A 69,039-nucleotide genomic window follows, 5' to 3' on the forward strand; every position below is an offset into this window, starting at 1 on the left:
TAGACAGCCCTTGCAGTGAAAGAATTGTTCCCAATATCCAATATTCACTAATATCCAATATTCACTAATATCCAATATTCCTAATATCCAGTCTGTTCACTCAGGATGGCATCAGCTGTGACATGATGCCTGTCCGTGACACCAGTGACATGCCACCCACCTGAACCCTCCTGGCTACACTTTGGGCTCCTCCACATCCCCCCACGCTCCCTGCTGCCCACCAAGGCATTGTGTTCCTGCCCCTCACCTGCCCTGGTGTCACTGTGGCCGCTGGCTGTCCCACGGGAGGCTTGCACGAGGTGCTGGTACCACTCCTCCTTCTCCCGCCCCGTCCTCCCAAACAGGTACAGGCACCTGTCCCTGCTGTCCCCCGGGGTGTCCTGCCCGGCCAGGGACACCTTCCTGCTGCCCTCCTCCCCCTGAGGCTCTGTGTCCTGCTGCTCCTCGCTGCCCTCTCCCTCGGCCGGCTCGGGGAGCAGCACGCAGATGGGATATTTCTTGTTCCACGTCCGCTTTCGGGCCAGGCTGGGGGGGCACAGGAACACCTGCAGCACCGAGAGTGGGGTGAGCCCAAACCAGACTGGGGGGCTCAGGAACACCTGCAGCACCGAGAGTGGGGTGAGTCCGGGCCAGGCTGGGGGGGGGGTCCCCGTGGGAGGGAGGCTCCTGGGGACCCCCGGGCCCACCTTGGCGTCTGTAAGGTCGTAGCAGCGGTGGCTGACAAAGACGGCGTCCAGGATCTCCTCCTCGAAGGTGGCTCGGCGCGGGATGTTGCTCTTGGGGTAGGACAGCTTGAGGGTGGCCCCGTCCAGCACGGCGAGCACCGAGTGCGTGAGCGAAGGGTGGAAGAGCTCGGGGTCGTACACGTGCAGCTGGTTCATCCAGCCCTGGAGAATGGGGAGGAGGGAGCCGGCTGCTTCCACTCCCCACGGACAGCTCCGGCCCCTCATCCCGGAGCACCCCGCTCCTACCTGCAGGTGGGGGGCTTCCCGCGGCTCCCCCGGGAGCAGCTTGGGGCGCAGGCGGCCCCAGGGTCCCCGAGCGGCCGGCGGAGCCTTGGGCACGAGGAGGAGGATGGCGAGGAAGCCCAGCAGCAGCCCGCAGAGCAGCCCCAGGCAGAGCCCGGCGGCGTAGGGCGGCAGAGGCAGCACCAGGTAGCCGTAGGCCACGAGGGCGATGCCGGCGAGAGCCCTGCCCGGCACGGAGCCCCCGGGCCGCGCCGCCGGCGCCTCCTCGGCCGCTGGGACCGGCGGGGGCTCCGTGTCCCTCTGCGCCACCTCCACCACCTGGATCACGTCCCCGTAGGAGCAGATCTCGTAGCGGCAGTTCTGGGTGGGCTCCCAGGGCGTCCAGTCCCGCAGCCGGCGGGCCCCGGCCCCGCGGCCGCCCCCGGGGCTGCCCCCCGGCTCCTTGGGGCCGCTCTCCTCGGCCATCAGGCGGCTCAGGCGGCTCAGGGGCTCCTGCACGGCCTCCGACAGCCGCCTCCTCGTGTCCTCCAGCCTGGCGTCGCGCAGCCGGAGCAGCGCGGCTCGGCTCTCCGATGGTGACACGCTGGGCGACGGCGGAGCCGTGCGAGACCGGGCTGGGCTCAGCCGGGGCTGGGGGGCCCGCGGGAGCTCGGCCAGGAGCATCCCCTCGGGCTGGGGCGAGGGGGGACGCTTCGTGTCCCCGTCGGCCGTGGGAAGGAGCCCGCAGCCGTCCCGGCCGCCTCCGTCCTCCCCGGTGCCGCCGGCGTGCGGCGTCGGTGCCTCCATGTCCCCGGGCCGAGGGGAGCCCGGGCACGGTGCCAGGGCTGGAGAGGCGTCTGCTGCCACCGCAGCCGGGTCTGCCATCGCTCGCATCGCCGACGGCGCTGCCGAGGGGCAGGGGAGCGGCTGTCAGAGCTGGAAGGGTCCGTGTCACCGCGGGGCACAGAACATCCAGCCCTGCCCCGCTCCTGCCTCCCCCGGCCCTCACACCGGGCTGGGCCCCTGCCAGCCTGTTCCCCCAAAGGCTGCGTGTGGGAACCCGCTCGGCCGAGGAGGATAAACCCCAGCCAGGCAATTATCCACGGGGCTGGGAGAGCCAGGAGCTGCCAGCCAGGGCTGCAGCCAAACAGGGGGATTTTCCACACCAGGATATTCCACTGCTCCCAGCGCCAGCCCAGGGCTGTCGGGCCAGCGGGAAGGACTCCCTGACTCCTCTGAAAGTTCATGGTTTGGCCCCTGCTTCGAGCACTGCATGGATCCAAACTGGAGCCAGCCCAAGCTGCAGCCCCGGTGCCCAGTCAGCAATCTCTGCCTTTACTGGGGGTGCAGAGGACAAAAGTTTTTCTGACACGAAGTTTCCATTGTCCTGAGGGGACCCATGGCCTCAGGGAAGGGCTGTCCTGTCCCCATCACCCCTCACTGCTGCTCTCCACGGGCTGGCCCCCCTGAGCCGTGTCCCCTCGGTGATTTTGGGAGGGAGAAGGGCTCTGCAGGACGGGCTCTGCAGGGCCACCGCGGTGCTGAGTCAGCTCCCAGCGGGTCCCTGGAGTGCTCAGCCCCTCCCTGCCCCCTTCCCCTCACAGCAGCCCTGCAGCAGCAGCAGCAGGAACGCATCCCAGGGACCCTGGGGCTGCCTCATCCTCACACTGCACCGCCCTGGATCTTCAGAGCTCCTCGGTGCCAGGAATTAATCACAGCCTGTGCCGCAGCTGCCTCCAGCCCCCTTTATATAATCTCAGCTCTTGCTTTGCTTCTCCTTTGCAGGAGCCACTTGTTAACCCCAGATCATCCACGGGTGATTGTCCCGCTGGTCCCAGCCCCCGGCAGAGCCTGGCGGGTGCTGGTGGCACTGCTGGCACCTCTGGCAAGGCACCAAAACAGCCAAACGAGGAGTGAGCAGGGCAAATGAGCAGTGGGGCTGGGCCTGAGAGGGGCCCTGCTCTAGGGAAGGTGCCCCTGTCCATGGCAGGAATGGCCTTTAAGGTCCCTTCCCTCTTAAAGTCCCATCCAGCCCAAAGCATTCCATGGTTCTGTGGTTCCAAGGGATCCCTGCCCTGACCCTGCAGGGCCCTGTCCCCCTCCCACCCAGCACTGCTGCCCCCTGCCCTCACCATGCAGGGCTCTCATGGGCCCATCCCAGCCACTCCCAGTATGCCCAGTATGCCCAGTGCTGCCCACCACCCCTGGCTGCTCCTACCAGAACACCCCTGGGCTGGTCCCTGGAGGGTCCTGGCCGGTCCCTGCTCCGTGTCCCTGCCAGGTCAGGGGACAGTGTCTCCCTGTGCTGGCCTCGGTGCTCCTTGTGCTCACTCCACCGTGCCCAGCTCTCCGTTCCCACCGCTCCCGTACTCGTGGGTTTCAAAAGCTAAAGAAAAAAAAAAAAAAAAGAAGTCTGTTTCCTGAGAGACCATTATCACGGTGGAAGACAGAGATAATAATAGCCTGGGTTTGTATGGGAGCTCTCCTCTGGCAGGGATGGTGAGTACAGAGGGGGCTACACTGCTGCTGCTGCTGCTGCAGCCAGCTCTGGGGAGGGTTGGGGCAGCAGGACAGACCCTGCTGGGTGTCCTGGCTGCAGCAGCAGCACCCCAGAGGGAGGTGCAGCCCTGGGGGAGGCTTTGCTGCTGCCTCAGGCTCCAGAGAGCCAGCACTGAGTGTGGAGGTGCCCCAGCACCGGCCCCCTCCCAGCCTGCAGCTCATCCCCAGGCTGTGGCCCTGCAGGATCAGGGGGATCTTTGTGCTCTTTGCAGGATAAATTGGACATGAAGGTCCTTGCAGGGGTTGTCATGGGGGCAGCTGGGTGGGCTCATGGGGTCACAGGGCAGTGGGGTGATGGTGGCTTTGGAGGTGCCAGCAAACAGCTCCCAGGGGTGATCCCACCCCTTCCAGGACATCCCTGAGAAGGCTGGGGCTGAGGGGGATGTCTGCTGAGTGGGACACCCAGCCCAGGACGGTCACACTATGCAGGGCAGGGACACAAGACCCCTAATGACAGTGTCCCCCCTCGCTGTGTGAGGGCACACCAAGGCCATGACCATCAGTGAGCCTCTCCCTGGATTCCAGCCCCAAAATTCCACCCCTTGCTCCCAGCTTTGGTTCAAATTCAGGGCCTGACAGAGACAAGCTGTGGCCCAGCTTGGGTTGGTGTCCTGGAGTGTGTCCCCCTGCAACACTCCCTGACGTGGCCAGGGCAGCAGAGGTGTCCTGGCACAGCCTGGCAGGGTGGCAGCTCCGGGTGGGCACTGCCTGCTTGGTGTTTGCTCTGGCTGTAGGATCAGGGAGTTAATTGAAATATCAACTTCATTAACTTCCCTCAGTCCTCTGTGGTTAATTAGGGTGGCAGTGGCGCTGCTGGCGGGGACATGGCACCACAGCAGCGCTTTCCTCACGCAGCCAAAGGAGCTGGAAATCCCTCTCTGATTATCTGCACAAAGCACCGTGACAGAGCCCGGCTGTCCCTGCATTATCCCGGGATCAGGGAGCACTGGGGTGCCTCTGAGGGAATTCTGCAAGCTCAGATGTAACTTTGGCCAGTAGGCTGGGCAGTGTGGGATCCCAGCTCCATCCCCTGCCCCCGGTTCCACATCACATCGCTGCTTCTCAGGGGTTTTACTGGAGGATACTGGGGTGGGTTTTGTGCCGCTGGGGGAGCAAGGAGCCAGGTGGGCTTTGGAATGCCTGAGAGCCTGCCAGCCCCAGGATCCACTCCCAAAGCCTCTCCAGCACCCTGGGCATCCCAGGGCTGGAGCCTGGCCCTGCCTCTCTCTGGGCTCTGCCTCACTCCTGGGTCTCAGCCATTCATTCCCAATTTCCACTTGGTCTTCCTGAGCTGCGTGGCCCCTGCAGCTCCCAGGGTCTCTCAGCCGCGGGGAAGGATCCAGCCGCTTCCCACATCCATCCCATTCCCGCCGGCACAGCCTCGCCGCAGGAATTGCAGGGAGCAATTATCCGACGGATGATGCTGCCGGGAGCTTCTGGCAGCTGCAGCTCCTTCCACCGCCTGCAGATCCACACCGCTGAGGTGTACGGGGCCCTGGAGTCTATTTGGAGCTTCCCCTGACATCCCGCTCCTCTGATCTCGGTGGATCTTACGGGAGGCGCTTTCAAAGCAGCGCATCCCCCTCCTCCCTCCCTCCATCCCTCCCTCCCTGCCGTGCGGTGCCGGTGAGGCTGCGCGTCCCCGCTCCCCGCCGTGCCGAGCCCCTTCCTCCCCCTGCCCGGGCTCCTGCCACACGGAGCCATCAATGCCCGGGGCTGCGGCGGGAGCCCAGCCCGCCCGGGATGGATCAAGCCTGACCTAATTCCGAGCGGCAGCACCCACAGGGGCAGCGGCCCCACGCCGGGGTCCCGCAACCCCCGGCCGCGTCCCTTGGCCTTTGGGAGCGGGGATCCATCCCCCGCAGGGCCGGGGCAGCGGAGCCAGAGCCGCGTTTTGGCCAAAAGGCACCAAAATTTCTTCCTCTTGCGCCAAGGAAGGCGCCGCTCCCAGCAGAGCCCAAGCCCGGGGACTCACCCCGGTGAGCGGTTTTGGATGAAGTCCCCGAGCAGGGATTTGTGCTGCTGATCTCTGGAAGGAGAAGGAAGCTGCAGCAGCTCAGCCCCTTTGGAACCTGCCCAGGTTCACCTTCAGAGCCCTCACCTTGCCACTCGCCGGGCTGTCACCTCCTCCTCCCGGGACCCCCGCGCCCACCACGGGCCCCGGTCAGAGCCCGCATGCCCCGGGGGCCCCGCTCTGCGCTCCCGGGACGGGGTGGTCCCTGCTGTGCCCGCACCAATCCCGGGACGGGGTGGTCCCTGCTGTGCCCGCACCATCCCCAGAACCCGGGAGCGCCTGAGGGACCCCCGGTCCCAACCGCCCCCAGCCCTGCTGGGGAAACCGGGGCTGCCCGGCCCTGCCACCCGCCCCGGGCCCCGCAGCGCCGGTACCTGCGGCAGGGGGGGGCCCGGGGAGCCGGGAAGGGTCGGTCGGTGCCGGTGGAGGACAAGGACGAGCAGTGCCGGGGAATCGGAGTGGTCCCAGTGCCGGGGGAGGATAACGAGGGTCAGTCCCGGTGCCGGGGACACCGGACCTTGTGCCGGGGAGGAAGAGCCGGTGCCGGTGTCAGTGACGGTGCCGGTGTCAGTGACGGTGCCGGTGTCAGCGAGGCCGCTCGGTCCTGGTGCCGGGATCCAAAGACTGATGTCGGTGCCGGGATAGCAGGGCCGGAGCGCTGCCGGTACCGGTGGCGGTACCGCCGTTGAAGAGCCGGTACCGGCGGCTCCGTCGCGGTCCCGCTGCCCGTTACAGACGCCCAGAGCCGGGCTGGCGCCCGCCCCGCTGCCACCGGCGGTGCCGGACGGAGCATCCGCAGCCCCGAGCGGGCTCCGCGCTCCGCCCCGCGCCCCCCCGCGCCCCCGCCGGGGCTGCCCCCGCTCCGCCGCCGCCACGGGGACCCCGCGCGGGGGCTGCGGGCCGGGCCGGGGCTCCCGGGGGATGAACGAGGGCTTCGGAGCGGGGTCCCCCCGCTACCGGGAGCACCCCGGGACCGCCCCGGCACCGCCGGGCCCGCAGCGCCCTCTGCGGGCGGCGGGGCGGGGCCTCAGGGGCGGGACCGGGGAGGGACCGGGGGTGGCACCGACAGGGGAGGGACACGGGGGTGGCACGGGGAGGGCCAGACACGGGGGTGGCTCGGAGAAGGGAGGGACGGGGGGGGGGGTGGCCCAGAGAGGGGCGTGGCGGGGCGCGGCCGGGCCAGCGGAACGGAACAGAACGGAACGGAACGGGCCGGGCAGCGGGCGCAGCCATGTCCTTCTGCTCCTTCCTGGGGGGAGAGGTGTTCAAGGACCACTTCCAGCCGGGTGAGGGCGGCTCCCCGCGGGCTCCGGGGGTGCGGCCGGGGGGTCCCAGCGGGGCGGGCAGGGGGGGTCACCCGGCAAGGCGGAACCCCCCGGGGGAGCGGTTTGAGGGGGTTTGGGGGTTTCCTTCTGCGGAGCATCGTGGGTCCGGGCGGGGGTCCCCCCTCCGCTGTCCTTGTTGGGGTGGGGGAATCCTCCCCGATGGGGAAGGGGGTCCCGACAGGGACTCGGGGGTTCCGTCCCTGGTGGGGATCCTGCCCTGGGGGGGTCCTGAGGGTTCCCTGGGGGTGCCCTGGGGGTGTCCTCGGGGTGCCCAGGGGGTGCCCAGGGGGTTCCCGAGGTCCGGCAGCCGCAGCTGTCAATGCCCCGCTTGGGCAGAGCCCCGCGGGTGTCCCGTGTCCCCACGCTGACCTGTCCCCGCGCTGTCCCTGCCGTGCCCTCCCCGCAGGTATTTACGTGTGTGCCAAGTGTGGCCATGAGCTCTTCTCCAGCCGTGCCAAGTACGAGCACTCATCGCCCTGGCCGGCGTTCACCGAGACCCTGCGGGGGGACAGCGTGGCCAAGCGCGAGGAGCGCCCGGGGGCGTTAAAGGTGCGGAGCCCGAACCCTCGGGGTGTGACCAAAGCACCCCCGAACACGCACTCTCCGTGAGCCCCGGATTGCTGCCAACCCCTCCTTTGCTTCCCCAGGTGACCTGTGGCAAGTGTGGCAACGGGCTGGGCCACGAGTTCCTCAACGATGGCCCCAAGAGGGGCCAGTCCCGCTTCTGAATATTCAGCAGCTCGCTGAAGTTCCTCCCCAAAGGTACCGGCGTGGCTTTGGCCCCTGGCCCAGCCCGGGGAGTTGTTCTTGGGCACGCTGTGAGTGCTGCACTGCTTGCAGCAGGGTGGCTCTGGCTGTGCTGATAAGGCCAGGGAGCTGCTCCTGGGGTAAATCTGGATCACTCTGCTCATCCTGAGGCACCCTGAGCTCAGCTGGAGCTCCTGGCTCTCACCAGCACCCAGGGACTCTGTGGCTTTGAGGAGTGGTTGAGTTTTGGGAGGTTTCTCTGGGGCTGCAAAGGCAGCAGGGTGGCCCTGGCTGTACTGATAAGCTCAGGGAGCTGCTCCTGGGGTAAATCTGGATCACTCTGCTCAGCCTGAGGCACCCTGAGCTCATCTGGAGCTCCTGGCTCTGACCAGCACCCAGGGACTCTGTGGATTTGAGGGGTGGCTGAGTTTTGGGGGTTTCTCTGGGGGTGCAAAGTGAGGGCAGGGAGCCTCTGTGCTGGCACTGAGGGGCTGGGGGAGTTTGCTGGGCACTCCCTGGGGAAGCTGTCAAGGGAAAAAGTGTTGAGGAAAGGCCTCAGCACAGCCATGAGCTGCTGTCCTGCTGGTCAGGCTGTGGTGGTGGGGATGCTGTGTAGCAAAGCCCCCAAATAAAAAGGGCTGCTGGTTCTGGAGGAAGAAACACGAGCCCTCATTGCTCTTCCCCTGTTTTTAGGTAAAGCTGACCTGAAGGAGAAGTAAGTGAGCTGCTGCACCTGCCACTGCCCTGGGCTAATCCTGCCTCCACTCTGGGATGCACTGACCTGCCAAGGGGACCCACAGCAGGAGCAACCCCAAGGAAGCTCCTGCTCCAAGTTTCCCCTGATTTCCTGGTCACGGTTTCCCCTTGATTTCCCTGTCACGGTTTCCCCTTGATTTCCCTGTCAAGGTTTTAGTCCCTGATTTCCCTGTCAGTTTTTCCTGTTGTTGTTCCCCTAGATTTCTCTGTCACGGTTCCCCCTGGTTTCCCTGTCCTGGTTCCCCCCTGGTTTCCCTGTCCTGGTTCTTTCCTGGTTTCCCTGTCCTGGTTCTCTCCTGGTTTCCCTCTCACAGTTCCCCCTGGTTTCCCTGGCCCCGTTCCCCCTGGGGCTGTTCCAGCTCCATCCCAGGAGCTGCTGTGCCTGTGCTGAGCTCTGGATCTTTGCTCTGACAGTGTCCAGAGCCAGGCAGGCACTGCTGCAGCCCAGGCAGGCTCTGCTGGCACTCCCAGGCACTCAGGCAGGATTAGCTGGGCTCAGGCTCGGGGTTAATCCCTGGAGCTATTCTGGGATCATGCTATGAAGTGCCCCATATAAACCCTGCCAGGGTGCTGGGGCAGGGATGTTTGATGGTCCCACTGGCAGCATCCAGGTGTTTTCCCCCCTGCCCACCTCCCACCCTGCAGGGACGCTTCCACAGCGCTGTCCTCGACCCTGCCCTGGCCTTACCCCTGACTCAGCACTGTGCAATCAGTTCCAGGGGCACTCAGGGTCCTGCTGGCCCTGCCCTGAGGGAGGCAGCTGGAATTGGGCCCAGGGGCTGCCCTTGGCACCGCTCAGGCTCTGGGAATCGTGGCTGCGCCGCCTCAGCGCTTCCAAGGGCTGCCACACTCATTCTCCTGAATCCAGTGCCTCATTCCTGGCCTCCCCTGCCTGTCCCAGGAGCCAGATCCTCCTCTGGAATGGATCCACCAGGATCTTTGATGAGGGAAGGGGCTGCTGCTGACCCGTGGGGTTTAGGGGGCTGCACTGTGGGTGCAGCTGCACTCGGGGACACCTTGGGGCCTTTTCTCTCCCCGTGTTTTCCCTCAATCCCACAGATCTGAGGGCACCAGGGGAGGTTTGCCACCCCAGCTCATTCCCTGGAGCTCACTGCTGGACCTCTCCATGCTGAAATAAAGCACTGATTCACTGTGTTGGAGTGTTGAACACGCTGGGAATGGCATCCCAGAGCCCTGGGTTCCTCCTCTGCTCCCTGGCTGGGGGCTGGGGAGCCTGTGGGTGTGGGAGCTGTGTGCTTTTACCTGGAATCTCTTCCCATTTCCCAGGTCTGCCATTGGAAAGGGGGTTGGGGCATTCCCAGAGCCAAAGCTGCCCTGGGAAGGTTTCATTTCACTCCTCTTAGCACTTTTCCCCAAATGAAGCCAGTCTGAGCTTGTTCCAAGGGTGTTCTTGGTACTTCCTGGGCTGTCAGGATTTTCTGGGCACAGGGAGCCAAATTTCTCACCAGAACTTCCCTGCACAAAGTCTGCAGGACTGGAAGCCACAACCCTGAGTCTCACAGGGGATCTTCACCCCTTTGGAGCTGGATCCTGGATCCCTGGAGGCTTGAGCTGGGCTTTGCTAGGCTCCAGTTCCCTGCTCCAAGGGGGTGAAGTCCCCTCTGGAGCTCAGGAGCCAGCGCCAGCTCTGCCCACATTGCCCTCAGCTCAGGTCAACCTCCAGCTCTAATTATTCACCAGGTTCCAGTCTGAAGGTTCAATCTGCCTGGTTGATTAATCAGGATTGATTAATCCTTGGATTTTCGGGCATTTAGGGGGGAATTCTTCCCTGGGAAGCCCTGGCACAGGGTGCCCAGAGCAGCTGTGGCTGCCCCTGGATCCCTGGCAGTGTCCCAGGCCAGGCTGGACAGGGCTTGGGGCACCCTGGGACAGTGGAAGGTGTCCCTGCCATGGCAGGGGTGGCACTGGGTGGGCTCTGAGGTCCCTTCCAACCCAAACCATCCCAGGATTCTCCAGGTCAGGTGACATCACCTGAGCCCTGGAAGGGTGGCAGGAAGGGATTTTTGGATGCTGCAATGGGAGGAAACCTTGGGAGTGCCAGTGATGAGGGGATGGCAGAGCTCCCTCCCCACCGTGGGCAGCTCTGCCAGGGGGATCCAGCAGGGATTGTTCCATCCCATCCATCCCTGCCCTGCAGCTCTGCCAGGGGGATCCAGCAGGGATTGTTCCATCCCATCCATCCCATCCTGCAGCTCTGCCAGGGGGATCCAGCAGGGATTGCTCCATCCCATCCATCCCATCCTGCAGCTCTGCCAGGGGGATCCAGCAGGGATTGCTCCATCCCATCCATCCCTGCCCTGCAGCTCTGCCAGGGGGATCCAGCCAGGATTGCTCCATCCCATCCATCCCTGCTCTGCAGCTCTGCCAGGGGGATCCAGCCGGGATTGCTCTATCCCTGCCCTGCCCGCAGCAGATCCAGCCGGGATTGCTCCATCCCTGCCCTGCAGCTCTGCCAGGGGGATCCAGCCAGGATTGCTCCATCCCTGCCCTGCCCACAGCAGATCCAGCCGGGATTGCTCCATCCCTGCCCTGCCCACAGCAGATCCAGCCGGGATTGCTCCATCCCTGCCCTGCCCACAGCGGATCCAGCCGGGATTGCTCCATCCCTGCCCTGCCCACAGCGGATCCAGCAGGGATTCCAGGCTGCCTTGCAGTTTGTGGATGCGGGCACGGGAGGGTGCCAGTGCCTTTCCCAACCCTTCCAGGAGGGCAGGGAAGGAGGAGGATGCTCCTGTGGGATCCCTGCATCCACCCCTGCAGCAACAAGGAAATATCCCCGGAGCCAAAGCGCCTCCCCCTCCGGGAATGGTTTAAATAGCGGTGGGGCATTGTCATGGAAATCTGGCTGGAGATGGGATTTTAGCAGGAATCTTGAAGTCCTGAGGGTGGAGAGCTCCAGGCAGCGCCTGGTGCTGAGGATTCAGGATGCAATCCCGCAGGAGGGATCCCATCCATCCCATCATCCCATCATCCCACCCCATTATCCCACCCCATTATCCCTTCCCATCTCCCCGAGCTCCCTCAGCCCTGGGCACACACCGGGTCCCCTCCCGGGACCCCGGGGCACTCGGAATTCCGCTTTTCCCCCCTCACTCCACGGCCCGGACATTCCCCGTGCCGTTCCCCCTCCTTTCATTATCCCACTAATGACAATTGTGCCTTATCGAGAGGATTTTCCTTGGTCGGGCGCAGCCGCCCCAGCCCGGCTTTAACGACACAAATTAAATTACGCTTCCAGGCCGACGCAAACTTCCCTGATTGTTTAAGAAATCGCTCATTTCCTCCCCCGTAGCCTCCAGCTGACCTCCCTTTGGAGTTTTGCCGCTTTTTCCCCCCGCATGGCACGCACGGGACCTGCCCCTGACCCTCCCCGGGACGGCTCCAGCCGCCGGCGCAGCATCCAGAGCCGAGATTTAGATTAATTCTCTAATAAGACAACGAGCCCCATGGAAATGATGTTATCCGAGGAAAAGGCAGATGACCTGGAGGCACTCGGAAGCTCCAATTACCGCTGCTCCTTGGAGCCGGTGCCTGGCAGCTCCCGCTCCTCCTGCACCCCTGGAACTCTCAGCCCTGATCCCAGAAGGGATGGCTCCTTCCATATTTCTGTGATTTGATTTCATTTTCTTTGTTAATTTATTTTATCTTTATTTTATTAGTTATTTTACTTATTATTGTATTTTATTAATTTATTATTTATTTTACTTTATTTTATTAATTATTTTATATTTATATTTATTATTTTATTTAATTTATTATTTTATATTTATCTTTATTTTATTAATTGTTTATTTATGATTTTATTTGTTTATTATTTATTTTACTTTATTTTATTATTTTATATTTATCTTTATTAGTTTTTTTATTTATTATTTTATTTTACTTGTTTAATAGTTATTTTACTTTATTTTATTTATTATTTTATATTTATCTTTATTTTATTAGTTATTTTATTTATGATTTTATTTTATTTGTTTAATAGTTATTTTACTTTATTTTATTTATCATTTTATATTTATCTTTATTGATTTCATTTTATTTATCCTCTGATCCACGGGTTTTCCTGCTCCAAAAGACCAGGACCCCAAAGCAGCACTTTTGGGCGGTTACACATCCTTGTGGACAGGAGCACAGCCTGATTTGGGATGCTCTGGCACCATCATTCCCAGCAGCCATTGCCTTCATGCCAAGCTGTGCCAGCTCCCACCCCTTTGGTGGCCTTTGGCACCAGTTTGCTTCAGAGGGATTATCTGGGTTCTTTCTGGGGCTGTGAAAATGCAGGTGTTGTGATAATTATGGGAAATAAAGGGATGGAAATTAAAAAATATCCTACCCCATCATGATTTCCTGGGGCTGGCAGGGGGAGAGGAGCCTCCCCTCACCTCACCTGTCCCAGCACCTCCAGCTGCAGAGAATCCAGGGTTTATTTATTCCAGTTTATTCCAGTTTATTCCAGTTTATTCCAGTTTATTCCCCCTCGCTGGCCCTGTCCGATCCCTTCCCCAGGTCTGGTTAATCCGACTGAACCTCCCAGAGCCACAAGGTGGGGAAATTTATTTGTTTGGGCTCTGTGGCGTGTGTTAATTAGGGAGATAACGACTGGAGACACCCAGAGCGAGTCTGAGCACGCCGCAAAAATGTTTAGCCCGAGGAAAATTTTAATCCTTTTTTTTTTTTCCCTTCCCTGGCTGTTGAGATGTGACTTTTTAAGGCAATTAGTGAGGGTTTAGCTGTTAATCAGTCATGCTTCGACACTTGCTTTGGGGTTTTATCTCCTGCTCCCAAGTGAGCATCTCCTGGAATCACCAGCTTCATTTTTGATGTGGGAAATGCCTGTCCCAGGTGGGAAATACCTGTCCCAGGTGGGAAATACCTGTCCCAGGCGTGTTCCTGTGCTCGGCACCGCCTGCCCAGGGCAGCACAGGGAGCTTTAGGTGGGATCAGAGGAAAAACTTTTCTGTGGAAAAGATTTTAAAGCCCTGGAACTGGCTGGGGAGTCAGCGGCCCCGGAGGAGTTGGAGTGAGCTGTGAGCACGGTGGTGCTGCTGGTTGGACTCGATGAGTTTCAGGTTCCATTCCAACCTTACCAATTCCATGATTCCATGCCTGGAGAGCCGTGCCCACCACAGGCTCCCTGCTCCTCCCAAGCCATCCCAGGTTTTTGGGGGTGGCTCCCTTGTGGGTGTCCCAGGAGCTGCCTGGGGTGGCCCTGACCCCCCTGTGCCATGGGACAGAGCCAGCACGGGGCTGTCACAGCTCTGCTGCCCTCCCTGCTCCAGCCTGGAGCTGCGGGACCCCAAACCACCTCAGCCCATGGCCCTGGAGGGGCTCAGCAGGGAGGACTGGGGATATTCTCAGTTTAGCTGAAGAAGGAACAGAGATCATTTCTCTCAGGCCTTAAAGAAAATAATTAAACCAATTATTATATCTCTTTTTGTAATTGTTGTTTATAGATAGGATTTCTTAGAGTGTGTTATTCATAATTTACTAACAGTGTGAGAAGTTTTTACTTTGAGACTAATCAAGTCTCAGTTTAGCGAAATGCATTACAAAAAGATCTGTTACTCTCTATTAAATGTTTTTATTCACTTTCTGAAGACTGAAGTTTCTTTCCATCCCTGACTCAACAGTGACAGAGAATGTTCCAGGCTGTGCCAGCATCACTCCAGCCCTGGGAGTGCTGGGTCAGGCTTGTGCCAGCATCACTCCAGCCCTGCCAGCACCAATCCAGTCTTGAGAGCATCACTCCAGCCCTGCCAATATGAATCCAGCCCTGTGAGCATCACTCCAGCCCCATCCCAGCCCTGTGAGCCCCATCCCAGCCCCATGAGCCCCATCCCAGCCCCACATCAGCCCCATCCCAGCCCCATCAGCCCCATCCCAGCCCCATGAGCCCCATCCCAGCCCCATGAGCACCATCCCAGCCCCATGAGCCCCATCCCAGCCCTGCCAGCCCCATCCCAGCCCCATGAGCCCCATCCCAGCCCCATGAGCCCCATCCCAGCTCTGTGAGCTCCATCCCAGCCCCGTGAGCCCCATCCCAGCCCTGTGAGCCCCATCCCAGCCCTGTGAGCCCCATCCCAGCCCCACATCAGCCCCATCCCAGCCCCACATCAGCCCCATCCCAGCCCCATGAGCCCCATCCCAGCCCTGCCAGCCCCATCCCAGCCCCGTGAGCCCCATCCCAGCTCCGTGAGCCCATCCCAGCCCCACATCAGCCCCATCCCAGCCCAATGAGCCCCATCCCAGCCCTGTGAGCCCCATCCCAGCCCTGTGAGCACCATCCCAGCCCCATGAGCCCCATCCCAGCCCCACATCAGCCCCATCCCAGCCCCACATCAGCCCCATCCCAGCCCCGTGAGCCCCATCCCAGCCCCACATCAGCCCCATCCCAGCCCTGTGAGCCCCATCCCAGCCCCACATCAGCCCCATCCCAGCCCTGTGAGCACCATCCCAGCCCCGTGAGCCCCATCCCAGCCCTGCCAGCCCCATCCCAGCCCCACATCAGCCCCATCCCAGCCCGTGGCCGCTCCCGTGGCCACCCCGGTGTGCCACCACCCCAAACCCCCTCTGGGGAGGGCGCTGCCCTCCGGGGCTCTCTCCCCACGTGCTGCTCGTTCAAACGATCCCCCGGACTGTCTGCAGCAATGATTTGTTGCTTGTAAAGCCGCCGTGATTAAGTACAGTTTAGCCTCCCGGTTTCATGTCTTATCATGTTTCATCTCGCACAAAAGACATTTACAGTCTATTTTCGACTTCAAAGCCGGTGCTCCTCGCGTGACCATCGGGGCAGGAGGATCTTTAAGCAGAACCTGCACGGCATTAGCGTCTCTTGATGTTCCCTGCTGAGTGAGGATGGATGGCTGCCCCAAAAGGCAGCTTTTTCCTATTGTTTTATGCAGCAGTGATTAATATTTCATGTTCCCACTGTTGCAGATTTGCTGGCTGGCACTGGCCTGCCCTAACAGTGCTTTCTGCATGTCTTACATGTCCAGCTTTTGTGCTCTTGGACACGGGGAGTGCGGCTTTTGGCAGGGTCCTCTGGGCTTATTGGAGCCTCCTGCCCGAAGCTTTTGGATTAATTTTGTCGTGATGACATCAGGGAGGGTGGGGTGCTCTCCTTCCCCACCCACCCCTCTGTCCTGTCCCTCATGGAGCCCCCTTGGCTGGGCCGGATTTTGGGGGTGCTGTGCCCTCCCTCCCTCCTGGCTGTGCCCCCACGGGATGGGGACAGCAGGGATGGCACCAAGGAATGGATCCTGCACTCTCGGGTTGCTGTTTGTTGATTGCTGCCCTGAGATGTGCAGGATGTCTCTGCTTCTGTCTCTGCTTCTGTCTCTGCTTCAGCCTGCGCGGCTGAAGAACGAGTCTGGATCTTCACTTTTCGCTCTTGAAGTTGTTTATTAATTCTTAGCTATAAAATTTTCTTTCTGCCCAGCCGAGATCTGCTCAGCAGGGCAGCCACAGACACTCTTTGTGTTGTCCTTTTATACTACAAACTACATAGAACATATTGACACTGAATTCCCAATACCCATCACCTGTGTTAGACAGTGCACTTCTACTCTAAACCAACCCCAAAGTGCCAACATCACTGCAGAAAATGGAGAACAACAAGAAGAAAGAAGAAGAAAGGCTGGACACACCCAGATTCCTCCATCTTGTCCCCATAACCCCCACACCAAAAATCCTAAAATCTGCATTTTCACCCTGTGATTATTCTGTTATTACACCATTCAAACCTGGGTGACTTTTAGGTCCTCATACAAAGCTGGTAACTCGCTCCAGGGGTCACAATCAAATCCCCAGGTGCCCTGGGCTGTGTGCCAGGGTCTCTGAGCCCCCTGATGAAGTCCTTGGTAACTCTGGACACCCGGAGGGATGCGCTGAGTTCTGGCACTCTCCAGCAGGCAGAGGTGAGGCTGGGTCCTGCCCTGCACAGGGAGGCTGCTGCTGTCCCTGGTGCCACCCCCTGTGACACTGGTGTCACCCTGGGCACCGCCACCCCAGCCTGGCACTGCCCCAGCCCCATGGGGCTCTGCCCCCCAGCTCCAGAGGGAGCCTTTGCACTGCATCCACCACCCCTTCCACACCACCATTCCCAAAACCCCCAAGGAATTCCCACCCAAATAAAATGAAATAATAAAAATAAAATAAAAACCACTTTGTAGAATAAAAACCGTTTAATAGAGAGTAACATTCCCAAAATTTTATAGGAATAAAAGCCATTTAATAGAGAGTAACATTCCCAAAATTTTATAGGAATAAAAACCATTTAATAAAGAGTACCATTCCCAAAATTTTACAGGAATAAAAACCATTTAATAGAGAGTAACATTCCCAAAATCTTATAGGAATAAAAACCATTTAATAGAGAGTAACATTCCCAAAATTTTACAGGAATGAAAACCATTTAATGGAGAGTAACATTCCCAAAAACCCCACAGAATTCCCACCCAGGGCAGGTGGAAACAGCCCAGGGCCCAGCTGCTCTGATGGAAGCCCCGCTGGAGTTTGCCAGAAGGATAAATGAGAATAAACCCAGGGGCTGTGAGGGCAGGCTCTGCTTCTCCTCCAGCCTGGAGTTCATCTAATTCAATTAGCCTGAGCACAGATAGAGGACAGTGGAGGCTGATGATTGGGCTCGGATGGGTCATATGGCTATGGATAACATTATGCTCTCCTATATGGATAATATTATTCAAACAGCCCCGTTTGAATTCAGATGCAGGGGCTCTGTTGTGGTTTGATGCTCTCATTTCAGGAGCAGAGGAGCTGTGGGAAGCCTGCCAGGAATCCCTGCAGAGCCCACGTCTGCTCTGGGGGCTCAGAGCTCATCCAAGTTATGTTTGGGATGAGGTGGGAGCTTCCCAGAGCACCTGGGAAGGTGCAGGGAGTTTAAACTGCGTCATTGTTAGGTGGAAAATAAAGACTTGAAAGGCACCAGGAGGGAATGTGGTGGAGTTTATTTAAAGAGGAAAAGCTGCACTTGGGAGCGATGATGGGGCCATGTGTCTGCAGGGCTGTGCTCATTCCTCCCAGATTATTTTAAATTTGAGCATCTTTTCTGCATCACAGTCTATCTTTGTTCCCCTCTGACGTCTTGGGATTTTATGGCCGGGGCTGTTGCTGCCAGCTCTGCTGGAAATCAACTTCCCTGCTTTGAACCCAACCCTGCAGCATCCCGCCCAAAGCTGGGCTCCAAATCAGTTAATCTCAGATTAATTTCAACTGCTGGCCCCGCTGGGTGGAGCACCGAGGCTCTAGCAGGGGTGTGAGCCAGGCAGGAGGTGCTGCCCCTCTCTGTCTGTCTGTCTGTCTGTCTGTCCAGGCGTGGGGTGCTGGCCCCACAGCTCCTGCTGCCTGCCGGGGTGAGCTAAACCTGGGACAGAGCTGAGCTGGTTTCCTGGGAATTCTGGCTGGAAAGGGGCAGGGTTTGTGTGTAAGAGCTGAAATGAGAGATGCAGGACTCCAGGGGCTCTCCAAAATGCAGTTTATTGTATCCAAAATGCAGTTTATTGCATCCAAAATGCAGTTTATTCCATCCAAGGTGTTACAGCAGTCCAGGCCTGTGGGTGACAGAGCTATGCCCACAGCTGTCAGCTCCAGCTGCAGGCAGGCCTGGAGACCCTTTGGCTTTGGTTACATTGCATTCTAGGCTTTTATTTTGATTAGAATGCATTCTATACTTTTATTTTGGTTACAATGCATTATATACTTTTATTTTGGTTACAGTGCATTCTATACTTTTCTTTTGGTTACAATGCATTCTATACTTTTCTTTGCTGAGCATCTTCATACAGTAGAACCAATCTATACCATAACTATTATCTCTAGCCTATCATAACTACTGTAATTACCATATTTATGTTACCATTCTCCAATCACTAACAGTCAGTACATCACATTTAAGCCAGAAGTTGTTTTTCAGGTTTCTTGCAGTAGAAAATTCTGAGACCTTTTTTCCTACTTGCAGCTTTGCTTGGGACATCTTCCTGCTTGGTAAAAACATCTTGTTTGGGGTGGGTTTATCCTTTGCTCTGAACCATAAAAACCCCTTCTAACCAACACACCCTTTGCCTCCTTGGTTATCCAGCCAGACTGGCTCAGCAATTCTTTTCATCTACATCAAAACTTCCTTTCATTCCCATTCTTCTTCACATTCTACATTCAAAAAATCTTTCTGCCGAGCACAAATATCTGTGAGACTTCCTTGTCAAACCTTCGTCCTTCCCAACAGCGTGGGCCCAGGTGTGAGGGGTCAGGGGCTGCACCAGCCGGGCAGGGGCGGCGCCGGGCGGGACGAACCGGGGCCAAGCAGGGGCTGGGATTTGCCAATTCCCGCCGAGGGGCGAGACGGATCCTGCCTTCAATCGCGGCTGCTCACGTGTGTGAGTCGCCCAAATATGTCAGGTATTTGATTCCATGTCAGGTATTTGTTTCCATGTCAGGCATTTGTTTCATTTCTCCCTTTGAGGCCAGAGCCGGGTGCTGATGCTTATCAAACCTGGGGCTTGGACCGAGGCTCCGGGGAGGAACTGTGCTCTCCTGGTAACCCAAGGCAGCGTTTAAATCCCCAAATTTGGCTCAAATGGATCTTCTCTGTGGGTCGCTGGTAGGGCAGGATTGTTTTCACCCAGGTTTGTGCAGCGTGGTGGGGAACGGGGGGGATATTTTGGAGCGTCCAAAGGGAGCTGTGAGCACCTGAGCTCAGCCTCGGCCAGGCTGTGAGTGCCCTCTCAGGCTGTTCCCAGCGTCAGACAGAGGAGTCCCTTTATCTGAGCTCTTTGCATCCCTTGGTCTTCTCTGGTATTCTTCTTTATGCAAGAAGCTTCAGAAATTTGCATTTTCCAACGCCCTCTGTACCACGGCAGAGGTTTCTTACGTAAAAAGGTTAAAATTCAACACAATGTTCTACAGGCTAAACTTCAAACGCTTCGTTCATCTTGCTAATTCCAGTGAAGTCCAAAAATCTCCATTTCACTGGGGCAACAGCTCGGCTGGCACCGGGGTCCTGCTCTGCCGCAGCCCCCGGGGAAGCTCCAGTGACCGCAAACCATAAATCAGGCTGTAAAATTAGCGGCTAATTAGCAGAGACTGCGGGGTACCGCGGGCCGGCTGCGCTGCCCGTGCGCCCCTGCTCCGGAGCCGCCACCTCGGAATGGCAAAATTAGGGCAAAACGAGGGGATGGATGCTACGAGGAGAAGGAAACACCGCCCAGAGGAGCTCTGGCAAGGCCACATCTCCCTCCGGGCGGGCTGCAGCAGGGTCTGGTGTCGCCTGCCACCAAATCCATTGTGCCCCGCTGGGCACGGAGGGACGGGCACAGCCCCCAGAACAGGGAGAGGGATGGAACGGCAAATAACCAACAAAAAAACCCCTTGGAACGGCAAATAACCAACCAAAAAAAACCCTTGGAACGGCAAATAACCAACCAAAAAAAACCCTTGGAACGGCAAATAACCAACCAAAAAAACCCCTTGGAACGGCAAATAACCAACCAAAAAAAACCCGTGGAACGGCAAATAACCAACAAAAAACCCCCACGGAACGACAAATAACCCCTGGAGATGTGTTACTGCTGGTGACTGTGCGGGGCTGGGGTTTTCCCTCCCCGCCGCTCCGAGCTGGGCAGAGCCCAGGGGCCGAGGACTGCAAAGCATTTGCTGCAGAATCTGAAGAATTCGGAGTGAAACCCCCAAAGAAATTAAGGACAGATGGGTTAGAGGGGAGGGAAAAAGAAACCCAAATTCCTCCTGCTGCTCGGTGCCTGCCTCCAGGGCACTGCCTGGTCCCTGCTGGGCTGTGCTGAGGGATGGATGGACGGATGGATGGATGGACAGATGGATGGATGGACGGACGGACATCCTTCATGCCAGGCAAACACCGTGAGCACACCAGAACAGTGCCCAGGGCCTGATGCTCCTGCAGCACCCAGGGCCGGCCCCGCTCTGCCCCCGGGGATCCCCGGTTCCCATCCCGCCCTGGAGCCGCTCTCCCAGCGGAGCAAAGCGAGGCACACGGGAGGAAAATGAACTTTTCCTCTCCCAACCGACAGCTCCAGGGCCGGGCCGAGCGCGGGGGCTGCCCGGGGTGGGAGCCCCATCCCCAGCCCGTGTTTATTGCAGTAATCACCGGGATTAGGGGTTTTCTGCTCGGGCTGGCGCTGGCAGAGTCACCCAACACCTGCGTGCTGACTTCAGCACCTCAAATATTTCTGATGCAATTCCTTTTATTCCCCTCCTAAAGCAAACGCGATGTGTTAATGGGTAAGAAACGAAGCATAATTGCTCCTTTGTGCGAAATCAGTCGGGGGAAATCGCAGCGGTTCGGTTGCAAAACTGGGGCTGCAAACAGGTTTGGGGTGGGACCCGCCTGGGCTTGGGGTGGCCGGGAGAGGGAACCTCCCGTGGGGTTCATGGGATGGGAAATTGTCGGGATCTCTTGTTGCTCACAGTGACCCCGAGAAAAGTTCCAAAGTCTCTTTTCCCAGCCCGGCGCTCGAAGGAGTCAGAGCTCTTCATTTCTCGGTCTCAAGGTCGTTTATTTTATCTTATCTATAAAAAATTTTCTCCTGGCCTGCCGAGGTCAGCTCAGCAGGACAGACAGAGGCACTCTGCCTGCCCCTGGGGTGGTGTTATGTCTTTATACTAAAAACTACGTATATAATATTTACCATAACTTCCCAATTTCTATCACCTGTGTTAGACACTGAGCTTCTACTCTAAACCAATCCAAAAGTGCCACCATCCCAGCAGAAGATGGAGGCCAAGAAGAAAAAGAAGGAGAAAGGCTGGACACACCCAGATTCCTCCATCTTGCCTCCTAAACCCCAAAATCTCCTTTTCCACCCCGTGATAACTTCACTATTATTCTACCGAAACTGTTTTGGCCTGCTGATCTGCATACAAGGTTGGTAACTTGCTCCACGGGTCATAATCCAAACCACAGGGGCATCCTGGGCTCTTGCCAGGGTCTCTGAGCCCCCTGGCAGGGTCTGGGCTGCTCAGGACAGCCAGAGGGATGTGCTGGGTCCTGATGGGCAATGGGCATCTCCTCCTCTCCGAGGGGCAGGGCTGGGGGCCAGGGCTCCTTCTCAGGCCGCGTTTGATGCGTTCCCGTGTGCCAGGCTGGGGGAAAGCACCTCCAGATGAAGGCAGCGCTGGCAGCGCCGGGGCCGGGGCCGTTTGCGGCTCCAGATGTGAACAATGAGGCCAGCGGGTCTTGATTTCATCTGTCGAGTAATTGGGCTGGAAGTCTGTGATGCTAATGACTCCACATCAAGCGCTCAGATGTGACCCATCCCCGGCCGGGGGCGGCCCGCGGTGGCCGTGATGAATGTCCCCCAGATGTTCTGCCCCAGATGTTGTCCCTCCAGGGGAGGCCAGACCCACACGTGTGCTGTTAATAACGCCCAAGATCTGAAGTTAGGAATGGCCGAGGGGGGCTGGGGGCGCTGGTCCCGCTCTGTGCTCGGGGCTGCCTGGGGTGGGGACACTCCTGGCTCTGAGGAGCCCCCTGAGACCCCACCGGGCAGCCCTGGGTGCTCTGGGGAGGAGGAGGAGGATCTGACAGCCACGGGAGGCAAAGATGGGGCTGGCACAAGGGACAGGGATGCTCTGGGGAGGCACAGGATGCTCCGAGGAGCTCCGACAGCCGTGAGAGGCAAAAATGGGGCTGGCACAAGGGACAGGGAAGCTCTGGGAGGGTTGCTGGAACACGAGGAATTGCCCCGGGGCAGATCCCGATGGTGTGTGGGCAATCCCAGATCGCTGGAACGGGAGGAATTGCAGCCTGGGGCAGATCCCGATGGTGTGTGGGCAATCCCAGGTTGCTGGAACACGAGGAATTGCAGCCCCGGGCTGTGGAGCCGAGCGTGTCCCGCGCCCTCCCGGCTCCGGAGCCGTCCCAGCCCTGCCCTGTGCCGGCTCCTGCATGTGCACCGCAGATGATGAGAGATGAGCGGGGCTGGGTGCGGCTCGGCTGCGCTGGGGCCGGCCCTGCCCGAGCTCCTCTCTGCTCCTGCTGCCCGGGACAGCCGGGGTTTTGCTGAAAACAGGGGGGTTTTCACCCAGAATGACCTGCTGCCCCCAGCCCCGGTTGGGCAGCTCAGGCTGCATCCAGTGATGGGGAGGTGATGAGGGTCACAGGGTCCTGGGCTGCTTTGGGTTGGGTTAAATCCCATCCAGGGACACCTCCCACTGTCCCAGGCTGCTCCAAGCCTGTCCAGCCCGGCCTTGGGCACTGCCAGGGATGGGAGCTCAGGGAGTGGCACCGTCCCTGAATGGGGAGGGTGAAAATTCAGGATTCTGGCCTGGCTTGGGAGCCTGATTCTGCTGCTACTGCTGAAATTCGGGTTTTAACTCATTAAACTCTGGAATCTGTGTTGCCCACAGAGGAGGTTTGGCTGGGGGTGCAGCTGGCCTGGGTTTGATCCAGTGCTGGGCTTTGTGCCCCTCTCTGACCCCACCTTTTTTCCTGTTCCCCAACCCCACCAGCACCTGAAAGAAGGACACTGGGAGCCTCCTTTGTGCTTCTGCTTCCCGTTGGAATCCCCCTTTCCCCCTCCATCCCTCTGAGATGTTCTCCTTCAAACCTCACCTTGTGTTTCACTGTGCTTGGCTCCGCTCCAGGTGTTCCAATCCTCAATCCCACACCTTTCCCTCCCTTTGGCCACTGGATATTTGCCTGAACCTGAGCCAGAAGAAAGCTCCCCCCCACCTGTGCATGGAATTAGCATGGGGGGCATGCCAGACCTCCACAGACTCCTAAATGTGGCCATCTGCACCTGGCAACGGGATTTTTTAATGGCAAACAAGGAAAACACCTCCAGCTCCTAAATGGGTTGAGGGTTTTTTCTCTCTGGAAAAGAAATAGGGGGGGAAAAAAAAAAGGAGGAAACTTGTAAATGATTTGCTTGGAAAAAGCCATTTCCCACAGAGATTGGGCACGGCCACGGGGAGCTCGTGGCTGTGACTCAGGGGAAGGAGGATGAGGAGTCCCAGCTGCTCTCTGCTGGGTTGGGAACAGCTCTGCCTGAGTCCTGCCTGCTCTGGGCACGGTTTGGGACAGGATTCTGCAGCCCTGCCCTGCCAGGTGATGAGCTGGGCCTGCCTTAGGGCACAGAGCCAGTCCTGCCTCTCCCCCTGCCTTCCCCAAAGCATCCCTGGGGCTGCACCCCTGCTCTGCCATCCTCCCTCACCTCAGGGGCTGCTGCTGCCCCTTCCAGGCTCCCCAGTCCCACACTGGCCCTGTCCCAGCGCCTCTGCACAGCCCCCAGCCCTGCACCAGGGAAACAGGCCCCAGGGGCACGGTTTGAGGCTGAAAAAGTGCAATTAAACCATGCAGTGACCCTGGTGGTAGCCTGTCCTGGATGTATTTGAAACAAGAATTTAGAGAATCGGGAATTCCCTGAGTGGTTTGGGCTGCAAGGGAACCTCAAAGCCCATCCAGTGCCACCCTTGCCATGGGCAGGGACACCTCCCACCACCCCAGGGTGCTCCAAGCCCTGTCCAAGCCTGGATCTCACCTGCTGTGGCCAGGAGAGGTTGCCTGGTGTTCCCTGGCGCTGAGCTGGTGCCCCATTCCCCCACCCCAAGTGCCATTCTTGCTCAGGACCTCATTCCCCCTCCCCAAATGCCATTCTTGCTCAGGAGCCTGCAGTGGGACCAGCAGCAGGAGGAATTCCTGCACTCCCCTCCCCACTGCTGGGCTGCTCCAGCCCTCCTTGGGAGGCTTCCAGGCTCATTAGGGAGATGTCTGTTTGCTGTGTAATTAACTCTAAATGAGATCAGCAGTGAACACAAATGCCATTAAAGGCTCCAGGGCTCCCTGGGCTGGTGAGGAGCTTCAGGACAGCCCTGGCTGGGCACTGAGGCTCTTGGGGATGGGACAGGGGTTGGTGAGGGGGAGCCCTGGCCCAGGAGGGACAGAGGTGGCTCCAGTGACTCCTCAGGGACTGAAGCTTCCTCTGTCATCCCCCAGGGCACTGGAGCCACTCTGGAATTCCCAATCCAGCTGTGGCCTGCAGCTGGACAGGCTCTGGGCCTCACCTTTGGCTGCATCCCTCACCCACTGCCAGCCCTGATCCTGCTCTGTTCCATCCCCTGGCTGCTCCCAAAGGGGACTTTTCCCATGGGAATGCCCTTGGCTGCTCCACATCCAGCCAGGAGAGACAAATCCCTCTGGTTCCTCAGAGCTGTGTGCCCAGTGCCTGGGTTACAGCAAATTAAACACACAGAAAAGAGCCACTTTTGTGCCTCCTCCCGTCCCTGTAATTTTGTCACTCCCAGGATGATGTGAAACCTGTGTCACCCCTGTGTCCCCACCCAGGAGGGCACCTCTGAGGGAATGACTGCTCCCAGTTTGTGTCAGATGGGCAGTGAGGAGGGGACTGGGCTGTGCCAGAGCCCCAGGGATGGGGTTTGCCCTGAGCTCTGTGCTTCTGCCTGCCCCAATAAAAATTGCACATTTCATCTATGTTATTTTTTAAATTGAAGCTTAAAGAAAAAAAAAAACCCAAAAAACAACCCCCAAACCAGTGGGTTCTGGCTGCCTTATCCCCTTATTGGGATGATTTAAATCAAAAGCAGGAATTGGGGGGAGGCTCCTTTTGTGGCTGCAGCTGGGTGGGAGCCAGCCCTGGCTCTGCAGCCACGGGGTGCCCGTGCTCCTGCAGCTCCCAAATCCCCAAATAATCCCACGGGGACAGGAGCACACAGCTGCTGCACCCACGTCCTTTCTGGGCTGCTGGAGATCCCCAGCCAGAATCCTCCTCCCTGGGATGCTGCTGCCTTTCCAAGCCAGGGGAATGAATGGGTTTGTCCTGTCCACACAGGCTCTGCCCCCAAATCCCCGGGGCTGGGGTGGCCAAAGCTCCTGCTGGGGCCGGGGACAGCTGGAATTGGGGGTGTCCTGCTCCTCCTCCCTGCTCGGGGCTGTCTGCAGCTCCCCACAGTCTCTGTACCCACGGGCAATTCTCTGTGCTGGAGTTTTGCAAAACCATATTAAGCAAAAATCTCGCCCTGGCGCTGCTGGCTCCGCTCCAGGCTGGAAATTGCATTCCCCTGCTTGAAATTCCTCCCGGAGTTTCAGATGGAGAATGTACAACTTCACTTTCCATCTTGAGCTGCTGTCACACATTTTAATAACAGGGCTGGGCTCCACCCCAGCCGTGGCTGCGTGCCAGGGCTCTGGAGCCAGCCCTCGGAGCTGCTGCTGGAGCTGGGGCTCAGCCCCACAGCCCAGCTCAGCCTCCTGCAGCCAGGCTGGGCTCCGTGGCTTGGTTTTAATCCTCGCTGATGAGGTGTGGGTGTCCCCTTTGGTGATGGGGACGGGGTTTGGAGGGGATCAGCTCCGTGTGCTGCGATCCCAGTGAGGAGATGTGATCCACCCCCCCTCCTTGCTCCTATCCTGATTCTGTGATCAGCTTTGGGGAGCCCTGGTGGGGCTTTTCCCCTCTCCATCCTGCCTTCCCCACTGCAGGACCGGGAGAAATCCCCCTGTACCCTGACATTGATGATGGTTCTTCCCCAGATTCCAGCAGATAAACCTCAGATCTTGGGGAAAAGCCTTTGCTGAGACCCTGGATGGGACAGCAGCAGGGGGGTGGCACTGCCAGAGCTGCTGGGGACATCCCTGTGTGGGTGACCCCAGGTGGGGACAGCGAGGAGTGACCTGGCAGGGCTGCGTGGCTTTGGGGACATCCCTGGGGATGGGGATCCCTCTCCCCGAGCCGCCTTTTCCGGGCTGCTCTTTGAACCCGAGCAGTTGTGCTCTATTTGTCCAACAGCGGCTGCAATCAGGGAAACAGCCGCGCTAATTGGATTGGGCCGGCGGCGCTAATTGGCTGCGCTAATTGGCTGTTTGGAGCAGCCGCTCCCAATCAAGCTGTGCGAGCCTTTCAGAGCCCTGCGAGCCTTTACCAGCCTGGCAAAGCGCTCCGTGGAGGGCACCTGCGGAACCATCCCCGTGCTCCTAAAGCCCTTTTCATCCCTGCCGATCCCCCCGGCCCTTTTCTTTCTTTCTTTCTCTGTAACAACAAATTGGGGGAAATCCTAGAAATCCCCGAGCAGCTCCTGCCTGGGGTGGCCTGGAGGAGGTGACAGTGCTGGGGGGGGACCCGTGGGGTGGCAGGGGTCCCACCCTACTGGGTTTGGGATGGGGGAGAGGGTGGGGCACGGAGCTCAGGTGTGCTCAGAACTGTGCTGGTGCTGCTGGGTTTGGCCCTGGTGGCACTTGTCATTGTCCTGGATCAGGCAGGACAGTCCCTGCTGCAGGACAGGGTTTGGGGGGAGAGCTGATCCCATTGCTCTCACCAGGGAGCTGATCCCACTGCTCTGAGCAGGGCTTGTGGGGAGAGCTGATCCCATTGCTCTGAGCAGGGTTTGGGGGGAGAGCTGATCCCACTGCAGGACAGGGTTTGGGGGGAGAGCTGATCCCACTGTTCTGAGCAGGGTTTTGTGAAGAGCTGATGCCACTGCAGGACAGGGTTTGCTCACACTCCTCCATGCAGCATCTCCCTCCCAGGGAGCTCCTGAGCCACCAGCCCGGCCCTGGGGCTGCCCAAGGGCTGCTCACTCCTGCCAGGACCCAGGGAGGGAAAACCACCCCTGGCTGTGCTTCAGTGGGGACCACTGAGGGTGGTGAGGCCCTGGCACAGCCACCCCTGGGACACCAAACACAGGGAGAACATTGCAGAACTCATTTATTTCACCCCAAATGCCCTGATTTTGCTAAGAACCTGCACGTGAGCTGCTCACCCTCCACGGCCTGGGCTGCATCCAGGGACCCTCCTGCAGGGCCCCCCAGCTCCCCCAGACACGGGGCTGGGGTGACCTTGGGCCCATCCCAAGCCCTCGGCGCCGGGCCCTGACCGCAGACTCGTGTTTTCAGCCTTTTTCCCAAATTTTGGAGGTGAGAAAGGAAGGCTCTGACTGCTCTGCGGGGAGCTGGCGGTGCCAAGAGGCCCCGTGGCACCAGCCCTGGCAGCCCCCAGGCCGAGGGTGAGGAGGGTGAGGAGGGGGAGTTTCCTGCTCCCCCTGCACCCTCACGGAGTCTCCCTGGCTGCTCTGGGACAGGAGTTTGTCAGGATCTGCTCCTGCCAAACGTTCCCATTTTGACAAACTGGCATTTTCCAAGAGCAACATTGGCCCTCCCAAGCCAAACAGGGAGCTGGAGCAGCTCCTGCTTCCAAAGGCTCAGGGAAAGGCAGCCAGGGCTGGCCAGGGGCAGGGTTTGGATGGGTTTGTGCTGATGGAACTGCTCTGATAGTGATGAGCTAGAACAGAGCCTTGGCAGAGTTCAAGGATAAAGCAGGGATTTATTAAAAGGCCTCAGTGGATACACCTTGGGCAGTGCAAGAGCTTGGCTGTGGCTACACCCAAGATGAACCAAAATGGTCACAAAATGGATGAGGTCTCACATTTTTTTAAGTTTTGGTCCATTTCCATATTGGGGTTAATTGTCCAATTACAGCTTTAGGTTGTGAAGTTCCATCCTTCCTGATTTTCTCTCTTTAATTCCCTGTTGTTTGCACTTTTTGGGCCTGGAGCTGCAGCGGTGTCCTTGGTTCTGGGGCTGGAAAAGGAAAAGGATTGTTCTGTGTGACCGAGCTGTGAGGAGAACTGCTGACACTTTGTATGGAGTTCAGAGTCATGGACCAATGCAGTGCAGAATCTGGGAAATAGGAAATAAACCAAGGCACCAGCAGCAGCAGCAGCAGCAGCAGCAGCAGCAGCTGCCCTCCCTCGGTGCCATCGCTCCCTCCCGGCCCTGGGAGCTCGGGGCTGGGGCTGGGAGGGGTCTCGGGCTGTCCCACCCCTGTGAGAGCTCCGGCGGGCGCCAGCCACGAGAGGGCACAAAGCCCTGGCCCTGCAGCCAGGCAGCCCTGTCACCGTGTCACCCTGCAGCCCTGTGACCGTGTCACTGTGTCCCCCTGCAGCCCTGTCACTGTGTCACCCTGCCACCCTGAACCCGTGTCACCCTGCAGCCCTGTCACCCTGTCACTGTGTCCCCCTGCAGCCCTGTCCCCGTGTCACCCTGCAGCCCTGTGACCGTGTCACTGTGTCCCCCTGCCACCCTGTCCCCGTGTCCCCCTGCAGCCCTGTCACCGTGTCACCCTGCCATCCTGTCCCTGTGTCACCCTGCAGCCCTGTCACCCTGTCACTGTGTCCCCCTGCCACCCTGAACCCGTGTCACCCTGCAGCCCTGTGACCGTGTCACTGTGTCCCCCTGCCACCCTGTCCCCGTGTCCCCCTGCAGCCCTGTCACCGTGTCACCCTGCCATCCTGTCCCTGTGTCACCCTGCAGCCCTGTCACCCTGTCACTGTGTCCCCCTGCCACCCTGTCCCCGTGTCCCCCTGCAGCCCTGTCACCGTGTCACCCTGCAGTTTTGTCCTCCTGCAGCTTTGTCACTCCCCAGCCCTGTCCCAGTGCCACCCTGCAGCTTTGTCACCCCACAAGTCCCCACTGGTGCCACTGTGGCCCTACAGGACCCTCACTGACCCCATCCCAGGCCATGGATCCCCACCAGCCCCCAGCTCTTGGAAAACCTGGGGATTAATTCAACAGAGTTAATTACATTAATCAGTTAATTAAGACACCAGCCTGGGATCCTGCTCTGGTGCTGGAGTGGGGCCCTTCCCAAAAACAGCCCCGGGAATGGTGAGAGGAGGAGGGAACACGGGCAAGGAGAAAAATGGATGGGAAAATGGTGGTGAAGTACGGAGAAATGATGTGGGAAATCATGGGAAACGTGTGAGAACACAGGGAAATGTGGGAAGCGTGTGAAAACATGGGGAAGTGTGGTAAAAATATGGAAAAAACATAGGAAAATAGGGGGAATGTGGGGAAATAGGGGGAAAATTGGGGAAAAGTGAAAACACAGAGTAACACAGGGAAATGTGGGGTAACATGGAAAAACAACCACAAATGTGGGGAAAAAAAGGAAAATACAGGGAAAATATGTGAGAACACAGGGAAATGTGGGAAGTGTGCGAAAAGATGGGGAAGCGTGGTAAAAATATGGAAAAACATGGGAAAACGTGGGAAAATGTATGGAAATGTGGCAAAATAGGGGAAAATGTGGGAAAAAAATGAAAGCATGGAGTAACACAGGGAAATGTGGGGTAACATGGAAAAACAAGCAGAAATATGGGGGAAAAAAGGAAAATACCGGGAAAACACGTGAGAGCACAGGGAAATGTGGAAAGCGTGGTAAAAATATGGGAAAATGTGTGGAAATGTGGGAAAATAGGGGAAAATGTGGGAAAAAAATGAAAGCATGGAGTAAGACAGGGAAATGTGGGGTAACATGGAAAAACAAGCAGAAATATGGGGGAAAAAAGGAAAATACAGGGAAAACGCGTGAGAGCACAGGGAAATGCGGGCAGAGGAGTCCCGTGCGCGGCAGGGCCGGGGCCGGGAGCGCTGCCCCAGGCAGGCGCTGCCCCGTCCGGCTGTGCCAGCCACGCGTGGGCGGCCCCGTCCCCGCAGGGACCCCGCGTGTGCCGCGCCCCCTCCCCGTTCCCAATCCCCTCCCCATCCCTTCCCCTCCCCGGGCCGTCACCGCCCCACGCGCGTGTCCTCGCCCTCCCCCGCCCCGCGTGGGGGCGGCGCGGCCGGGCCGGGCCCGGGGGGAGCTCGGGGGGCTCCGGGGCGGCGGCGGTGGCGGTGCGGGATGCGCGGCCCCCGATGGGATGTAGCGGGCGGCTGCTGGGAGCCGCCGGGGGCCGCCGCGCCTCGCTGCTCCTCACCATGATCCTGTTCTTCACCTACTTCTTCTCCTGCCTGCCCGGGCCCTGCGAGCCGCTGCCGCCCGCGCTGCTGCTGCCGCCGCCCGCCGCGCTGCCCGCGGGCCCGGGGGAGGCGGCGGCGGGCGCGGGGGGCGCGGGGGGCGGCAGCCGCCGCTTCCCCCAGGCCATCATCGTGGGCGTGAAGAAGGGCGGGACGCGGGCGCTGCTCGAGTTCCTGCGGGCGCACCCCGGGGTGCGGGCGGTGGGCGCCGAGCCCCACTTCTTCGACAGGTGCTACGAGAAGGGGCTGCGCTGGTACAGGTGAGGCTGCGGCGGTGAGGGGGTCGGTAATTAGCGCACAGCAGTTAATTGCTGCCCGGGCTGGGATGCGGCGGCTCCGCAACAGGCGGGTCCCGGGAGGGAAAGGGGGTCCGGGGGTCTCCGGCGGGACCGAGCCTCGCCCGGGCTGGGAAGGGGCTGGCGGCTGCTTTTGCGGGGCTGCTGCGGTGTGAAAAGCGATGTCCTTGTCCCCGTGTCCCTCCCTGTCCCCGCGCCTCCCATCCCGCATCCCGCCCGGCCAGGGACGAAGGCGGCAGCAGAAATAATGCGCTCGTTTCGCTCCGCAGGCTTTGAGGTTTGAACCTTTAGCGCTTTATCCCCAGCCGTGCCCCCGTTTCCCCACCGGGCTCCTTTAGGAATTGTTTTATTCGTGTGGTTTCTTAAAAAAACACAGAAACGAGCGAGGACCTCGTGCTTGATCCTGAGCCGGGCTCGGGGCGAATCCGTGGGATCCTCGGTGGGCAAAGGGCAGAGCGGGAGCGATCCAAGGTTTTGTTTTTTGAGGGTTTCCATGGGATCGGGCTCTTCGGGCGATAAAGCGTTCGGAAGAGCAGCTACTGTGCATGTGGAGTGGATTAAACTCTGTCTCCTGGCCAGCTCCAGAGCGCTGGGCCAAGGGAGTCGGGAGCGATAAGTCCCTTGAAGCCGGGGGTGGAATTTGCCCCGTTATTCTGAAGGCAATCCAAATGTGCCGATGTATGAAAGCGCCGCGGTGTTCTCGGGGAAACATCTGAAAATAATCAAAGGAGCAGCTCTCGCTGTCCTTCCTGCCTCTCCATCCCCTTCTCCCCGAACACCGCGTTCCTCCCCATCCTTCGGGGGAGGCTGCAGCTTCCCAAGCCTCGCCGAAGTAACAACCTGTGAAAAATCAGCGTGTTTAATGGAAAGAGTAATTTCAGCGGTAATTTTACCCGCAGACTTTCAGCTCTCTGAGCCCACATCTGGGCTGTAAAGTTACGACTTAACACACCTTCAAAACCCAGTAAGTAGCGGCGCTCGTTTTTACGGCTGCATGAATATTGCCGTGATTTATGAGCTCATTCCTCAGCTCCGTTCGGGTCCGCGCCGCTCCAGGAGCAATAATGATGATCACTAATCTTTTTGGGGTGAGGACTGCGAGCTGGCTCCCGCTCGGCAGAATGGGGCTTTAATGACTGCGAGCACATAATTAAAGCGGGGAAGATCGAGCGCTTTCATATCGCTCGGCGGAGCCCGGCGAGGCTCGCAGGACGGAGCGCAGAGAAGGAGCAGAAATAAATCTGAGTTTGGATGGCTCTGCTGCGGGTTTTTAGTGCTGGAAGTGCTTGCAGGGAGCCTGGCCTGACACCAGCTTCGAGATGATCCCGCATGTGGTTGTGGTAAATTTGGGGAAATGGAGCGGGGAAGGTTTTCTGGGCTGGGGAGAATCCGCATCCTCCGGGGCGAGGCAAAAAATCAGGAGATGTTTTACTTAACTCTGCATAAAGTGTGGTTTTAATCACACACACACACACACAGAGCCATTTCCCTTCGCTTCCTCTCCTCTCTGCCTCTTGTTTTGTCTTCTCACAAGACCTCGCAGTGCCCAGGGATCTTATCCCCGGCAAAGCCAGACAGAACTAAATGTTTAAAGCTGGGGTGTGCTGGAGTGGAGGGGAAGAGGAGTTGGACAGAAACTCGGGTTTTTCCTATGGATATCTCAAAAGTGGCGTAAACATTTTTAAAATGTTTGAACTTGCTAGGAAACCGAAATTACACCAACTGCTTCTCACGCCAAGATATTTGGCCCGAAGGCACCTGTAGGTTGTTGCTTGTTTTGAGTAAATGTGGAAAAAGAATTCCCTTGGAAATATCACTCCAGAATTATTTTGTTCTTTCTTAGCAGCTCTGTCCCGTAGTGATTTCCCTGCCCTGGCAGGAGCATCTCTTCGTGGGTGATGAGTAGTTTGTTGTAAGTTACTGACTGAAATAATTTATTCTTACTGGTTTGTTTTATTTAATTTAAATTTGAAATGGCCCAAAGCCACCCCTTTTTTTTTTTTGGAGTAGTAGTGGAAAGAAAATGTTCTGCAAAAGCATCTCCTACAGAATTCCTTGAGTTACTACAGCTTTAGCTAATTCTGAGGAGATTAAACACCTTTTTGAGGCTGCAGCATAAATGATTTAATGGCTGATCCAAGCACGATGGGATGCTTTCTCCTCAAGCAAAACACAATTTGAATTCTTTTGGCACTCAGTGCTGCTTGAAGGAAACCTAAATAAAAAGAAGAGAGGATGCTGGGGTGTCTGCTGCCAGTTTGGGGTGTGGGGGTTCCCTGTGGGAGCCTGGAACTGTCTGTGCCTGTTTTGTGGGAATGTAGGTGAGGACAAATGGGAAAAACTGAATTGAATCCGAGCAGTTTGGGGTGAGATTCAGAATTCCATTGCAAAACTTGGAGCACCTGTGAAGGTGTGGGGCCAGGTCCTGCCTTTGCCTGTGGGGATGGAGGAAAACAACATTAGTGGGGTGAAGGGGTTTGGGGGCTGGAACCCCCTCGGTGAGAGGGGAGCAGGTTTGGGCTCACAGGGCACATCTGGGACGTGTTCACCCCTTGCATGGCGGGGCTGGGGCTCTCCTGTGTCACTCTCTGCTCCACTGGGGACGTTTTGGGGGCGTAGCAGAATCCTTGCATGGGGTTGTTCCCTTTTGGGAGGCCAGAGCTGCTCCTGTTCCCACGCAGAGCTCCCGGCTGCTCCCCCTGCCTCGCACCCACCTCGGGGCTCCGGGGGAACAGGGCAGGAGAGGAGGGGAACAGCAGCTCTGGGGAGCTGGAGAGGGGCCTGGCTTGTGAGAAAGGGAGTTCAGCTCTGAGGGAATTGTGTGGAAAGCTCTGAGCTCATCCAAAGAGGTCTCCTTGTCCCCATCTGCCAGAACTCTGAGGCAGGATCGGCTCGGTGTGAATGGGCTTTTCCCCTGGCTCGGGTTTCCCTGAGTGATCTGGGATCCCTATCCCTCTCCTCCTTCCTGTCCTCCTGCTGTTCCCAAGGGCCAGAGGAAGGTTTGGGCAGGAATGGTGCTGGGCCAGGGCTCCCTGCACCCCGTGTGTCCCTGGGATTGCACACACCGGACCTGTAGGAACTGTAAAGAATCCCCTATTTTCACACAGTTCACACCAGAAGCATTAAAAAGTACTATGGGATGTCTGGTGATTGTCCCTCTGCAGCCAGAGGGACACGAGGGGCTGCAATCCCCACCGAGCATCCTCAGGCCCTGCAGAGCCAGCCCAGAGCTCTGAGACTCCGAGGCCAAATTTAACTTTTCATTGTCGTTTTCCCGTCCCATCCAACACGAAAGCTGGCACGAGGGGCCAGGAACTCTCCCGGGGGTTCCTCATCCCTCTGTGCTCCTGCTGGGCTGTCCCAGCTCGGGAGCACCTCCGGGAAGGTGCAGGGGGAGCGGGGAGCCCTTCCCTGGCCCGTGGGGTTTGCCCCCTCCCCTTCCCCAGCCCCATTCACAGCAGCTAATAACGCTCTTGAAAGGCTTCCAGGATTTCTTGAGCCAGACTTTGTTATCTCGGAACCTCGCAACCCCGACGCCTTTGAGCGACAGGGGAAGGACGCGGCTGCGGCGCTGCTCTTTTGACTTTTGCCGGGAGTGTTATTGGCAGCTGAAAAGTGCAGCTAAGTAGGTGCCTGGAGGGGTTTTTGTGTGTGTTGTGATTGTACAGACAGATCGAGACACTCTATAGCCCGAGCTGCTGAATGGGACCGGCTCCTCCGGAGCCACCAGGCTGCGTTTTGGCACCGCTCTGCGGCCCCTTCCAGGGCGAGCTTTGCTTTCCTCGGGGAAGCGCAAAGGTGGGGACAGACAAAGGAATCCGGGCTGGCGATGCTCGGAGCTGCTCCGGGACGTTATCTTTATTCATTGGCACCGCTAATCTCCCCTCCTGATGGACTCGATTGCAGGCTCAGAGCGGCCCTTGTTCTCCCGGGCCGCTCGCAGCCGCTCAGCCCCGCAGATTCTCGCCTCTGTTTCTTTGCAATCTTTTCTCTGCCATTCACAAGTGAGACCTTTCTGTCTCAGCTTCCCGGATCCTCACCCCCGTGTTTGGGAAATGAAACCTCGAGCACAAAGAAAACATGCGGGAAACCTGAGAAAAAGCTGATTTTAACTAAGAATAAGATACACTAAAGCTTTTACTGAAGGCGTAGTGTTTTGGATCGGCTTTTATGCGCTGTTTTAGCGCCAGCCCTACTCTTAGGACCAGGCTTAAGTGCTGGGTCTCCCTGATGATGTGCCCCTGCTTTCTGCTCCCTAACTTGGGAAGCAATCCATAATTCGTGCAAAGTTTGGGTTTCTGCAAACTGCTTTCACGTGGGATTAAAAATAGCTTTTACTGCCACGATGAGGAATTAACATTTGAAACCATTTAAAGAGCTCCCAGGCAGGGGTTGCTGCGGGTGGGGAGGGACAGGGGCTGTGCCTGTCCTGATCTGGGGGGTCGGGGATGGGGTGAGGAGCTCAGCTCAACCCTCCTGCCCCCCATTTTCACGCTGTTACTCCCTTATTTCCACCCGGCCGCGTTTTCTTCCCGACCCCATCAAGTGCTTCTTGCTGACCCAAGCAGGTTTGGGAGCCTGAATTTGAGCCTGAATTTGAGCCTGGCTCAGCCTCCAGGCGAAATGAAGTCGGGTTGTTCCTTGTGCTGCTGCTGAGATCGTGTCAGGCTCGAGCGATTGGAGCTGCGTGTTAATGTTGGCTGGGATTTGGGGGATAAAAGCTGCGACTTGCAGGGTGGAAGGTGCTCATCCCGCCTCAGGAATGCTCTCCCTGTCTCTGGCTCTGTTAAATGAATGGGGGGATTACACCCGGGCTGGGCAGGGGGTGTGCAGGAGTAACCCGAGTTCCTAAAGGATTTCAGATCTGCCAGGATTTCCATCCCAGGCTGCTCAAACACACCCAGAAATCACAGGGCTAGTTTAAAAAAATAACATTAAGGGAATGAATACCTTTGGAAAAGGCTTCTTCATTCCTGTCCTTTCTCTTGTTGTAACTTCAGGGGGTAGAAATTGAAATATTGAAACTTTTCTTTTTTTTTTTCGGCCCATGTAACTCCAGGGAAGTTTTGAAAAATATGTCAAATATTGCCAAAAAATCCACCAAGAGTCGGGAAAGCCGCAAGGCTTCTGTAAGTGGAATTACTGAAGGCTTGGAGAAATAATCACAGCAGTGTAAAGGAAAGTTTGGGAGTTTCTCCTTCAAGGCATTAGGGGGATTTTTTTCCCCTGGATTTTTTCTTGATAGTGACAGAAGGTGGAAAAGGCCGGTGGATTTAGAGGGTGCTTTCATGCAAGGAGAGACAATTACTTAAGAGAGTTCAAAGCTTATTTATAAAACAGTAATTACCTTCCCCTGGGATGGAGACGGGCAGCTCTGGCAGTGGGGAGGGGGTTCCAGCACTTAATTGGCAAAGATGCTTAAAAGCTTCCTCCTGACCTTTTCAAAAACTTTCTGCTGCAACAGGCTCGGGCAGAGATTGAAAACCTGCCCGAGGAAAGGCCAGGTTTAATACCGAGACTTAGCTCTAAATGGCTTTTCAAAGGGCTGTGGAAATCCTCCTGCTTAGGGAGCTGGGGGTGTCAGAGAGAGGGAGGATGAGGGATGGATGGACAGGGATGAATGGGTGAGGGTTGCATTAGGGATGAGAATGATGGATGGACGGACGGACAGATGAAGGATGGATGGATGGACACATGGATGCTCCTTGTCTACAGGACAGAGCTCTGGGACCTGAGCCTGGCAGTTCCCTCCCTGCATCCTGGCTCTTGGGATGGCCAAAATATTGAAGTGAGGAGCACAGGGGTGTTCTGAGAGGCTTCTGTGGGGCTTGGTTAAAAGCCAGGTCTGGGGGGTGAAGGCAGCCAGGGCTGGTCCCTGCTGGGCACGTCAGGGCAGTGGTTTAAGATGAGTCTTCCCTTTCCTGTGGGAACTCATGGAATCATGGGATGGTTTGTGTTGGAAGGCACCTCAAAGATCAGCTCATCCCACCCCTGCCATGGCAGGGACACCTCCCACTGTCCCAGGCTGCTCCAAGCCCCAGTGCCCAGCCTGGCCTTGGGCACTGCCAGGGATCCACAGCTGCTCTGGGCACCTGTGCCAGGGCCTCCCCAAATTCACCCCACACAAAGAACAGCCCAGACCCCCCAGTCCCACCATGACAAACTCGTGGTGGTTGCAGCCCTGAGCTTTCCCCATGACAGGGATGGGATCTTGGCTCAGGATTTACACACTCACCTTTGGTGGTGATGCTCCTGGGTGGAAAATTCACAGCAGCTCCTTGGACTTCCCCTCCTTCCCCCTCTGCTCAGAGACAGCTCAGATCACAGCAATCTCAAAATTATTCCTGCATCCCTGCAGTGAGTCACTCTGACTGGTTTGAGATGCCAGTGTGGATGTGGCACTGGGGTGGTGAGGGGGCACAGGGGAGCAGTGGGGTCCTGCAGGTCACCCCAGCACTCAGGGCCAGTGTGTGCCAGCTCTGGGTGTGGCTCCAGGGCTAGAGCAGAGCCGGGGTTTGCATGGCTGAGATGGTGCAGAGCCATGGAGAGCATCCCTGCTGCACCAGGTGCTGTGCATGGACTGCCCTGAGCTGGAGCACGTGGAGAGCTGGTCCCAGGCTGAAATGTAGGAGGGAATGGCTGAAATTCAAAAGAATTCACCATCTGGGCTGTTAGAGCCCCAGCACAGGATGTTTTAGGCAGCCTGGGATAACAGCAGCACTTTGGGAGTGGGATGAGCTGCCGGGCTCCTCCTCAGAGTGACTCTGGCGTGCTCCACCGAGGAAATCTGGTGGCAGGCAGGGACACAGGGAAGGAACTCCTCTCTCCCTGCCAGCAGCTCACAGTGAGGGGCTGGCAGGAGCCTCCCACGCCCCCGGGGCTGCTCTGCATCTTAGCCCACAAAATTGATCAGGAGCAGGAGGGAATTACATTAATACAGTCACTTGTCACTGAGGTCTTATTAGGAATCTGCGCTCATTAGTGTGGAGAGAACAAGGCTGTGACCTTGTTAAGATCCTCGGGCAGGGAAAGGCTGATTGACCACTTTGCTGCTGATTTATCGCCGGACCCCTGAGCTGTGTGTGGCACACCTGGCCCTGGGCACACCTGGAGGGCTTTTCTGTAGCTGGAGTGAAGAATTGGCGTCCCCTCCCCTGCCCCATCCGCACCCTCCAGGCTGATTCAGCCGGGAATTCGCAGCCGCGTTATGCAAATAAATAAAAAAATAAATCAAAGCAGGCGGGCGGTGATTGATGGGAAGGGCCAAGGAAAGTGACAGGTCCGGTCCCCAGGGGCCACATCCCGGCTCTGCTCGGCGGGGGCTCCTGCCTGGTGCAACTTCCCAGCTGCTCCAGAGCCGCCGCATCCCAAACCTGTCCCAAACCCATCCCAAACCCATCCCAAAACCATCCCAAAGCCATCCCAAACCTGTCCCAAAGCCATCCCAAACCATCGCAAAACCATCCCAAAGCCATCCCAAACCTGTCCCAAACCCGTCCCAAAGCCATCCCAAAGCCATCCCAAACCCCGGGGCTGGGGGAGCTGCTCCCCGTCCCCCTCTGCTCCCGACATCAGCCCCAGCCCAAGGCAGGACAGACCCGCTGGGGGTGCAGGAGGGGTGGGCTCAGCTCTGGGGACAGATTTGGGCACGGCAGGAAGGACATGGAGGGGTTGAAGTGTGGCCAGGGAAGGGAACGGGGCTGGGGAAGGGCTGCAGAATCCCTGAGGGAGCTGGAAAGGGGCTGCAGAATCCCTGAGGGAGCCGGGCAGGGGCTGCAGAATCCCTGAGGGAGCTGGGCAGAGGCTGCAGAATCCCTGAGGGAGCTGGGCAGGGGCTGAGCCTGGAGCAAAGGAGGCTCAGGGGGCCCTTGTGGCTCTGCACAGCTCCTGCCAGGAGGGCACAGCCAGGGGGGTTCGGGCTCTGCTCCAGGGAACAGGGACAGGAGCAGAGGGAACGGCCTCAGGCTGGGCCAGGGCAGCTCAGGGTGGGATTTGAGGGAAAATTCCTTCCTGGAAACGCTGCCCAGCCCTGGCACAGCTGCCCAGGGCAGGGGTGGAGTCCCCATCCCTGAGGGGATTTATCAGCCCTGTGGATTGTTGGACTGGATGATCTTAGAGGCCTTTTCCAGCCATGATTCCACAACTCCATAATTCCTTCTGGGGGTGAAATCAAGCCCCCATCAGGGCAGGATCCTGAAATGCCTCCGCCATCTCCACAGATTATTTAATTCCATTTTATTTTCCCCTCTCTGGAGGCTTCTGTAGGCGCTGCTTGCGCACGAATCTTTCTCTGTCCCCACCTGCCCTGAGTCCCTGGTAATTCCAAGTGACAAATGTCCCCTCCAGGGCCACCCTGCCGGGCAGGAAATGTCCCTTAAGTGGCAGCCAAAGAAATCCTGCAGTTCCCGGAGGGGCTTGGTCAGTGCCATCGATGGATCGGCCACTTGTCATTGTCAGCGTGATCGCTCAGCGCTGCTGCCGGTGCCTGGGGACAGGGAGGGGACACTGCTGTCCATGGGGATGTGACACTGCTGTCCCAGGGGATGTGACACTGCTGTCCTAGAGAGGGGACACTGCTGTCCCAGGGGACGTGACACTGCTGTCCCAGGGGACGTGACACTGCTGTCCCAGGGGATGTGACACTGCTGTCCCAGGGGATGTGACACTGCTGTCCCCACGGTCCCTGGCGTGCCGCAGCCTCTCCAGGGCTGTCCCCCCTTTTCCTGCGAGCGCCAGCCCGGCGGGACAGGGGAGGGGGGGGGTTTATTCTGGGTTTATTCTTCCTCCGTCACTTCTCTGCTTCCCAAAGTCATCCCCCAGAGCCACACAAGCCTGAGAAAAATTTCGAGGGGCCGCTGCCAAGGACTTTGAGCCGAGGTTTGGGTTTTGTTGAGGGCAGGCAGAGTTTGTGTGCATGAAAAGCCGGGTTTGGGGGGAGGGCCGGGCAGAACGTCCCCCCGCGGTGCCCGAGCCCCGAGCGTGACAAACCCGCATCCGCCCGGGCACAAAGGAGCCGTGAAAGGGGCTGGGATGGGATGGGCTGGGATGGGCTGGGATGCTGCCAGAGGGACAGGGACGCAGCCCAGAGGGACAGGGACACAGCCCATGGGACAGGGACACAGCCCATGGGACAGGGGGCATAGCCCAGCGGGACAGGGACACAGCCCAGAGGGACAGGGACACAGCCCGAGGGACAGGGGACAGACAGCTCAGCAGGTCAGTGACACAGCCCATAGGGACAGGGACACAGCCCAGAGGGACAGGGACACAGCCCATGGGACACAGTCCATGGGACAGGGACACAGTCCATGGGACAGGGACACAGCCCATGGGACAGTGACACAGCCCATAGGGACAGAGGACACAGGTGTCCCCATCCTGCTCCGTGGGTTGGGACACAGGGCTGGGATCAGCCCAGGAAGGGCCCTGCAGGATTGGAGCTCTGGGAACTGGGATTTTTAGATTTCTGTGCTGACAGACTCTGACTTCCAGGAGGGCACTGAGTTTGTCCTGAGGCCATGGAGAAAATTCCAGAATGGATGAATAACACCAGGATAGCACGTGTGCAGTGGGGTAGAAGTGTCAAGAACCTAAAGTTTTAGAATATAGTAATATATAGAGACTTGAGATACAATTTTAAGACAATAACTAATCCTTCTTCTTCACTATCTTCATTTTCTTCTTCATAGGTTTGAGTGGTGTTGGGTTAGGGTTGGGGATTTCACCTGCTGTGCTCAGGCACTGTCCTGCCCTGGCCTCCTGGGGTTTTTTGGGATCCTGGCTGCCCCTGGCTTTGGGGTTTGTTTGGAGCTGGTGTGAGGCAGGAGGTCTGCAGGGAGTTTGGGGAGCTCAGAGCTCATTTTGGATGATGTGGGATGGATGGATGGATGGATGAGGGATGGATGGATGGATGATGGATGGATGGATGGATGGATGAGGGATGGATGGATGGATGGATGGATGGATGGATGGATGGATGGATGGATGAGGGATGGATGGATGAGGGATGGATGGATGGATGGATGGATGGATGGATGGATGGATGGATGAGGGATGGATGGATGAGGGATGGATGGATGGATGGATGGATGAGGGATGGATGGATGGATGGATGGAAGCAAGCTGGGTTCTGGTTCTGTCACTGTTCCAGGCTGGTGTCACCCCTGGCAGGTGGCTCTGGGTCTGGGGTGTCCCCAGGGCTGTGGCTGTGTCCCTCTGGGTGTTTGGGTCACATCCCTCACTCTCTCCCAGTCCCCAGCCCCCCCAGGTCCCTGGGCTGCTTTAGGGAGCCACCAGGGAGGGTCACCCCAACCTCGCCAGCCCCTGGGGGTGGTGGCAGTGGGGACATTGCTGAGCTCAGGGTCACAGAATGTCCCAAACTGGGACAGCCCCATTGCTCCAACTCATCCCTGGCGTTGAGTCCAGCCCAGGGGGAGCTGAGGGGGCCCCAGAGCCCCCAGCCCAGGGCAGGGGACAGGGCAGGGACCCCCAGTGGGTCACCCTCGTTAGCCTGGGTGTGACATGCTGGTTAATTGCCCCCTGTGCCATCAGAGGGGCCGTGTGGGGCTGGTGTCACTCTGCCACCGCTCCGTGTTTGATCCCCGTCTCGTCACAAGGCAGATAATGAGGGACAGCCTTGCTCTGGTCCTGGTGTGAATATTAAAAATGCATCTTTGGCTGCTTTGAGGGGGATCAGGAGCGTGTGAGGGTGCCCTGCACCCACGGGGCTGAGCAGGGATCACACCCAGGCCTCGCTCATGTTAGAGCTCATAAAACTTGAATTATTGAGCAGACACTGGGCAGGGGAGATTCCTTTCAGCATTAATCACTCTGCTGGTGCAAGACCTTTTCTAAACTTTTTTTTTTTTTCTGGGCAGAATGCCTTTAAATAAAGGCTCAGAGGTTCAGTGAGCACCTAACTCCAGCTGTGCCCAGCTGTGTGAGCCTCATGTCAGCGCCACAACCAAACAAATTCCTGCCAGTGTCAGCACACACCTGGTTGCTGGGGGTTTCTGGTTTCCTGACACCCAGGGCTGATGAGTTCCACGCTCAGCTGTGTGTGTGTGATGTACCCAGCTGTGACCCCACTTCTGATGGGTGCAGAGCAGGGCTGGGCAGGGCTCTGTGGAAGGAAACCCGGCTGTGAGAGCCCCTGGGCTGGGCTGGGAAGCTCCCAGGGACAGATCTCAGTCTTTGCATGCAGCTGGAGAGAAATTAAAGCACGATCTGGGTGGAGGACAGGGTGGGAACTCCTCTGATTTAATTCGGAATCCCCAGAGATTTGATGATTTTTGAGTCACGGAGCCTTGGCACGGGGGGAGTTTCAGTTCTTGCTCGAAGCCAGCGTGTCCTGGAGACAAGAAAACTGTCCCAAGGACAGGAGAGCCACAGCCCATGTGAATGTGCAAAGCTGTGCATGAACACAATCCCAGTCTGGGCTGGAGGTGTGTCACTGTCACATCTTCTGGAAAAATCCCCTTGCCCAAGATTCTTCTTCTCCTGGGAAGTTGAGAAGCCTCAGAGAAAAAGGAAAACAATCATGATCTGATTTGCTTCTCCTGTGTTTTGCTGCTTTGGAATGTGGTTTGGAGATTGTTCCATTGGATTCTGGTGCGAGTGTTTTCACTCTTTGGCCAATTACATCGAGCTGTGTCAGACTCCTGAAGAGAGAGTCACGAGTTTTGCTTTATTATCTTTTAGCCTTCTGTAAGTATCCTTTCTCTATTCTTTAGTATAGTTCAGTACAGCATTCTTTAATATGATACAGTATCTTAAAATAAGAAATGAGCCTTCTGAGAACATGGAGCCAGATGCATCATTCCTTCCTGCCATCTAAGAGAGGTGGTTCATGATCCTCTCACCTGCAGAAAAACTTCAGCAACAGAGGTTAGGAAACCATTTGGACATGTAAACATCTCCCAGGCCACAAAAGCCCCCAAACCACCTCCCTGGCCATAAGAAAAAAAAAAAACCCCAAACCATCTCCCAGGCCATAAGAACCCCCAAACCATCTCCTAGGCCGTAAAAACCCCAAACCATCTCCTAGGCCATAAAACCCCCCAAATCACCTCCCAGACCACAAAAACCCCCCAAATCACCTCCCAGGCCATAAAAACCCCCAAACCATCTCCCAGGCCATAAGAACCCCCAAACCATCTCCCAGGCCATAAAAACCCCCAAACCATCTCCCAGGCCATAAAAACCCTCAAACCATCTCCCAGGCCATAAGAACCCCCAAACCATCTCCTAAGCCATAAAACCCCCCAAACCACCTCCCAGACCACAAAAACCCCCAAGCCATGCTGGCAGCCCAGTGAGGAATGGTGGCTGCTGTGGTTTGAGGGGCTCAGCAGATGAGATGAAGGCAGGGGGGAGCAGCAGGAGGTGGGAGGTGCTGCCTGGTGCCCCCACAGCCAGGCAGGTTTGCCCAGCCCAGCCCAGGGTGAGCCCCACACGTGCTGTCACCGTGCAGGACAGAGGAGAGCAGCTCTCAAAGAACAAGGAGAGCTGTTGCCACTTCAAAACCCGCCTGGGAATTGATGCCAGGCCTCCAACAGACTGATGCTCCTTTCTTCTCCCCTTAATTAATTCCTGTGCCTGCAGTGAATTTCCATCTTTTATTTGTGTGGCAATCAAAGGCTGCGAGCAGCGAGGCTCACATTAGGAACAGACCCATCCAAACCTTTTTTTTCCCCTCTTCCTGTATCACTCCTGGCCCTCTCCTCAGGCTGCCAGGCTGCAGCTGAGGCACAGATGCCAGGAGATGGCTTGGCTGGAGCAGGGAGGGGCACGCAGAGCCCCGGGGTTGGCTCCCTGCAGGTCCCCTTGGCTGTGGGGAGGAGGCAGAACGGGGCTGGGTTTGCTCAGAGACACAAGTGGGCAGTGAGGGGCTCACCTGAGGAGTGCCTGGTGATTCCCAGCCTCCTTAAAAGGGGACGGGAAAAGCAGGGAAGGTTTGTGGCATCTGCATGGAAACCCCTGGGCCTGACCCTCACACCCCAGAGAGAGAGAGAGGGAGAGAGATTAAATATCCAGGGATGGCTCTGGGAGAGCCCTGCACATCTGGGCATGGCTTTGGGAGAGAGCCCTGCACATCTGGGCATGGCTTTGGCTTTGGGAGAGAGCCCTGCACATCTGGGCATGGCTTTGGGAGAGCCCTGCACATCTGGGCATGGCTTTGGGGCAGAGCCCTGCACATCTGAGCATGGCTTTGGCTTTGGGAGAGAGCCCTGCACATCTGGGAATGGCTTTGGGAGAGAGCCCTGCACATCTGGGCATGGCTTTGGCTTTGGGAGAGAGCCCTGCACATCTGGGCATGGCTTTGGGAGAGAGCCCTGCACATCTGGGCATGGCTTTGGGAGAGAGCCCTGCACATCTGGGCATGGCTTTGGCTTTGGGAGAGAGCCCTGCACATCTGGGCATGGCTTTGGCTTTGGGAGAGCCCTGCACATCTGGGCATGGCTTTGGGAGAGCCCTGCACATCTGGGCATGGCTTTGAGAGCGCCCTGCACATCTGGGCATGGCTTTGGGAGAGCCCTGCACATCTGGGCATGGCTTTGGGGCAGAGCCCTGCACATCTGGGCATGGCTTTGGCGTTGGGAGAGCCCAGCACATCTGGGCATGGCTTTGGCTTTGGGGCAGAGCCCTGCACATCTGGGCATGGCTTTGGCTTTGGGAGAGAGCCCTGCACATCTGGGCATGGCTTTGGGGCAGAGCCCTGCACATCTGGGCATGGCTTTGGCTCTGGGGGAGAGCCCTGCACATCTGGGCATGGCTTTGAGAGCGCCCTGCACATCTGGGCATGGCTTTGGGAGAGAGCCCTGCACATCTGGGCATGGCTTTGGGAGAGAGCCCTGCACATCTGGGAATGGCTTTGGGAGAGAGCCCTGCACATCTGGTTGTGCTTGGGCTGACACCAAAGGCCCTGGACCTTCCATGTCCTGGAGTCAGGGAATTCCAGACTGGATTGGCTGGGAGGGCCCTTAAAGCTCCATCTCCCACCATCCCAGGCTGCTCCAAGCCCTGGCTTTGGACATCCCAGGGATCCAGGGGCAGCCACAGCTGCTCTGCAGATCCAGCCCTGTCCCTCCCCACCCTCCCAGGCAGGAATTCCTCCCCAATATCCCACCCAAATTCCCCTTTTCCAGTCTGAAGCCATTCCCTGGCTCCTGTCCCTCCATCCCTTGTCCCCAGTCCCTCTCCAGCTCTCCTGGAGCCCCTTTGGGCCCTGGAAGGGCTCTGAGCTCTCCCTGGAGCTTTCCCTTCCCCAGGCTGAAAAAGGAGATTTGTGGTTTAGGTGAAATATAAAAATTGTATTTTTTAGGTGACTTTAAAGTAAAAAATATCCCAGCCAAAAGTACCTGTGAGGACAAAGGCATGGTAGAAGCAGAAACTGCAGTTGCATCAAGCTGGAAATCCTAAATAATCCAAAAATAACCCAGGCTGCAGGTTTGGAAGTTGCCTCCTTTCCTTGTTTGAGGAAAGGGAGAAAAAATTAAACCTGTGTCTAAAGCCTGTTGCAAGGAAATGAATTGCAAATAAGAAAAACAAATTGGAGTTAATTCCTCTCTTCCAGCATGGCTCCATTCAGTGTTCTGGGAGCCAGGGGATTTAGGGATCTGGAGATAGCTCAGTGTTTTTGGGTAACAAGTACAAACTGTAGCAGCTTTTAAGGCTTCAGAAGCTGTTTTTGATTAGGATCTTTTCTTTTGACAACTTTTTTTTCTTTTCAGGAAAGGAAAAAAAAAGAAGGAGGGGGGAGGAGGAAAAGGCTTTTTGTAACACAGTTGGGTTAGAGATGAGGGAAAATCTGTTTGAAATATGCAGGGACCTGAAAGCAAATCTTGAGTGAATAATAAGTTTAACTGACCTTAAAATATCCCATTGCCATGAGGGATTTGAGAGTAATACTTCAAATGGATTTTTGATGAGGCTCTGCAGGCTGTGGGGAATTGAATATTTTTACCCAACACGTTTTCTTATCTAAAATTTTCACAACAACTGGGGGGCGTGGGGGGGGGAGAAGAAAAAAACTATTTGGGAATGCCCAAAGAAGGGTTGGGGTTGTGTTGTTTTACTCTAAAGCTGCTGCTGGGCAGGGAAAAACCAATTTGCTGCAAGGTCACTTTTCAGAAGGACTTTAATTCCCCAATATTTGAATTTAATCCTGGAGCAGGTTCCTGGGTGGAACCCTTGGCATTCCTGATCCCAGGGGGTTTTCCTCACTGGGAACATGGATTTACCTGATCCTGGGGTGTTTTCCTCACTGGGAACATGGATTTACCTGATCCTGGGGTGTTTTCCTCATTGGGAACATGGATTTACCTGATCCCAAGTGGTTTTCCTCATTGGGAATGTGGATTTACCTGATCCTGGGGTGTTTTCCTCACTGGGAACATGGATTTACCTGATCCTGGGGTGTTTTCCTCACTGGGAACATGGATTTACCTGATCCTGGGGTGTTTTCCTCATTGGGAACATGGATTTACCTGATCCCAAGTGGTTTTCCTCATTGGGAACATGGATTTACCTGATCCTGGGGTGTTTTTCTCATTGGGAACATGAATTTACCTGATCTCAGGGGGTTTTCCTCATTGGGAACGTGGATTTATCTGATCCTGGGGTGTTTTCCTCACGAGGTTCTGGCCACCACTCAGCTGCAGCTTTCCATGGAAATGTGCAAGAATTCCTATTTTTGATCCTCAAATCCAGCTGGAACGGGCCGGTGGGATCTGACGGGGCAGACAGCTGGACAGACAGACAGACAGACAGAGCGTGTGATTGCTCCAGCCACACTTCCTTAGGAAACCAGGCTAAAAATAAGCAAAATCCAGTTCTTTCCCACAAATGGCTCCAGTTGCCACAAAGTGCAGCTTTCCCAGTGGAAAGAAGGGTTTTGTTAGAGAATCCCCAGTTGTTCCTTCTGGAGCAAGGAGAGAGGGAGGGAGCCCTGACAGGACAGATGGAGCCCCCATCTCCATCACCTGGGGCTCAGCCAGAGCTCTGGGAGCTGCAGAAAATTCAGGATATCCTGGAATTCCAGAGTGGTTTGGGTTGGAGGGACCTTGAAGCCCATCCAGAGCCAAGGGCAGGGACATTTTCCACTGTCCCAGGCTGCTCCAAGCCCTGTCCAGCCTCTCCTGGGACATTCCTGAGCCTTCCCAACACCTCCACAGCCCCTTTGGCCATGGCTGGAGGAACAGCTTTCCTCTTTTTTGTGCAGCAAAGTGCGGAATCCAGCCCAGCTCCCTCCTCAGGGGGGATTTCCTTCACCTGGGGACCAGCTGGGCAGGAGAGGGGGCTCCCAGCAGCATCCCCACATTCCCAAAGCTCCCATGTGCTCCAGGCTTGGCTGCGTTTGTGGGGCTGCTCCTTCACCTGTGCAGGCAGCAGGGACTGAGCAGGTTTTGGACACCAGAACCATTTGCTCCATGCTGGGGCTCCTCTCCCAGCTCCCTCCCACTGGGATGGGATGGCACAGGGAAGTTTGGGAATGGTGGCTCCCATCCCTGCCAGGCTGTGGGTGAAGCTCCTTGCCAGGAAATGAGGCTTTTTCTGATAGTCCAAAAAAAAAAAAAAAAAGCTGAATTTGTTTCTCATCTTCCCCTCAGGCTGGATTACAAATTTGACCCAGATGGGGAATCTGTGTTGTTTCTGTGGAAAACTGGATGCATTTTCCTTTTCCATCCCAAGGAGAGCAGTGTGACAGCATCAGGCTGAGACAAACACCATAAAAAAAAATCAGCTCTGGGGTTTGGAGGAGGGGGCACAGAGGAGCTCCTGCAGCCTGAGCTGGGGGGGACACGAGTGGGATGTGGCTGAGAGAGGCACAACGTGCCCTGGGGGGGACACAGCAGCTGCTGGCCAGCACAGGGGGTTTGGGGTGGCACTTTCCCTGCGAGCCCCCCAGGCTGAGGGGAGCACGGGGTGCAGGTTTGGGGTGAGGCAAAGTAGAAATTTCCCAGGGTATAGAATATACAGGTGCCCAGAAAGCACCAAGTGCTCGTTTTTGTCCTTTGGAAAGGAGACACTGGATAAATGACCTGAAACCATTGGAACGGGGCATGTTAGGAATTGTGGGGCTGGAGGGATCTTTTCTATTCCCTGAAAGTTGTTGGGGAGCCCCTTCCTGCTCCCCCTGGCTGTGCAGGAGGAGGGTGAGGAGCAGGGCAAGGGAGGGGACAGCCAGGGCACGGCCAGCCCTGCCCACGGTGGCCTCGGAGCCATCTGGAGAGCCCGGCTGCCCCTTCCCGCTGCCCCTTCCCGCGGCTCCTCCGGGCTCGGCCCCATCCCGAGATCAAATAAACACAAACAGCCTGAAATTATTCATGGCTCTGGGGACTTGTCTGCTGCCCGTCAGCAGCTGCTGAGCAAATCAGGGCAGCTGTCAATTGGGCAGCGGGAGGGGCTGGCTCTGGCTGACATGTGGGGGTAATTCCTCCTCCTCCTCCTCCTCCTCCTCTTTCCTTCCTTCCTTCCTCCCTGCCGGGCTCCCGCTGCTCCCGCACCTGCGGCACCGGGAGGGGCAGGAATTCTGGGGGTGCCCCTCGGCTGCACCCCAGGATTGGGACACGGAGGGACCCCTGGGAGCCACGGCCACAGAGGGGATGCAGGTCCTGCCCTGGTTAATTAGGCTGGGCTAATTAGCTGGGAGTTGTGGCTCGGGGAGCAGCGGCCATGGGATGGATGGATGGATGGATGGATGGATGGATGGATGGATGGATGGATTGAGGGATGGATGGATTGAGGGATGGATGGATGGATGGATGGATGGATGGATGGATGGATGGATGGATGGATGGATGGATTGAGGGATGGATGGATGGATGGATGGATGGATGGATGGATGGATGATGGATGGATGAGGGATGGATGGATGGATGGGTGGATGATGGATGAGGGATGGATGGATGGATGGATGGATGGATGGATGAGGGATGGATGGATGGAGGGATGGGTGATGGATGGATGGATATGGGATGGATGGATGGATGGATGGATATGGGATGGATGGGATTTTGGGAATAAATCCCTCCCTGAAGGGTGGCCAGGCCCTGGCACAGGTGCCCAGAGCAGCTGTGGCTGCCCCTGGATCCCTGGCAGTGCCCCAGGCCAGGCTGGAGGAATCTGGGATAGTGGAAAGGGTCCCTCCCTTCCTTTTCCTTCTGCTCAGCCACGCATCAGCAGGTGGGAGAATTCCTGTTTCTGCTGTCTGTGTAACTGCAAACCTGGAAACCCCAGTGATAAACCTGGAAACCCCAGTGATTTTTGTGACCTTTTTATGCCTCCCCTCTCCTCCATCAAGGTGGGAAACCAGGCAGGACCAGCCTGTTGCTGTGAGGGGATAATTTAGTGACAACTAATGAGTGTAATTTTTAAATTTGTAATTGAAACAAAGATCTTTACACAGAGTGGTCTCAGGGATTTTTTTCTGCTTTTTTTAAAGAAACCTTGGGCTAGTCAGGGTTAGTGGGGTCCCCTTTCCTCCCCAGCAGCTCCAAGAGCAATTTTCCCTTATTTATCGGCGCTCCCAAGGACCCCAGTTCCCAGGGGGATCAAATCTGTCACCAGTGTCGGTGCTGCAGGTTCAGAGGAGGGTAATTTGTGTTTCCCCCTGCTCAGACAGCAGGTCAGGTCATAAAGCACCAGATCCACGGGGAGGGGAGAGGCTCTGTAAAGGCTGCCCGTGCTGAAAGGTGCAATAATCCGCCGGATTACTTGCCGGGGGAGCTGCAGGGAAAAAATTTACTGCCTTGCAAAGGGATTATCCCAGCGCCGCTGCCAGCGGGTTTCTTCCCTTTCTTTCCTCAGAGGAAGGAAGTTTTTCATTGAATTCCTGCTGCTGGAGCCGGCGGGAGCCATGGAACTGGGGCTGGGCTGGGATTGAGCTGCTGGAGGGGTCGAGATTGCTGCAGAGGGATAAAACAGGAGGAGGGATAAAACAGGAGAAAGGATAACCAGGAGGAGGATTAAAGGGGAGAGGGGATAACCAGGATGAGTGTTAACCAGGAGGAGGAATAACCAGGAGGGACAAAGAGGAAAAGGGATAACCAGGAGGAGAGATAAAGAGGAAAAGGGATAACCAGGATGAAGAATAAAAAGGAGAAGGGATAACCAGAAGAAGGGATAACCAGAAGGAGGGATAACCAGAAGGAGGAATAACCAGGAGGAGGATTAAAGGGGAGAAGGGATAGCCAGTAGGAGGGATAACCAGGATGAGAGATAACCAGGATGAGGAATAAAAAGGAGAAGGGATAACTAGGAAAAGGGATAAGCAGGAGAAGGGGTAATCAGAAGGAGGAATAACCAGGAGGAGGATTAAAGGGGAGAAGGGATAGTGAGGAGGAGGGATAACCAGGATGAGAGATAACCAGGAAAAGGAATAACCAGGAAAAGAAATAACCAGGATGAGGAATAAAGAGGAGAAGGGATAACCAGGATGAGAGATAACCAGGAAAAGGGATAACCAGGATGAGGAATAAAAAGGAGAAGGGATAACCAGGAGGAGGAATAACCAGGATGAGGAATAAGGAGGAGAAGGGATAACCAGGATGAAGGATAACCAGCAGGAGGAATAAATCCTCTGCAGTGCAGCTCCAGCTGCAGGAACAGCTTTTCCCCAGCAGCCACGAGCACTCCAACCCCGAGCATCCCCTCCTGCGAACAGGGACCAAACCCAAGGGCTCCATCCCCCATCCCGAGCAGAGGATGGAGCTGGAGCAGCTTCCCAGGCTGGAGCTGGAGCCCAGGGCCACTCCTGAGCTCCTGAGTCCTTCAGCAGAGCCCCCCGGGGTTGGGGAGGGTTGGTTTTGTTTGATTTCCTTCCCCTGGAAGGCAGGAGCGGGGGCTGGGGCAGCCAAGGCCTTTAATTGTGTGCAATGAAGGCTGACAGTGCCGAGGCACAGCCTTTAAAAGGGGTACTGAACCTTTAATTCCTGAATAAATCATCTCCAGTCTGTTGCTCCTTCATCTGCAAGCTGTTTGAGGGGACACACGGGCACTGCTGGGAAGGGTCACCGGGAGATCAGAGCCCAGGGCCGGCCCGGGTCACAGGCAGGACACCTGCCACAGGCTGTCCCCTCCCTCGGGCCCTCAAAGGGACACTCAGAGGGGAGGAGAGGACATTCCTGACCGCTGCCAGGCCAAGGGGCTTCATTCCAGAGGGATGGAGAGCTGCCAGTGCAGCCCTGTCCTCACCGGGCACAGCCCCGGCCCAGGGTCACAGCAGGCTGGGCACGTGCCAGGCCCCATGTTCTGAGGGGGTTTTTGGGGATTCAGTGCCCCATCTGAAGGGTTTTTGGGGATTCAGTGCCCCATCTGAAGGGTTTTTTGGGAATTCAGTGCCCCATCTGAAGGGTTTTTGGGAATTCAATGCCCCATCATGGTTGGGCACCTTCCAGGCCCCATGCTCTGAGGGCGTTTTTAGGAATTCAGTGCCCCATCATGGCTGGGCACATGCCAGCCCAACCATCTGAAAGGTTTTTAGGAATTCAGTGCCCTATCATGGCTGGGCACCTTCCAGCCCCCATTTTCTGAGGGTTTTTTGGGGATTCAGTGCCCCATCTGAAGGGTTTTTGGGGATTCAGTGCCCCACCAAGCTGGCAGCCTTCCAACCACATTTTCTGAGGGGTTTTTTGGGGATTCAGTGCCCCATCATGGCTGGGCATGTGCCAGCCCCCATTTTCTGAGGGGTTTTTTAGGGATTCATGGAGCTGTTCTGTTTCCCACCTGTTTTTACCCAAGCGGTGGCTTCAGCTGTGTTTTCACTCACAGTTATTCAAACTCCACTCACAGTTATTTAAACTCCATCAGAGAGGAGGCCCTGGGGGCTCTTTTTGGACCCCATAAGAGAGGAGGAGCTCCTGGGGGCTCATTTTGGGCCCCATCAGGGACAGCCCCAGCAGTGCTGGCTGTGAGGGGTTCCTGGCAGTGTCACTGTGGAGCTCAGGTGGCATTTTTGGGGTGACCCCAAATCTTGTAGCTGCTCCACAATGGAGAAAGGTGAGGAGGGGTCATCCCAAACCCCATTTAGAGACCAAAGAGCCTCTTCTGCAGTGTGGGGAAGGAGCTGTGCCCTGCTTGAGGCTGATTCCTGCTCTCCACAATCCACCTTTCACCCTAAGGATCCAGCTGGAATAACCAGGCAAGGAAAGCACCCTCCAGGGCCTGGAGCTGCCCATAACTGCAGCCTCTGGCCACGCACATGGGCAGGAAATGCGATGGAAATTCTGGGTTTTGGGAACTGAACTGAATGTGGGGACTGCAGGGCTGGGGGGACACGGCCTTTTCCACACCTTCCTGCTGGGAATCCTGGGATCCCAGGGCGTCTGGGAGATTTTCTGGGTGGGAAAAGCAGAAAAGCTGGGTTCACCAGCCCTGGTTCTTGTGGGGGTTAATGATGGTGTTGGGTGGTGCTGGGAGCAGCCCTGCCATTAGAAATGCAAATGTTGCCTCTGGATTCTCCCCTTGCCTTTATTGCACATCCCTAGGTCCGGGTGCCACGTCCAGCCCGACCCTCCCTGAGCCCCCCACAGTCCCCAGGGCAGCCCCCTGTGCCCTGCAGCCCCTCGGGGAGGGCTGGGGGGCTCACACCCCCTTCCCCTCCTCCTCTGGGACTCTTCATCCACCCGAACCCAGCCCAGGGACCCCGTGGGGTGGCACTGGGAGAGCTCGGGGGTCCCTTGTGTGGGCTGGGGACCCCCCAGCTGTGGGGTGAGGGGGGAATTTGGGGCTTCTGGGGGGCAGGAGGAGCCCCTGGGGATGCTCCAGCCGGGAGCACGACCCGCCAGAGCCCCTGGCTGTGTGATGTATCAAACGGTAATTAGGAGCAAAGGGCAGAGGGGCGCAAAGGAGCATTAATAAATTATCCGCCTGCTTGTTAATTGACGTGTCTCAGTCAGCCCGTGGTGGAGCCCGGGGCTCGGCTCTCCTTGCAGGCGCATCGCAGCCTTGTTACTGCCCTCATTAGCATATTCAGGGCTCCCTGCTTAAAGGCAATTAGCTCCCGGCCAGGCCTGATTGGGAAGCCGCGGCCTCATTTGCACATTTTTGAATCGGTGAAAGAATCAAAAATAATGGGGGCAGCTCGGGGGTGGGGAGCGCTGGGGGGGCACTGCCAGGACCTGCCGGGGAAGGCGAGGGGGAGCAGCTCGGTAATGAGGGTAAAGAGGAACGCGGGCTAATTTGGTCCCGGGCGGCTTGGGGAGCTCATCCCTCCCGGTTCATCCCTCCCAGTTCATCCTTCCCAGCTCATCCCTCCCGGTTCATCCTTCCAGTTCATCCTTCCCAGCTCATCCCTCCCGGTTCATCCTTCCCAGCTCATCCCTCCCGGTTCATCCTTCCCAGCTCATCCCTCCCAGTTCATCCTTCCAGTTCTTCCCTCCCGGTTCATCCCTTCCTAGCTCAGCCTTCCTAGCTCTTCCCTCCCGGTTCATCCCTTCCAGTTCTTCCCTCCCGGTTCATCCTTCCCAGCTCATCCCTCCCAGTTCTTTCCTGTGTCCATGTGGGAATTCCTCCTCCCTGGCATTTCCAGGGGATGAGCAGCTGGCAGAGCCTGTGCTGCTCCCCTGCTTTGGGCTGGGACAGAGTTCATTTCCTTCTGGAGCTGCCCTGGGTGATAACTCAGGGATGCTTTGGGCTGGAGACTTGTTTATCTCCTGGGAGTGCATCCCCTGCTCTCTCAGCTCGGTGCTGGGAGGAGTTCTGCTCCAAAAAATCATCAGGAATCGTGAAGCAATTAACTCTGGAAAGTTCTGTTGGCCCAGTTTTTGAAGTCTGCTTTGATTCCCTGCCTGCTGTGGCTGTTAATCACTATTTAATGCAGCTCTCTGCATTTTTATCATCATTTTATCTGCTGTAATTTATTGTGTGTTACCTTAGCCGAGGAAGCATTTTCATGTGTTGAATGTCTCCATGTAGGAACTCCCAGCTCCGATGCCTCTCAAGTGCCAGTTCTTTTATTAATTAAAAACAAACATTTATCAGCTTAATAGAGAGGCAGAAGAGTTTTTATCCTCCCCCTGGGCACACAGTCTCCTCTGGAAATCCCAGCTCCTCCCAAGGCTCCCCCAGTGCCGTGTCCTGAACCTGCAGGCACTGCTTGGCATTCCCAGGGTGCTCTCTTAGGTCAAGAAGAATTAACTGTAAATTTAATTAACATTCCTAATGCTTGGGTTAAAGTGGAGCCCAGCAAAGCCGGCTCTGCTCTTTGCCAGTTTAAGCCAGAGCTGGAGGGAGCTGGGTGTTATCAATAATTAACCGGCTCATTTAGGGGAAGTATTAGGGCATTAATGAAACTGTGAAATGTTTAATTACTGTGCCAGGAGCTGGGGCTGCTGAGGAAGAGGAGGAGTGGCACCATTCATTGCTGCCCCTGAGGGAATCCCGGGATGTCCCTGGGATGGGGAAATTCAGGGACTGAAGCTCCCCGCACCCATCACTGCCACGGGAGCCGCTGGGAGACCCCATCCAAGCCGGTCTATCATTAAAACTTCTGTTAATTACGCGGTAATTAAGGTGTGGGTGGTGTGATGGCCCTGGGAGGCTCAGCCTGGCCGGGATGTCCCTGTGCAGGACAGGGAGGGATAGGAGGGGTTTGCTAGAGGGGCTGTGCCTGCCCCATCCCTGGAAGGGTCCAGGGCCAGGCTGAGATTTAGTGGGGCCTCTCCAGGTGCCCATCCCGGGTTTGCCGTGGGTAATAAACAATTTATTGCCCACTGAGGAGCGGGGCTGGGTCAGACCCTGAGCCCAGGTTTGCTGCGAGGGCTGGGTGCAGTGAGGATGAGGATGGAGCCATTCAGAAATCCCAAGGAAACACAGAATGGATGCCTCAGGAAGGTGCCAGGAGAGGCTGGTGAAGCAGCCTGGAAAGCCCTGCGGTGTTTTCTGCATGGAGTTGAAGTTCAGGATGCTCAGCTCGTCGGGAAGCCCCACAGGAGGGTGGTGGAGCTGTGCTGTGCTCCCAGTGAATCCCAATCCCCATCCCTTGGGTTTTCCTGGGCTCTGGGACAGGGATGGGTCTAATCCCTGTTGGGAAGGGGATTCCCAGCAGGAGCTCTGTCAGTCAGCCTCTGGTAGGTGCAGTTAAACAGCCGTGGCTGCCCTGGGGTCCATGGATCCCTGAATGCACCCATGGTGCCAAACGGGGGCTGTGCTGCCAGGTGAGGGCACCAGGGACAGGAAATGCCTCTGAAAACGCTGGCACTGTGCAAAAATTAAAAGTGGTGGAGGGGGAGAAAAGCCACAAATGGCTTCTGCTCTTGTTTGGGGGAGGGAGCTGTGGGGGCCCAGCGTCGCTCACAAATGCTTTTAATAAAATGTTCTTTCCTGAGTCCAGGGGAAAAATCCCAGAAACCTCAAGCTTTCCCCATGACATAAGGAGCAGATGCTGCTGGGCACAGCCCTGTCCCTGTCCCCAGCTCCCTGCCAGGCACAGCCCCAGCACTGGGATGCAATTCCCAGAGAATCCCTGGCTGTCCTTGGCAGTGCCCAGGGCTAGGACGGGGCTTGGGGCACCTGGGGACAGCAGAAGGGGTCCCTGCCCTGGCAGGGGTGGCATCTGTGAGCTCCCTTCCTGTTGGGGAAGATGAAACAGGAAAGCCTCATCAATATGATTGCCTGGCAAAAGATTTTGAGAATATGGAAACTATAAGTGAGATTGAAATGAAAGCAAGCTTTGAGATCCCTCAGTTACTGAACAACTGGAAAACAATGGTGTGGCCACTGAAGGTAATCCCCTTTTGATGGAACAACACCCTCTGCTTGCAGACAGGCCCAAGGGTCCAAGCAGACCCTACAGCTTGGCAGAAGGGGCCCAAAGAGGAGTTTTTAGGGTTTAAAATGTAACACAGTGTGGTAATGTAGTGATTCTTATAGGCTGTATGTAAATGCTATAGGATTGGTACTAGATTGGTTAGTGAGAATTAGAATATTCAACACAGAAGATTTATTGTATTGGAACGGGAACCTCGTGCTCTTAGCTCTTGCCTCTTAGCTCTTACTTTTCTATGCTCTTACCCCTTTTACTCTCTTATGCTTTTACTCTCTTACCCTCTCATCCTCTCTCCCCCTCTCTTCTCTCAGTCCTGCTCTGAGCTGTGCCTGGCAGCTCCCAGCAGGGCCCTGCACTTGGCCCTTTGCAATGAACCCCAAATCCCAAAAGGCCCTGCACTTGGCCCTTTGCAATAAACCCCAAATTCCAAAAGGCCCCTGCACTTGGCCCTTTGCAATAAACCCCAAGTTCCCAGCCCTGGCTGCAGAGATCTCTCGTCTCCATCCGTCCCGACCGTGCTATCCCCCGGTGCTCCTACACCTTCCCAAACATTCCAGGATTTTGTGGGTGGGTGTGCGGGGCAGGTGCCTGTGCTGGTGGCAGGGAGGACCCGTTCTGTCGCAAGGGGTGACACGGCTGGGTAATTTCTGCGGCAATTAATGCCTCATTAAAGTGCACGAGGGAACAATCAGAGCAGTGAATTTTACCCAGCACAATAGCTGGGCCCTCAGGGTTTTTTTCCTGCCTTTCTTTTGAAAAGGAAACAGTCTTTTTCTGGCTTTAACTGCTCCCTGTCTGGAGGCAGAGGAGGAGGGAGCCTTGGTGGGCATCTCCGTTCCCAGCTGGTGCTTGGGCATCACCCCCGTGATGGGATTTTCCGGGATTTTCCTCTGCAAGCCCACGGGGCGAGCTGAAACCTCCAGGACATGAAATCTGACTGGAGGCAGGGATGAACACCAGCCCTGTCCCAAAATGTTTGTGCTGAGGTGTCCCTCACCCTCTGCAGCTGCGGGCTGCGATTTCCAGGGCTGGGAAAGGATTCCAAGGGGGAGCAGCAGCCTGCAGGTGCTCTGTGGATGCTGCTGGGGGGACAGGGGACAGGGAGCTCCTGCCTGGGGACACTGGGGGGACAAAGGGAATGCTGAGATGGGCAGAGAGGCTGGAGCTCGGGAGCTCCTAGGAAGGTTTTGAGGATGAGAAATGACCAGAGGGGTGTGACAAGGTGGGGCAGGAGGAAAGGGGAGATGTGGCTGTAGGTTGGGTGCGGAAGTTTGCAGGCAGCCCCGACATGGGAAGAGATGAGAATCTGACTCCATGTTTCAGAAGGCTGAATTATTATTTTATTATATATATATATATATATATATATATATATATTATATTAAATGTAAATGATCTATTAAAAGTATACTAAACGAATAGAAGAAAAGGATTTCATCAGAAAGCTTGCAAGCAATAGAAAAAGAATGGAATGATAATAAAATCTTGTGATTGACCAGACAGTCAGAGACAGCTGGGCTGTGATTGGCCATTAATTAGAAACAACCACATGAGACCAATCAAAGATGCACCTGTTGCATTCCACAGCAGCAGATAATCAATGTTTACATTTCGTTTCTGAGGCTTCTCAGCTTCTCAGGAGAAAAAATCCTGGCAAAAGGATTTTTCAGAAGATATAATGGCTACAGCTGGGAAGCCCCTGAGCCTTTCTGGCCGGGTTTTGGGCTTTGTTCCCACCCATTGTCCCATCGGGTGGGAGCAGCTGAGACCTGACCGTGTCTGTCTGTCCTCAGGAGCCTGATGCCACGGACCCTGGACGGACAGATCACCATGGAGAAGACCCCCAGCTACTTTGTGACCAAGGAGGCCCCGCGGCGCATCCACAGCATGTCCCGGGACACGAAGCTGATCGTGGTGGTGCGCGACCCCGTCACCCGCGCCATCTCAGACTACACACAGACCCTGTCCAAAAACCCCTCCATCCCCAGCTTCCAGGCCCTGGCCTTCAAAAACCTCAGCACGGGACTGATCGACACCAGCTGGAGCGCGGTGAGGATCGGCATCTACGCCAAGCACCTGGAGAACTGGCTGCAGTTCTTCCCCCTCTCCAGGTTCCTCTTCGTCAGCGGGGAGAGGCTGGTCAGCGACCCCGCCGGGGAGATGGGCCGTGTCCAGGACTTCCTGGGGCTCCAGAGGCTGGTGACAGACAGACATTTCTACTTTAACGAGACCAAGGGCTTTCCCTGCCTGAAGAAGCCGGAGGGGGGGAGCAAACCCCGCTGCCTGGGCAAGTCCAAGGGGCGGCCGCACCCCACCATCGACGGGCAGGTGGTGCAGCGCCTGCGTGAGTTCTACAGACCCTTCAACATGAAGTTCTACCAGATGACAGGGCAGGATTTTGGGTGGGACTGAGCCCATCCCCAGGGCACGCTGCCAGGCTGGCACCTGCGCTGCCAGGACTGTGGTCCAGGGATGCCCGTGGGCATCCTTGGCCAGGGATGTCTGTGGTAATAATTGTCCAGGGATGCCCATGGTCATTGTGGCCCAGGGATGCCTGTGGTCACTGTGATCTAGGGATGCCCATGGTCATTGTCCAGGGATGCCCATGGGCATCGTGGTCCAAGGATGGCCATGGTCATTGTGGCCCAGGGATGCCCATGGTCATTGTGGCCCAGGGATGCCTGTGGTCATCATGGTCCAAGGATGCCCATGGTCATTGTCCAGGGTCATCGTGGTCCAAGGATGGCCATGGTCATTGTGGCCCAGGGATGCCCATGGTCATTGTCCAGGGATGCCTGTGGTCATCATGGTCCAAGGATGCCCATGGTCATTGTCCAGGGTCATCGTGGTCCAAGGATGGCCATGGTCATTGTGGCCCAGGGATGCCCGTGGTCATCATGGTCCAGGGATGTCCATGGTCATCATGATCCAGGGATGCCCGTGGTCACTGTGGTCAATGGATGCCTGTGGTCATCGTGATCGAGGGATGTCCATGGTCATTGTCCAGGGATGCCTGTGGTCATCATAATCTGGGGATGCCCATGGTCATCATGGTCCAGGGATGCCTGTGGTCACTGTGATCAAGGGATGCCTGTGGTCACTGTGATCAAGGGATGTCCATGGTCATTTTCCAGGGATGCCTGTGGTCATCATGATCCAGGGATGCCCATGGTCACTGTGATCTAGGGATGTCCATGGTCATTTTCCAGGGATGCCTGTGGTCATTGTGGTCCAGGGATGTCCATGGTCATCATTGTCCAGGGATGCCCATGGTCATTGTCCAGGGATGCCTGTGGTCATCATGATCCAGGGATGCCCATGGTCACTGTGGCCCAGGGATGCCCGTGGCCACCCCACCAGCACCCTCCTCCCTTTGTTCTAATTTATATCGGACCTTTTCTGACAAGAAATGGACTTTTCTGGAGTAGAGAGAAATATTTAATAAAACCTCAGATGAGCCCTCTCACCTCCCTGAGCAGATTAAATATTCTTCCATATAAACCTTGCTGATCTCCATTCACTGGGAGGGTTCTGGGTGGGACTGTGGGTTTGCGTGCACAGGGATTGTGGATCCATCCAGAATGAAACCTTTGGAGAACTCTGGGCCACACAGCTGAGGGTTCTGGGGGTGACACAGTCCCTGGTGGCCAGGGGAGGGCTGGGCAGCAAACCCCAGTCCTGGGAGATGTTTTGGAGATGGAAAAGAGTCTGCAGGAATTTCCCAGCTGAGCAGAACAATGAACAGCAGCAGTTCTGAATAAATGCCAGGTCCTGGCTTAGGGAGCTGTGGATCACCTTCCCATGTTCCTTGAGTGGCCCAGCTGGTAGGGCAGGGCCTTTCTAACCCTTAGCAGGAAAATTCCAGCTTCTCCACAATTTACCCAGCTCTGCCCTCTCAGTTCAATAATCTCAATAGTTTTTCAAATCTGCAGCCATCGAGGGTCATCATGGGAGGCTGCAGAAATTACTTTAATCTCTACTAACTAGTTTTCCCTTAATTAAAGATGGGGAAAACATTTAATTAACCTCTATGATCTTATTAGTGACTTGTATTTGTCTGTTTAATGAGCTAATTATGAGTTTTGGAGGGCCCTCAGGCCCTGCATTATTTGCAGATCTGCTTTGGCTGTGGTTCTTTCCATCATGCAGCATCCCAAGGCTGCTGAGGTGCCTCCTGTCACTGCTGCTGCTGCCTGGGCAGGAGGAGGGAGGCAGGTCCCACTTCTGGGATGTACAAGGGGCCTCATCCCTTCTCCTCCCCGGTCCAGGGTGGTTTCACACCCACACCCAGAGTTTCATCCCACACAGCTCTCCCTGCTCCAGGTCCTGGCACCTCCCTTGTGTCCCTGGGGTGAGGTTTGTCTCCTGTCCCATGCTCCAGGTGCAGGTGAGGTTGGGCAGGTTCCTGTCCGTTCCCAGGACAAATGACACCTGCTTAAGGTGACGCTGGAGAGAACAGCAAGCAGCTGCCAGCTGCTGTGTGGATTGGGCCATCGAGGAGGTGACAGTCCCCAGGGCTTTGTCACGGGGTAAAGCAGGACACTGCCAAGGCAGAGTGAGAGGAGATGAAGCCAGGGCTGGTTGAAATCCCAAAGTCCTGGAGTGATGCAGCTGTTCTGGGATGGACTCTGGGATGGACCCCCTGACCTGGCTGGGACCCCCCAGGCTATGACCTCCAGCTGTCAACCAGCACAGCTGGGATGGGCTCAGCATCTCCTGCCCGGGGCAGGGCCCCCAGGTTGTGACCCCCGGCTGTGACCCCAGGCCATCAATGTCCCCCCGGCTGTGTCCCCCCTGTCTGTGACCCCAGGCCATCAATGTCCCCCCCCCCGGCTGTGTTCCCCCAGGCTGTGACCCCCAGCCACAGCCCCTCCAGGGTGGGATGAGCTCAGCATCCCCTGCCCTGGCTGTGTCCTCCAGGCTGTGACCCGCGGTCATCAATGTCCCCCCCGGCCATGTCCCCAGGATGTGACCACCGGTTGTGACCTCCAGCCATGTCCCAGCCATCAATGTCCTCCCCAGGCTGTGACCCCCGGCCATCAACCAGCACAGGTGGGATGGGTTCAGCATCCCCTGCCCTGGCTGTATCCCCCCTGTCTGTGACCCCACGCCATCAATGTGTCCCCCAGCCGTGTCCCCCCTGTCTGTGACCCCCAGCCATGTCCCCCAGGCTGTGACCCGAGGCCATCGATGTCCCCCCCAGGCTGTGTCCCTAGGCTGTGACCCCCTGTCTGTGTCCCCCAGCCATGTCCCAGCCATCGATGTCCCCCCCAGGCTGTGTCCCCCGGCTGTGACCCCCGGCCGTGTCCCCTCCAGGGCGGGATGTCGCAGCGGCTGGAGCCCCTTGTCAGCCTGGCTGGCAGCTCCGCATGATGGACTGCGCTCTGCTTGTTTAGGTTTTGTTTCCAGCGACGACATTCGACCAAATTATTCTCCGCGAAGGGCTTTAAAGTTTCCCAAGTGCCTGTGAAAGGCTGGAAACGCTGATAGTGATCCTATTTCCCAGCTGAGTGACTGCATTCAGCCCCAGCCGTATTGATATGCAAAACGTTAAGGGTCCCGGCTCTAAAGATGGTTTCTGTCTGCCCTGTGAAAGGGAACCATACTTTTTTAAAGCCCGGCCCTTTCTAAAGCCGCACAATACCATATAGACTATGCCATTTAAAGCATCTGAAGCGACCCAAAATGTATTGAAAGCTCGCTTTGCAGACTCATTAAGACTACTCAATGCGCTCTGGCAAATACCGTGCCAGGGCTGACCGCACGGATTAAGACTTTTGAAGTGTTACACAAACCCCCTGCTTAAACTAATTGCTGCCCCGCAGCTCACGAGGTCAAGTATTTGTATTCATTGCCTCCGAGAGGAGCCACTTATGGCTCTGTCCAGGTGAAGTCTGCACTTCATTAGATCAAGACAATAAAAGCAGCTTTGGTAGGAAGGGGATGAAATCTCCCGGCTCCTGCTCTCCGAGCCAAGCACGGGTTTAAGTCCACCTCGATGGAGTTTGTTGTGCTTTCAGGAGCCCCAGTGGAGCGATGTGCTTCCCAAAAAAGTGTGTCATTGGGGATGGGGACAGCAGCCCTGTGCCACTCGTGCCGTCCTGGAGGGTTCGGCCTGAGCGGAGATTCCTTGGAATTCCCAGTGCTCACTGAGCTCCACTGGGACACTTCGTTCTCCCGGGTCATGGAATCCCGGTTTGGGTTGGAGAGACCCTAAATCCCATCCAGTGCCGCCCCTGCCATGGCAGGGACACCTCCCACTGTCCCAGGGTGCCCCAAGCCCCATCCAGCCTGGCCTGGGACAGGGATGCAGGAGCAGCCCCAGCTCCTCCAGGAGGAATTGCTGTGAAACTCCCACAGAGGCTCAGGGAAAGGTGCCACTGCTGGATCTCCCTGCTCAAAACCTCTGGGAATAAAGTTTTTTATAAAGTTATAACGAGAGGCTGCTGAGCTGTGCTGGTGTTTTCTGGGACACAGAGAGTTGGGGCAGCTGCTTGCTCAGGGGATGATGGCAAACACCCTGTGCTGATGGAACTGGAAAAGTGGCTCAGGTTAATTGGGGCAGTGCCAAAACAAGAGGATGATGAAGATCCAGCTTTGCAGCCAAGTATGAAATGAAGTTTTCATCCCCGTCTCAGTTAACCAAAGTTTCCATTTCTAGACCCAATTTTGTTTTGAAAATCCAGCTATCCAAAGTTTTGTGGTTCCTGTGCTCTGGGCCTCCCTCTCCATTCCACTCCATAAGCCAGGAAGAGCAAGGCTGGAAGAGCTTTCCAAAATTCTTTATTTACTCCTTTTTCTGTTATACCAGATTTAGGAGGACAGAAGGGAAAGAACAAAAATAGGGAAGAAAGAAAAAAAAATATAAAAAACCCTCCAAAAGCAAGAAGTTAAAACTTCCCTGCTTTTGCGTGGGTCTGGAGATGAGGAGAGCAGCAGGGCTGATTTTCAGTCCCACATTTCATCTGGAATGTTTGTAACCTGTGACAGGGAGATCATGACCTTCCCTAGAAATGCCCATCAATCCCCATTCCCTGCTGCCACACCTGTCCCACCCCACACTCCCCAGGTGAGGCTGGTGCTGCCAGGCACCTGTGGGCTGTAAAAGCTGCGAGGAGGCACCAGGGCCTCCCCCAGGGTGCAGAGGCTGTCCTGGCCCAGGGAGCAGGAGCTGGCACTGCCTGGTAAGTGGGGGCAGTGCCAGGGCTGTTGGGCATCCTCCCTGCTGATTTTGGGGGCTGCAGCAGTGTGATGTGTGCAGCTATCAGGTGGAAATGCCAAATTTATGCTCTGATTTGGAAGAGCGAGGTGTTGCCTTGCTTGATGAATTTCTATCATGTGAAAGAATAAATTGATGCCTTTCTGGCAGGAGGTGAGCCCCAGGCCCTGACCATGGCCCCCTCATGGCTGTGGGGTGGATGGGGCACTGCCCCTTCCCCAGGGAATGGGCACACGTGGAATGGGCAGGAGGAGGGGATGGCCGGAGCCTTTGGGGCTGACTCATGGCGATGCCACAGCTGGGGTTGGAGGAGAGGCTGGAGCTGAAAGGGCTGATCCAGCCCCATTTTTCCCAGTTTATGTGGCTGGGAGTGCTGGTGCAGGTCACGAAGCAGTGATGGGAAGGATCAGGCTGGCACACCAGCTCTGTGCCAGCACTGCCATCCAGGCTGGCAGCCACGCCTGCAAATCCACAGCGAGGGAATGAGGGAATTTCCCCCCCTTTTTTTTTCCCCTTTTACTCTGAGTTTAAACTTCCATCTGATGGCTGATTGCTGAAGACCCCCCCTGGCAGCCACAGCACGCTGCTGGCAGATGCCAGAGGGAAGGAAAGTGTGAGGGATGGAGGGCAGCAGGAGAGAGGCCGGGAAACTGGGAAACACTCCTGGTGGGGATGGGAAAGGGGCCTGTGCAACAGCCAGCCTTTAATTAAGGGTCTTTAAAGAGCTTTCCCAGCTGGTTAACATTGCCTTGCCATATTGGAGTGGTTTAAAGCAATGCTCCTCTGGAGTGGCTCCCTTCCTGTCAGCCCTGTGTGTGTGAGATGGGTCCTGGTCCCTCACAGCCTCTGCAAAAATGGGGCAGAGAAAAACGGGTCCATGCCTGGCTGGAGAGGACAGGGAGAGCCCTCCACCCTCCCAGGGGAGAAGTTGTATCTTCTGTGCTGGTTGCTACACACAAATGTCTTTAAAGCAGCTCAGCAAATGCTGGATTGGGGATCCTGAGCCAGCCCTGGTGGGCAAAGCTCCACCTGAAGTGCAGGAGCCCTGTGTGGCAGCTGTGGGATCCTGAGGGTGCCATGGGACACCCAGACCTCCCTGGAGCTGGTGCCCCTGTCCTGCTTCTCCTGCTGCAATGATCTCTGCAGTGACAGCACTGCCCTCCTGCCAGCTGGGCACAGGCCCTGCTGTGCACATAAACCTGCTGGGACTTCCTGGGGACTCATCCCATCCCTTCTGGCTTTATGTCTCATCCCAATCCTCCCATCCCTTTCTTTCCTCCATCCCATGCTGGAATTGCCCTGGGCAAAATCCTCTTGGAGGCAAAAGCAGGGCTGCCCATGGGATGGGGGCTCTGGGGTGCTGTCCCTGTTTCAGCAGGAGCTCTATGGGTGCCCAAAACCTCCTGCTGAGGTTTCAGCCTCCAGCTGCCCTTGCAAAGGGCATGCAAAGCAGCTCCAAGTGTGCTGAGAGTGTTTTGCTGCCCCTTTTCCAGAAAAGCATTCCCTGACACTGGAGCATCCCTGCAGCTTGCTCTGCTGCTCCCTTCATCCAGGCTGGGGCTGAGGGATGCACAGCTGAGCACCATCCTCTTCCTCCTCCTCCTCCTCCTCTGCATGTCCCAGCCTCACCACAGCATTCCCAGCTTGAGGTTCCCCACTCTGTCAGCTCCAAGGACATGGATATTGCTGGGGCTCCCTCTGCTCCCACAGCCTGCTTTTATCTCTGGAAAAAATCCTAATAAAAGCCAAAAGGCAACTTTAATAGTGTAATATTAGAGAGGGCTGGGAGGGAAAGGCTCCTGCCTGGGGCCATGGCACAGCTGGGGTCCCAAGCACGGATCCACGCTTCCATTTAGGGATGCATGGGGGAAAATGGGGGAAAAACCAAATTAAATCAATGTTTTCTAGGCTGGGCTGTGCTCAGGCAGGGGAGGACAGGGAGGCAGAGCCAAGGCTGAGCCTCCTGTTACCTTCAGGACAGGTATTGGGGTTGTTCTGTCTGAGGAAAGCCCAGCTGTGACCCTGCCTGTGGAAGGGGAGATCCTGGAGCAGCCTGCCCAGGCATGGGCATCCCTCAGCAAGGGGCACAAGCAGGCAGCAGAATGCAGGCAGGGCTGAAGGAACCGGTGTGGAAAACATTCCAAGTCCAGAGAGGCTTCGCAATAATTTCCACATTCCGTAATTTTTCTCAAGAGGGGAAGAGAGGCAAGCCTGGAATAATTACCCACACAAGCAGCCATTGAAACGTTCTGTGCTGTGAGTACTGATCACTTACTGTACTTAACAAGACAATTTTGGCTCTCAGCACATAAAAGCAAGCAGTGATTAAAGCTCTTGTTTGCAGGATCCCTGAGCCAAAGCACAAAAGTCTGTAGCTCGATCCAAATGTGGGCTTGGCAAGCGGCTCCTGCGTGGGGAGGGAGCCAAGGTGCAGTGGCTGTGCTGGGGATCCGTGGGGCTGCGGTGCTGCTCCCCCCTCCTGCCAGCTCCAGGGCTGGGGGTCACCTGTGCCCCAGCCCCAGGGATGCTCTGCAGGGACTGCAAGGTGTGGAACTCCTCTCTTCAGGGCTGGGAGAGTCTGGAAATGGCTCAGGGCCGTCTGCTGCTGTCTGCCCGTGGAGCTGGGGAAGGTAAAAGGCCCTGGTGTGGAGGATGGGAAGGTAAAAGGCCCTGGTGTGTGCAGGCAGTGCTGCAAAGTGAGGGGCTTGGCTGGAGGCAGAGCCTCTGGCACCTCATGCTGCCTGGATTTGGGGATTCTGGGTTTGCAGGGTGTCTCCAGCTAAACTGAAGGATCTGTTCCCTGTTGGGATATCAGGATTGGCCACGGGTAAAAGTGCTGAAAGTGTCCTTTGTGCTGTGCTGGGCACCACCCTGCTGGGAAATGCTGCCCTGAGATGAACTGGGAGCAGCAGGGCTAGAGCTCCCCGCAGCCCTGGGGGTGCTGTCTCTTGGAATCCCTGATCAGGGCCTTTCTCCCAGCCTGGCTTTGTGGCTGACACAGGTTTGGTGAAGGTTATCCTCTCTGGGCAGTGATATTTTGGCAGCAAAGCCCAGAGGAGTTGGCTGTGAGCTCCAGTCAGTCTCACAGGTACCCTGTGGTGTTGAGCTCTGCCCTAAACCCAGGCACTGCAGGGATGGGCAGCCCTGGCACAGCCAGGGCAGGGTTTGCTGCAGCACAGCCCTGTCTGAGGGGCTTTATTTTACCCTGAGGGTCTTCATGCTGCTGAATTCAGTGCTGCAATGCCTGGTGTGAGTGTCCCAGGGTGGGATCTGAGTGCTGCTGTCCCTTCATGGCTCTGCCCTGAGCTCTGCCTGGGGGGCAGAGGGAGCTGGGAATGGGTTGGGACCAGGACATCGGCATAAATCAGCCCTGTTTGGTTCAGAGCAGCTGTGTGATTGAGATCAGGTCAAGATCTGGTTCAGATCTTCCTCTGTGCTTGTTAAGCTCCTGTCCTTGAGGACAGTGTGGGCTCACCTCGGAGGGAAGATGAACGAGTCCCAGTGTAGCAGCACTAAATCTGTCTGGCCTTGTGCTGGGCTTTCCAGGGCTCTCAGTGCTGCAGGACAGGGAAAGCACCCAGGGAAATCCTTGGGATGGCTGAGAGACCCAGCTCTGCGTGGAAGCAGCATGCAGAGTCCCCTCTGGCCTTTCCCCTGGACAAAAAGCAAGAATTCAGATGCTGAATAAACTCCAACACTGTTACCTATGCTAAATGAGCAAGTGCTTCACAGGGCTGTTACTGCTGCCTTTGCCTCAACCATCAAACCAGACCAGGTCCTTGCAGGGAGGTTTTATTTCCAGCAGTGACCTCCTGGCTGTCCTGGAGCACTGCTGGTGCTGTGGAGGTCCAGCTCCTGGGGTGGCTGTGTCCCTTGGGTGCCCCTGCTCCAGCTTGGATGCAGCTGAGCAGTTGTTTTCTGTAAAAGTCCTCCTGGCATGAACTGGGAGCGTGCCATGGTGGGCAAAGGTGTCCTGAGGGATGTCCCTGCAGCACTGACCATCCTGCCAGCCCAGGGCACAGCTGCCACCAGGACCCACTTGGGAGCTGCACTTGGCTTTCTTGGCTGCATTTTAGATGGAAAAGAGCATTTCTGGGGCAGATCTGGCAGCGCTGGAAGGGCCCTGGCAGATGGGCAGCCTTCATCCATGGCCCTGCTCTCTTGGATGAGTTGTGCTTGTTGGAATTATTTACTGCATTAGTCGATAAACGCTCTGGGCACTGGGCTGTATTTCATGAGCACCACTCTCTCCATGTGCCTGCTGTTATATTTCAAGAGCATAAATAACAGCAGGGCAGCAGCAGAAATTAAAACCAAACACACACATAACGATTTACACCCCGAATTTTTCAACACAGAAAGGAAGGAAAAAAACCCAGCCCAGGGCTGTGTCCCTCACTTAAACCTTGCTCCTGCCTTTCCTGGGGTGCCTGTGCCTCTGGCTTTGCTCCTGCCTCCAGCTGGGGGGGTTTGGGTTTTGGCTGGGAAGGGGATATTATTTCTGGGCAGCCACCTGCTTTGCCCACATCCCCTCGTGTGTGGGGACACAGTGCCAGGCTGGTGCCACCATTTGAGAGCCCCCCTTGGCACATCCCGCCTGCCATCGGGGCGCAGCCACCCCGGTGTTTGTTTGCCTAGGGAGGGAAACATCCAGCAGCATGTGCTGCAGCCTCCAGGTTGTTTGTTTTCCTTTAAAATGCAATAGAGCTCTAATGAGATGAAAACAAACTCGGGGTTCCTCCGAGCAGGCAGCCAGGGCCGGTTCCCTTCCCTCTGGTAGCGTTTAAGCGTTTCCCCCGCGCGGGTGACGCAGCCGTTCCCCATAAATCAGCCGAGGTAGGAGCACATTTGCTCCCCTGGCTTTGAAGAGGCGTCAGATCTCCGAACAGAGGCTTCTTGCTGGGTGATCCTCCGGGGCTGGTTCTCATTTCCTTGTAGGAGGTGGGTCTGGAGCCCATTTTGTGCATTTGGGAAGGCTGGCGGGGGGGAAGGGGGAGGGAAACGAATGACTTTGCTTCGTTGACAAAAAAAAAATGTTAAAAAAGCCTCGACACCACGAGCACTGTGCCCCATTAACGTCCCACTGACACAATTATTCACCAGGAAGGCGCAGATATTGATTTGGCAGGAACTGCACGTGCCAGGGCTGAGGCTGAATGGATCCATAAACTGAGAGTGGGATCCCTGCAAACCTGGGGCTGAGTGTGACCCTGCCTGGGCCAAGGCCACACCATCTGAGACACTGCTGTGGTTTTCACCCCTCTGGTATTTGAGTGCCATTTGAGGTACTGCTGTGGTTTTCACCCCTCTGGTATTTGAGTGCCATCTGAGGTACTGCTGTGCCTTTCACCCCTCTGGTATTTGAGTACCATTTGAGACACTGCTGTGCCTTTCACCCCTCTGGTATTGAATGCCATTGAGGTACTGCTGTGCCTTTCACCCCTCTGGTATTGAATGCCATTGAGGTACTGCTGTGCCTTTCACCCCTCTGGTATTGAATGCCATTGAGGTACTGCTGTGCCTTTCACCCCTCTGGTATTGAATGCCATTGAGGTACTGCTGTGCCTTTCACCCCTCTGGTATTGAGTGCCATTGAGGTACTGCTGTGGTTTTCACCCCTCTGGTATTGAGTGCCATCTGAGGTACTGCTGTGGTTTTCACCCCTCTGGTATTTGAGTACCATCTGAGGTACTGCTGTGCCTTTCACCCCTCTGCTGTCACTGCTGGCTTTGCCATGTGCCCAGAGCCATGGGGTGGTGGCACTGAGGGCTGTGCTGCTGTTGGTGCTGGGGAAGGGCCTCTGGCAGTCAGCTTTTGGGGAGCACCTCCCAGGGGATGGGGGTACTGTGAAGGGCAGTTCCTGCGGCCAAGGAATTGCATTTGTGCATTTTAATACATGGAAAACTGCCAAGGTGAGGTGTTGAGTGCCCCAAAAATGGAGGTTTCCTGTTCAGTTCTGCCCAGCTTTTATGCCTTGAAGAGAAGGTGTTAATGCACACCAGCAGCACCAGGCATCCATTGCTGTCCCAGCCATGCTCACACCCTTCCCAAATCTCTCCTGTGCCTGCATTATCTGGGAAGGGCTCAGAGATGTGTCCATGACGAAGCTGCAGCTCTGTGTTAGGGTCAGCTTGCTTTAAAATGAGGCACTTTCATCCCCTCTGGGTGTGCCTGGGCTCTGAGGAGCTGGGCACTAAGGCTGGGCACCCTCTGGATGTGGCCTGGCAGACACTTCCACCTGGGAGTGCCTCGGCTGCTGCCCTGGAGGAGCGTGGCAGGCTGCAGCCAGGCTCATCCAGGCAGCAAGAAACTCCTGGGAAGGATTTGAAGGCATTCATCTGGCAGGTTTGGAAAGGTAATGGCCATGCCAAGGTGGAGCTGGAACATTTCTGCTGCTCTGGGCTGTTTGCAGTGAGAGGAGCTGGCAGCAGGCGAGCTGCTGAGTGAGGAGCCGGCGCTGCCATATGGAGCTGCTCGCTCATGGAGAGATCAGCGGGGCCAGGGCTTGGCAGCCCTGCTGCACAGAGCCCCTGGGTGGGGATAGATGTTACTGCTTGCACAGAGCCCCTGGGTGGGGATGAATGTTACTC

The 69,039-nt window shown here is 56.6% G+C and overlaps 3 protein-coding genes across 5 annotated transcripts in view; 2 read left to right on the plus strand and 1 right to left on the minus strand.

Moving 5' to 3' along the window:
• Positions 1 to 6,561, minus strand: part of LOC139598444 (testis-expressed protein 2-like) — a 10,102-nt gene extending 3,541 nt beyond the window's left edge. Inside the window, exons 1-5 of one of the 3 annotated variants that reach the window (XM_071444864.1) lie at positions 5,895 to 6,558; positions 3,166 to 3,333; positions 972 to 1,852; positions 687 to 887; positions 248 to 545 (exon numbers count right to left, since the gene is read on the minus strand). In XM_071444864.1, the coding sequence (XP_071300965.1) occupies positions 248 to 545; positions 687 to 887; positions 972 to 1,841 (1,369 nt within the window). In that variant the 5' untranslated portion in view covers positions 1,842 to 1,852; positions 3,166 to 3,333; positions 5,895 to 6,558. Of the gene's footprint in view, positions 1 to 247; positions 546 to 686; positions 888 to 971; positions 1,853 to 3,165; positions 3,334 to 5,894 lie in introns of all 3 variants that reach the window. The other 2 variants (XM_071444863.1, XM_071444862.1) reach the window with 2 other exon arrangements.
• Positions 6,562 to 6,681: 120 nt separating this feature from the next.
• Positions 6,682 to 9,503, plus strand: MSRB1 (methionine sulfoxide reductase B1). The gene is made up of 4 exons (XM_071444866.1): positions 6,682 to 6,806; positions 7,252 to 7,394; positions 7,493 to 7,607; positions 8,286 to 9,503. Exons 1-4 carry the CDS (start codon positions 6,752 to 6,754, stop codon positions 8,309 to 8,311), a joined length of 339 nt encoding a protein of 112 aa, XP_071300967.1. The 5' UTR covers positions 6,682 to 6,751; the 3' UTR covers positions 8,312 to 9,503.
• A 20,560-nt stretch (positions 9,504 to 30,063) lies between these two features.
• Positions 30,064 to 58,812, plus strand: HS3ST6 (heparan sulfate-glucosamine 3-sulfotransferase 6). The gene is made up of 2 exons (XM_071444867.1): positions 30,064 to 30,425; positions 57,024 to 58,812. The coding sequence occupies exons 1-2, from the start codon at positions 30,064 to 30,066 to the stop codon at positions 57,640 to 57,642; spliced, it is 981 nt and encodes a 326-aa protein (XP_071300968.1). The 3' UTR covers positions 57,643 to 58,812.
• Positions 58,813 to 69,039: the final 10,227 nt, after the last annotated feature.

The sequence above is a fragment of the Agelaius tricolor genome, unplaced genomic scaffold (genome assembly GCF_023055355.1).
Source record: "Agelaius tricolor isolate 1412-34295 unplaced genomic scaffold, bAgeTri1.0.p SCAF_19, whole genome shotgun sequence".
Classification (NCBI taxonomy): domain Eukaryota; kingdom Metazoa; phylum Chordata; class Aves; order Passeriformes; family Icteridae; genus Agelaius; species Agelaius tricolor.

Excerpts from the sequence above, each read along its gene's own strand:
- HS3ST6 (XM_071444867.1), top strand. The coding sequence starts at position 30,064 with ATGGGATGTAGCGGGCGGCTGCTGGGAGCCGCCGGGGGCCGCCGCGCC. Across the intron at positions 30,426-57,023 it reads AAGGGGCTGCGCTGGTACAG|GAGCCTGATGCCACGGACCC; the intron begins GTGAGGCTGCGG and ends GTCTGTCCTCAG.